Here is a 72,089-nt window from a genome sequence, read left to right as displayed (position 1 = left end):
GCGCGCATTGGCAGCTTGATGCGCGGTCAACAGGACATTGCTGCAGGCTTGATGACAGTTTGTAAGTGACAGTATTGGACAGATGGGCCTTGAGGCGACTGTCCTCGAACCAGGCTCAACCGGAGGCTGATATAACCTCCACCGTGAGAAAGCGAGAATGTTCGCGTAGCTCACGGGAGGAAGGTAGAATCCTCCGAAATCGTCATGATGGAAAGTGTACAGATTTGTGCAGTGTTTCTCGAGATGAGTTATCCTCTTCCCAATATCATTGATTGGCTGTGTTGACCGTTCCCACTTGTTGATTGATGATGTTTTCCTTTCCCCAAAGATTTATTGGGGGGATGTTAGTAGAATTACCTGACTTGTTACCGTCCGCACCAAGAGTGGGGACATTGGGTTCAATACCAGCTGTTTCGACAGGACCGAGGGCTGGTTTCGTCACGTAGAACTACGAGTCAGCTAAATGGAAATAAGTTTTCTATTAGCTTGTATATTTCTTTGTTTTATTAATTTTAACAAAAAGTTAACCTCTCCAGAAGTGTCCTCTAGCAACGTGATTGAGCAATATCGAATCTGCAGAGCGTCAAGCATCCTTAAGTAATCGTCAACGCAATTTCTCCCTACAAGATCGAGAGGGAAATCCTAAGGCGAAAGCCTTTCTTGGCTCATGAGTGACGTGGACGGAAGTTGTGGACAGAGGCTGTCCGCAAGAACTGTCAATCATAAGTTGTATGGTGATAAAATACCATGTAAAAGTTGATCAAGCAGCAGTTGATATGCTACATATATATGTAATGATAGTAAATAGTAAAAAATAGTGATACATAGTTATTCTGATATCTATTATTAGTAACAGTGCTAAAGATAGATAGTGGTAGTTGTAAGGATTATAGTGATAGCTGCCGACACTGGCAGAGGGTAGAGATAATGATGGTAGTGACAATGATGGCTACTGATAGTGATAATTATAGCTACCGATAGGGATAAGTGCTAGAGATAGATAGTAGCAGTGACAATGATAGGGATATTTGGTGATAGCGACGATGACAGAGATACTGATAGTGGGTATAGTGATGATGATGATAGGAGTGAAGTTCGCGGTGCTGTATTTTGTTTGCCGCATCCGGTTCGCGTTAGTGGAATGCCCATTACGTTGTTTCTCTTGGGCCCTCCGCACAACCGCACAGAAGGGGGAGAGCTCAACCCAGCGGGAAAGGTCAAACTCCCCTCATGGACGGAGTCACTAGGTCGCATCCTGTGTGCACGTGTTTACGGCGAGGCGGATTCGCGTCACAGGGCGTGGCTTTCATGTCTGCAGCGGCGTGCGTTGACAGCTGCAGGCAGGGGGAGCGATGGTGCGGAACAGATGGGTTGAAGTGACTTTCCTTGAACTTGGGTTAACCCGACGTTGGGAAAGTGAGTGTTCGCGAAGCTCGCAGCAAGAAAGCATAAGTTTCCAAAATCGTAATGGCAGAAAGTGTACATATGTGTACAGTGTTTGTCACGATGGGTTACCTTCTTTCCCCAATCATTCATTGGTTGTATTATCCTTTCCGAATTGTTCATTGGTGGTGTTTTCCTTTCCCCAATACTTTATTGGGTGGATGTTTGTGCAGTGACCTGTTTGGTTATTCTCCCCACCGAGGGCGGGGACATAGGTTTTAAAACCAGCTGTTTCGGCAGGACCGAGGGCTGGTTTCGTCACATCGAGTCAGTCAAGTGTAAATATGTTTTCTCCTTGCTTGTATCTTCATTTGTGCTTTTAATTGTTATAAAAATTTAACCTCTCCAGAAGTGTCCCCTTGCAATGTGATTGAGCAATTCGAATCTGTATGACGTCAAGAATCCTACAACAATCATCATCAACCCAATTTCCCTCTACGAGATCAAGAGAGAGGGAATCTCAACTATAGGGATATCAAAAAGGTCTTGAGTTCGAGTCATTGAAGGTCATGGCGTCGAATCCCGCAATATCGTGGGTTCGAGTCCCATGAAGGTCGTCGGTTCGAGTTCCGCGAAGGTCTTTCGGACGTCATGATATCCATGAACGTCGACATAGTTTGCCCGTCTCGGAAACGGACGTCCCATAGCCATGGATGTCGACATAGTTAAGCCTGCTCCCCGTGACATAACAATGAAAAAGGGAGGAATAAAGAAAGGGAAAGGAAAGGCATTCGCGTTTCCGCTCTTACTCAATGAATGGCTAAAGGAAGACGGAAAAGTTAGGAGCAGCTTCATTTCCTGTGAACTCTGCGTGCATTAAATCTCCCTTTGCGACAATTGTTAGACAGAAATCTTATCAGCTAGACTCGCCCCTCATCTAGGTAGCCCTTCCCGCCTTGGATATCCTCTATTTTGAGCCCTATGTTTTTCTGAGGAAGGCTCACTGCTACTGAAAACAACAGGAAGTATACTTGGGAAAAAGTGCGGGCGGGTTTTCGTGGATAGGGCAGGAGGAATTTGGCTTTCTCAGTGTTTCTGTCATTCAAGTAGTCCATCGTTAGAGAGGGCGCCCCCGTCTCTTTCCACTAATTGGCTGAGAGCATGGGAAGGGCTGCAAGCGGTGATCCCCGTAAAAAGAATGTATAAAAGCTGCGCCCATCGCTACCAACATACTCACACAGGCATGTTTTGCCGCAAGGCGCGCCCACAATTGCTTCAGATCCTTCTTTTGTTGGCCTTCTGGCTTTTGGTGTCCGTTTGTACCAAGCGAACTATGCATTTGACGCAATGCCTGAATTATTACTCCTTTCTCTCTTTCGTGTGTTATCTTTCCAGTGAATCCAAAATTCCCTCTGGCTCTAAGGGTGGGTTCACACTTCTCCATAAATCCGGCGAGCGAAGCGGGTCGCTTGCCCGAAAAACTGGAACATGTTCTGTTACGCCCGGCCGAGGCAGAAGCGGCGCGCAGCTGCTGTTTCTCGCTTTTCGGTTCCCACCGGCGGCATGTGGTTGTTTTTTTCTTCTGATTTTCTGATCAATTATTTTTAAGCGGTAACATATTCAGTAATATTCTCCATTGATCAACACCACAAAATAAATAAATTAAAAAAAATCTCCCTTGTGTTCCTTGGTTTCTGTGGCTGTTGACTTCTCTCGTATGAGACACTACTTGGAGAAAAACCAGCAGGATCACAAACTATATGCAAAATCGGTGATTATTGGTACCAGATATACTCATATGTGGGCGAATTTAGGAAACATTGACTGCCCGAGATGAATCTGAATACCACAAACTTCTCGTAGGGCGCCGCGGTGGCACAGTGGTTATGGCGCTCACCTGGTAACCCGGAAGACGCAGGTTCGATTCCGGCCGCGGCGGTCGAATTCCGATGGAGGCGAAATCTACCTGACGTATAGACCATTTCATCTAGGGCGCCGCCATTTTGGGGAGGTGGCGCCGTCTATGTTCTGTTCTTGTCCCTAGCGCCATGCTGGTATGCGCCCACGGTGCATTACGGCGGCTTCGCAAATTGGCGTTTCGGAGCTTCTGATTTTTTTGCGTGTGTGTGTGTATGCTAGAAAAGCGCCTGGGGGACGGGAAAAGCTTTTCGAGCAAGACTGCCGCCCTTTGGTTTAGTGATGGCCGGAACTTCATCGGATTATGGGGCAGGAGGCCTAGGCCTGGGCAAACCTAGGCGAACGAAATTTGTTTACGAGTTGTTTGTTTGCTCTAGTGCACAGCTACGGTCGCAGCGCTATCTACGACGGTGGTCAAAGAAGCGACGCAGGCAGCCGCCAAGCTTCTTTTATGCTATCTGATTGAGTTCGATAGACTACGATTACCAGCCAGCATAACAAAGTCACTTCATGAATGTTTACGTTAGCCGCACTTCCCTTTGCTTAAGTGTGCGTGGTGCGCAGACGCGGACTGTATTGTTGGACCACTGATGGTGATGAATTTCTTTCGTGAAAGCTGACCCGTATACACTTCACAATTTCAGGCAGGGTATAGTGCACTTCTCAGCGAGATACGCGTCGTGCCAGGTTCGGGCGCTTGATGACTGCAGTGTCCTCTCTGTGTTTCAGCTGGTTATCACTTCGAGATAAATGCTCGCCTACGAGCAGGTTAGGTGGTATGTGCTAGAATGGTTATTAAGCCAGAGCGTGCAGGCACCGAACGAAATCGGTGTCCACGATAGTTGACATCGCGTATGTCACCGTTGCGTGCTTGGGGGATGGCCACCGATCGACCGCGAGCAGTGGTCGTTCCCGCTGCCTCGCCACTTTTTTTCGCGCACGTGTCCACTCTTGTCGAAAGAAAAGTGTTGCGGCCCTAAATAAATGTCTGCACTAAACAGAGAAAGTTAGATGAGAGGTTGCATGGCTATTTGCCACGCGGCAGTAGAAATTCGCCACGCCACCCGGCCGCAGCTCGATTGTGCTTTGGTGAGCAAGCGCGTTTGCGGTCGTCGTTAAGCACGCTACGCGTCTTCACACAAGTTTTGCAGACTTTGGTATCTTGACGACTGGTGCAGTGAGCGCGCTATTTTGCTTCTGCTAAGGCCCGGTTGTTCGCGGTAACTACACTGCTGCAACAACATTGCTTACTCGGAAGTGCTGTAATATCGCATATCATTTGCTGTCATACTTAGCATTCAACAAAAACTTTGGAGAGGTCTTTTTTCTGCTTATCTGAGCTACCTACTTCCATTACTCTGATTTTGTGAGCTTCATACTTGTCTGCAGGTCACAAGCTGTACGGGCATCCACGTGTTGTCGCTGGCTGAAGTGGCCACACGTCCGGATGCCACACATCATTTTTTATTTGCTAGAGAAGAAAGCATGTGACATCAAGGAGGCACAAAATCCTTTCTGTTAACGCTAGCCAGCCAAAGACACCGATCGCTCTTCATCTTACGGAAAGCGATGCAGATGGAACAGGTCACAGCCGCACTGAGGCCGCGGCTTTTGATGCTGTGCTCATGGCTCTGCGGCTAGTTTTTTCCGCTTGCGACAGTTTTTGGTGCAGCCAACAACAGCGCAGTGGTATCCTGATGACCTCGGCTCACGATTTATGTTCACAGTGAGCGACAAAACACGTGAAAGCTGTTTTCTCGCGCAAAAGACAGCAGGACACGAACGTCACTCAACGCGTACCTCGCCGCCCGCGCATACCAGGAGGAGAGGAGGAGAAGCGTGGAATTCTTTGGCATTGAGTATTGTGGCAATACCATGCTTACAGGTACCATGCTTGGCAATACGCAGACATTCTTTGTCGCTGCTCCAACATTGGCACCCTGCGCACCTAACTCCAGCGCGACGCGCGCGCCACTGGCGGCGGCGCGCGCGTCCCTGTCAGGAAGGCGGGGGCAGACCGACAGCTCCCGCTGTGTTGCGCACGCTGTCACAAAGCAGTTGTGCGCCTCCTTCCCGAGCACAAAATCGCACATAACAACAGCAGGACGCATTGCTGTGTTGTAGGATGCAATAATAAATACAGAGAATTCCGTTTTTATGTGCGGGATTTTAAAAAAATCCTGTGAGCAAACTACTGGCCTAATCGAGAGCAAACTTCGCTCACGGGGTAGCATATTATGGTCTACGTTATTTGAGATGCAATTAAACGTCGGTACTTGCCTGCATTTCCTGAAATTAAGAAGAAACTGCTGTCAACTGCGAGTAAAACTGTCGCAGACGAGAGCTATACGCAACCCGAGCAGCTGTTTTGACAGGGTGCGCCATCTGCCGGAAGGCGAGGCAAACGACAACTCGGCTCGTCTGCTTGTCGAATCTCGCCTTCCGGCAGATGGCGCACCCTGTCAAAACAGCTGCTCGGGTTGCGTATAGCTCTCGTCTGCGACAGTTTTACTCGCAGTTGACAGCAGTTTCTTCTTAATTTCAGGAAATGCAGGCAAGTACCGACGTTTAATTGCATCTCAAATAACGTAGACCATAATATGCTACCCCGTGAGCGAAGTTTGCTCTCGATTAGGCCAGTAGTTTGCTCACAGGATTTTTTTTAATTCCCGCACATAAAAACGGAATTCTCTGTATATAAATTACCCTCGGACAAGGTTTTATGGGTTTCAAACGTGACATTGGGAGACGGCCCACCCTTCGCGACGGGCAACACGCGCGCGCGGTTTCTGGTCAAACAATGGTAAAACCCGTGCGAAAGACGCTTACTTGACTCATGCATTACCTCCTAGACAGGTTTTTGACTCATGGCAAATTCAGCAGACTCGGAGGAATGCTAATGGCTCTCTGGGGACCCTTCCCTCTTCTTGCAGCCATGATTTCCAGTCATTAACTTGGCTGTCAACAAAATGTGGCCTTAAAAAGCCACGCCGAAACTCGCCCGTAGTCACACCTTAGGAAGGAGCCAAAATTCTGCGCTGCAAAGAATCCATTACCATAGTTCCAGCTATGCGCAGAATCCTTGCGCGCTTCCACTGCGCCTTGTCGTCCACCGTCTTTTTCGACAGTAACGGCACGTTTTGAGGGGCAACGGCAACATGCTCCTGATAAATCTTTGCCTCCACGTCTGAACGACTGGGTGATATTTTAGTACAATAATCATATATCCTAATGTCGAAGAGACAGGGCACTTGTACTAAATGCGTAGAAATTAAACAAACCTTGCAATGAAATTCCGCTTTTTGAGCACAAGCTTTCTGCAAGAATCCGGCATGAAATAGCCGGGATACTCCTTTTTTTGCAGAATCCCAGTCAAATAGGTTTATGTTTTCCGCAGGAGTTTCAGTGCGCACAGGCGTTTCGCCGCAGCTTGCATTCTCTTCTCCTTGCAAAAGTTCGTTCATTGGACATCTCGTATCACCAAAATACTGACGGACGTGTTGTAGCGATAATGGACGGGCAGTTGCTGAAAAAATGAGAAAATATTAGTGGCGGATTACGCAATGGGCACATCATTTCAAGGCGTAGTTTGAACAGGATATTCCACATCGAACACCGAAGGTGCGGCAAACGAGAATGTTATGAAGTCAGGTTTGCGCCGTTCGCTCAGAAACTGGAGTTTTCTAATTACCTTCACTGTTATGCCGCCTGGCCGTCTTTGAAAGTTCAGTTTAAGCCTTTCTAAATGCAGGAACACCCCAGGCTTGCGGGTGGCTAGTTTTGGAGAGCTTTTCACACCGCTCCAAAAACACGGTAACGGCAGCACCGTGTTTACATTTGCCTGCCTTGCAACTGCAGTTTGCGGCTACAAGCTGTCTACTGGAAGATAGCTATATAAAAAAAATTGAGTGAGAATTCAGCGCTGACAGGCATTAGGTAGAAATATTTCTTAGCGTTAATTTGATCGTTTTCGGTGGCGCAGTGATGCTTGTCTCCGATATGCACCGGGCTGCTACTTCGCTCCCGTCGCACGACACCACCTCTTTCACATTGTGTACACGGCCTGCTTCAGAAAGCTTCGTTCCTTTCCTGACGTTCGCTCCTCGAAAGAATTTTTCAGCCTCATGATTGAATAGGTACGAACAGCGGCAGCCGCTAGCAGACGCCATCCCTTCGAAGTCGCGGGGCGAGCCTTCCTGACAGGGACGAGGAACTGGCCGCGCGGGGGAACTGAACGCAGCCTCGACGGTGGCGGTGCCTGGCGGTTGCAGAGTAGTGATGCAAAACTATCGATAGTACTATCGATACTGCTTGCTATATACAGTTCTATCGATTCTGTAAAATCAACCACGCGTGCCCACTGCATCCTAAACTTCGTTTCCCGAGTGTGTGGTATGGAGTTGATGGTATGAGTAACTGACAGGACTTGCCGGTTTTCGCGGCCTACGCGTCACCGAACTCTGCAGACGTTCCCTACGTAAAGTCGCTGGATAAAGTGTTAGCGTGCAAATGTCCTCCTAGTTGCGAAGTATGTGTGCGAAAAGCATTTCTGCAGCGATTACGTCAGCAAAACGACGTCTGCTGTGCACGATGGCGTCGTGTAAGCCAGCACAACCAGTGCTGTTTGTTTTTTCATCGGATGCAGTTCTAGGCGTTCTTCCGAACTGTCCCTGTGCATGTTAAAGAACCACAGCTGGTCGAAATTTACCTGGAGACCTCCACTATGGCATCCCTCATAGCCTGAGTCTTTTAGGAGCGGTAATTCTCATGAGATCGTGAAACCAATCAGGTATCGCAAATGTTTTGGTTATATCGCTGGCCAACAAATGCATAATATCAACATTGTTACTAGCGATAGCGTTACTAGCGACAGTGCTACTAGCGATAGTACCACTATCGATAGCAAGACTATCGATAGCGGTACTATCGCGAGAAATACTATCTATAGCAACATTGTCGATAGTCTACTATCGATAGGAATACTATCGATAGTAGAATTATTATCGATAGTCTACTATCGATTGTAATACTATCGATAGTGTAAAAATATTGATTGTGCTACTATCGATAGTTGACTATCGATAATACTATCGATAGTCTATCGATAGTAGCACAATCAATATTTTTACACTATCGATAGTTTAAAAAAGTTAAAAAAAACTATCGATACTATCGATAGTCAATTTTCCGACAGTTTTGCATCACTAGTGCAGGGTCAGTCGTTTTTTCTAATGCTGTTTTGTCTTTTCTGTTGCCAACTTTAAGCACACCAAGCGAGGCAGCGCTCGAGCACTACTGCACGGTCGCCAAGTTGTGGCACTGGCTGTGGGCGGAGCTCGAGTTGCCGTTGTCAGAAGGGAAGCGGACTTGGCACCCGAAAACGCCTTGTCCCAGGGTCACACGTAACCCATCAGCCCTTCATCATTCATACAACACCCGCGGCAGCCCCCCTCCCCCCTGCCCTGAGCCAAGGGGGAACAGGGGGGATATTTCTTTAGCGCCGCATCGATGCTTGCCGCACCGTGTCAACGCCCTCTGGACCATGTGTCCGTGTTTGCAGTGGACTGGCAGTTCGCAAGTGCCGACCGGCGCGCAAGTTTTCGCTCATGTGACAAGCGCCTACAAGCGCCAGCCGGACCTTGGCAGAGAGAAAGGCATTGTACGATGCAGATGTCTTTCTTCCCTCGTTTTCCTTTTTCCTAGAAGTGGGCGAAAGCGGGGGTTCGCTCCCTCGGCGGTCATGCACCCTTGTCAGCAAGCCATGCTGATAAAGGGGCGGCGTTGCACGTGGGGCTTCCTTCTCTCCACCTACATCTTTCCCAACTCCTTCCCCTTGGTTTTGGTCTACGGGCGTCTCTCTCTCTCCGCACCGCATCGGCGCATCCACTATACATAGGTTGCACGTGTCGTCACTTCCGCCCCCATCAAGCGCTTGCGGCCATGCTGCCGAACCATTCGGCCGTCCCCGCCCGTCCGCCCTGCGATGCCGGACCACTCCTCGGACGCTTTGGATTATTTTCTTACCTTTCGAATGCGATGCCTACTCCACAGAGGAATGAACCATTCAGTGAAGGCTACTGGTCTGAATTTATTCGATCGGCGCGTGTAGCTACGCAGACGAAGTGAAAATTAGCGACGATACAGATCCGTACACGCTGCGACCGGGAGTCGACGCGACGATGGGCGTTGATGTGTTCCTCGAAGTGGCCCACGGGGGATATCGTGTACTCCTTCCAGCTTTGTGAAGTTGGAAAAAATGAAAGCCTTCGAATCAATGCGACCACACAATGATTTCTACAGCAGGTGGGTGAGAAGCCTGTCTGCGATGCGCAAGCAACGAGACGAAAAGCTCGGCCTCGGCACGCCGCTTTCTCTGCCGTCATTGCTCGCTGCGGTCGCAGCGATCCGAAAAGGATTGCCTATTCCTGTAGCTAGGATGCAGCGACACGGGACCCAGTCTGGGTTTGTGTTTTCAGACAAATTAGATGGCGTCAATCAAAACAGCAACATTCAAGAGTGTAGCCACTGCTTCCCACGTTTTCGTTGAAAGGGGATTTCTGCAGACATGGTGCAAGGCGTGGTGTTCACAGCGGGCGACACAAAACGGCGAGCAGCGCAGAAGACAGCCAGTCCAACCCAAGCGATCTCGTGCAGAGCGGCGGCACTTCGTCTTTCAGCGACGCTTCGTCGTCGTTGGCGCTACGGCAGCGATCGGCCTAGGCGGTATCAGGCGCGCCCGTCGTGGTTCGCTACATCGTAAACATTAAGTTGACGACACAAGCCTCTTACCTGTCACAAAGTGCACTCCGAACACAATTAAATTTGGGTTGTCGGGGTCCAAATCATCGCGCTTAATGCGAGCCAGCCACAGCTTGCGCAGATTCCTACTGTGTCATGGAGCGCTCGCACTTGCATGCCTGCGATTATCTGACGAATGCAGATGAAGTTCGTGTTAATCGGCTTCTTGTTTCGCCTGGAGCTGCCGCTGCAGTCATAGCAGCCAAGGGTGGCACACAAAACCATACCGAATCTACGGATGGACGAGAACCGACACGTTGCGAGCTAACACAGGCAGCGGAAAGCTAGAGGCGGCCTGGCAGTGGTTCTGCAGCATGGCCGACTCGCAACAGACTGCCACCGGATGTGACGTCGGTGCAAGCTATGTATTAGACACCTTTAGCATACCGTGTACCTTTACCGCTACCGGAGTGCCGGGGGCCCGCCCACTGTCGCTGAGCACGCGCTGATTGGCCCCGATGCTGCAGGTTCGCGCGCAAAGCTCGCTTTGCGCTTTGCATCAAGCGGCCGTGGCATTGGCTGCGCGCGGGCTCCCGGTACTCCGGTACCGGTAACGATAGACACCTTTAGCTTACCGTGTACCGTGTTACCGCTACCGTTACCGGAGTACCGTGAACCCGCCCACTGGCAGTGAGTACGCGCTGATTGGTTCCGACGCTGCGGGCGCGAGTACAGCTGCCGGGTACGTGGCGCCATCTGTCGCCGTCAAGGCTATCTGCGCATGCGCATTGGCTGCGCGCGGGCTCCCGGTACTCCGGTAACGGTAACACGGTACACGGTATGCTAAAGGTGTCTGATAACACGGTACACGGTGTGCTAAAGGTGTGTACTCACTTCTTGTCAGCAGTTCTGCGCGGACGGTCGTCCGGTGGTCAGTGCCGCTCGTCGTGATTCGAATGCGCCGTGGTACTCTGGAAGACGACGCGTCGCACTTATTCCCATTTGCTGCACCTCCACGGTAAGCGAAAACAACTTCCTACCAAAGTCCTTTTTTTTTTCTTGTGCAGAGTGGTTAAAGGTTTTCTTTTATGACTAAGAATGCTTCTACAGTAGACAAACAGATAACATTCCTGTTAGGACACGTTTTCGCCATTTTGTTGTCCACAGACGCCGTGGTGGCTCAGTGGTTACGGCTCTGTGCTGCTGACCCGAAATACGCGGGTTCGATCCCGGCCGCGGCGGACCCATTTCGAAGGAGGCGGAATGTTAGAGGCCCGTGTACTGTGCGATGTCAGTGAGCGTTAAAGAACCCCATGTGGTGGAAATTATCACGAGCCGTCCACTGCGACCTCCCCCATAGCCTGAGTCGCTTTGGGACGTTAAACCCCATAAACCAAGCAAACCAAATTTTGTTGTCCAGCGCGAAGCATGATCAGCGCATGCCGGAGCAGGAGGCGGAAAATCTGTTTACTGGGTCGTTTCGCTTCTTTCTGCGTCACCTTCTGCAGGGGTGTGTACTAGAGATATCGGCATGTAATAATGTTGCAATAAATTATACGCTATAGCTCGAATATACTTTTTTTTTCCAGTTCATTCTTACGAATTTGTGTGTGTGTCCATCAGAGAAGAGTGCGGTTTCACCATACACCTCGCCGATAAGCAATTGCATCTTTTAAGGCGGAAGCCTTTAATGCCTCATCGTTGTAAGCAGGAGTTGTCGACAGAAAATGTCACGCTTTTCAATTGGTCGAAATGCTCGTGACGTCACAGTGCGCGAATTTCAAATGGGGCCAATTGTACTTTCGCTAGTAACCATGCAACCAATCAGGGATCGTACAGTGATGCTCCAACTAAGTTGGACTGAGTTTAGTTAATTACTTAATTAATCAATTAGCCTAATTAAGATAGAGGAGAATGAAGAGGTCAGAAGAAAGAGGAAAAGAAAGACGCGCGCCGCAGCGACAACAGCGTCCGCGGAAGAAGACGCTGCTGAAAAAAACAGATAAGTACGAAACCGCGTTCGCTCCACCACCACGCACTTCCCCACTCTGTTCGACGTTGCTCGTTTCATATATGTTCTGTCGAACATCCTAGACAGTTCCAACAATTGACAGGTGAATGACAGAACACGATGGATAGAAATACAATAACATAAATATGAAATAGCTTAATTAACCTTTCTAGTTAGACCGCATAAATCAATAAAACCGAGAACGAAATTGGTCGAGTTGGGGAATCGAACCAGGGTCTCCGGAGTGCGATACGAGCACGCTAGCCACTCCGTAATGCCAGCTGAATGGTTTGGAATGAACAAAGACGCGTCTAGCTAATACGGCGTCTTCGTTCACTCCCATCTTCCCCCTTTCCCTTACGGCGAGGTGCAGGTGTCCACCCAGATATGCGAGATAGATACATTTCCTATCCTCAAAAAATAAATTTACCGTCCAGCAAGGCGTACAGCCGAATTGGCGATGGCGTTCTGTGGACTCCCTGGCAGCGTTGCAAGACGCTGTCGTGTTCCACTCTTACAGGCGAAGCTTAACATGTTAACCAGACATCAGTAACACACGCAGACAGCCAATGGACGCGTCATTCGCTGGCAGCACTTGAATCATCATTCACAACCACATTCGTGACAGAATGCTGTACTAAGGCTTTCGCCTTGCACCACTTTAGTCGCCAAAGTGACTCCTAATTTTAGGCTTAACAGGAGCGAATACTGTCCTGGAGTCAGCAGTCAATGCTATTTGTGCATAAGCACTAATCCGGTCGGTAGCAGCAACCCGAGCAAAATAGTCCGTTGTCTGTTCCCTTGCCTGTTCGCAGAAGGCCTAGCGCGGGCTCTCCGTCCCGCGGCACTGTCCGCTCTTCGTCGTCTTCTACGTGGCACAAATCGTTGCTTTCGCACTGATTCCAATGTGCTAAACACTCACGAGGGTGTTGTTGCGGGCTAGTTGGTTTAACATTCCTTAAAAAAGAACAGCGTCAACACTGGACAAAGAGAGGAACGCACAACAATGGCACTGACCTACAACTGTAGGTCACCGCCTAGTGCTGTACGTTCCTGTCTTTGTCCTCTGTTTGCGCTGTTTCCTTCTTAGCAGTACGAAACATTCTGTGTAGATTAGTCCCGAAGACTATGGTTACGAACATAACACGTTTATATAAATTATGCTGCTGCTTTTTCGTGCTCAGTGAGAGAACAACAGCGCGAGCCGCCCCTATCAATTGCATGATTAGACAGCAGGGGAAAAATCTCCGGCAGAAGCTTCATTTTCCGGAGCGGGCGGAAACAACCCTTGTTTACAGACCAACCTGACTGGCACAATGACAGGGCAAGGGGAAAAAGACTCAAGAACATAGCGGCTTTTCCCCATCAAAGGACACCTTCCAGCCAATGGCGTCGGTAGATTCTTGTGACCCTGATAGTGTGACAATTCAGGGAGTGGTAGATGAAATGGGATGATGCCTTCCCTCTGTGGTCGGGGATAGACCGTTCGCGTTCGTGAGTTGTGTCCGACTATAGCTTTGGATGCAGTGCCACAGAAAACTCCTTCCGCTGTCCGCACTTGATCAGCTTCCAGAGACTGCACGTGCACAGCTTGTTCTGGTGTGATAAGATATAGACCTTTCCACAAATTCCGCCGCGCCACCAAGCGGCCGCGCAAAGCACTCTGGGAAAACGGAGCGCCGCGGCGCCCGCGGCGCCGCGCTCGCGTCTTTTCGTCCGTCTCTCCGACTGCGCCTGGTCACCGGAAAGCCTTCCTCTGCCATCTCGTCGCCATCGCTGTTTCTTATAGCTGTGCTACATGGGAACGTTCGAATGACATCTGAGTCGAATGATATTCGAGAACTGGAATGATATTCGGACTAGACGGATGCGCGCGGTGCTAACGAAACCTTTCAAGCGCATTCGAAAGCCTCAGCTCGTTTTCAGTGTACAACGATGACGACGGCGGTGGTCACACTGCTCCGACAACGACACTATCACGGTCAACAGCAGCATGTGATTATAGTGAAATATCTAGTTTACTATAATATGATTGCAGTGGGACACGTTTTTCAGGCCAATGACACCGACGAATCCGATCGGCGGACGGTCAGCCTTGTCGGCGGCTGAGCGAAAGCACGGTGATGAGGCGGCGGTGCAAATATGTTCGCGCTTCTAAATGAGCGAAACGAACGGCCATATTTCACATGTGCAAACCTGAACAGTCACCAGCGATAAGCGCCTGCCAAATTAATTTCAGTCGACGATGACTCCCTTCCCTTCCGCGACGACTAGGCCTAGCGAGTCCGTAGGATACGATCTGTGGTTGCGGCGGTCGCGATGAGCGAATCACTAGCTTTAGCGAATGAAAATGGTCACCGAGTGTAGCTTTGGCAACAGTGACCTGAAATTAATTATTGCTTACATCGCTGGGCACGCATATGATGAACGTGAAACGCCGGTGTGACCCAGACTGCCGAGCCGTGCTTTACGGCCAGCAGCAGTCGTCGCCGTCGCTAGCTTGTGGATAACAAGTTAGGCCGTTTCAATTAAAGCGAACGGTCGCCAAACATACTTCTGGATAAAGTAGTTTAAAATAAAGTACTGGTCACGTCGGAAGCCGGGGCAAAAAACGAGAAGCGCCGGTCCTGCGCGATGTCAACAGCCCGCGGTTAAAGGGGTGGAGACACCAAATTTGTGGTTCGCGCGTTCTTAGTTGCAAACGTTTCTTATGGCTCCAGGAAGCATGATACACACTCAAAGATTCATATATTCACAGTGAATAATTTATTATAGCATTTTTAGGTGAACGATTTTCGGTTTCGGTTTCGGAACGCCGAGTTGTACAGTGACGTCACAGAAGGGGAAGATCAACTGCTTCGCTTGGTCACGTGGGCCCACAAAAGTTGTGACGCACCTACTGCTGCATCGTCTGCTTTCCCACACACGTGCTGACCAGCGCATATGAAAACAAACAACTGCACGTCTAGTCCCAGCAGCTCGGATTCTGACAGATCTGATTCCAACGAGTGAGGACATCGACTTTTTTTTTGTTCGCACGCTAATATCGCCTTCGCGGGTTCGCGTGAGGATGCGAAACACTTTGCAAAATGCCAGTAAGCATCGCTGCGCCGCTCTACCCAAGCTGCGCCCACAACCGGTGTCACACTTCGCTGCCGTGCAGCAGTACCTGAGCGCTGCTTGGGATGGTGTACAAATATCACAAGAAAAGACAAGATCGCCTTGTTATCAGAACTGCCAGCTATACTCGAGCAGCGACAAAGCATGTCTGCTTATGTTGGGAGCTTTCGGCAACGGCACCGCTCGCGGGCGCTCCGGGCGACGAGCTCTGCTGCTGCCCGGCTGCCGTGGTCGTCGCTAGGCCTATAGCCTGTTTAGCAAGCGGCCGGCGCTTCGGAAGTCGCCTGCGCTATAATAAAAGGCCTACTTTTCACAAATAGCTGTAGTGTTAACAGAATCATCTCACAATAAAATAATAGTATGGTCAATCTCCTCGACGCCTTCGGCAGCGGAGCTAGCGGGCGCCAGGCGAGCCGGACCCCGACGTCGCGCCAGCGGCAGCTGCTAGGCGCGGTTGTGAGAAATTTGCTCATATCACAGTTGTTACCTCTACTAGCAGCTCAGTATCGGTCAGCGATCCTCAAAAATGACACTTTTTTCACATTTCTTGTCCCATGGTTTATTATTTACGTCAAGAACACTCTTTAGCTCGCTTTTATGACGTCGGCAGACGGTATCCATGCAGGCTGACCTACCGGCCGGCAGACTCGGCGTACTTCACGTCCGCACAAGAAAATACAAAACAGCCATGCCACCAGAAAGGATGCTTTCTAGATTCGAGATACGACAGCATGCATCTGTGCTAAAAGTGGATCTTTCGGCAGCGACACTGCCTGCGGCAACGCCGGCCGACGACCTGCGCGCTGGTCCCAGACTGCCCTAGTCGTCGCTAGGCCTAGCTGCTTTCGATATCGACTCCGCAGCTGAGGGAGCTTCGGGACTGGCCAGCGCTCAGAAACGTGCTCCGCTCGGCACCCCTTTACTGTGAACTCGTCCCATAATAAAAGATATGCTCGATTTCCACGACGTCTTCAGCAACAGAGCTAGCAGACGGCAGGCGAACCGCACCAGGTAGCAGCAGCACAAAACCGGCTATGGGATGAAATTTGCTTGCATCGCAGTCATCACTTCTACCAGGAACTCGGTATTTGCCAACGATCGTCACAAACGATGCATTTTTGATATTCATATATCCCAGGGTTTGCTATGAACGTGAACAAACAATACTATCGCGTTCTTCAGATGCCGGCGTTCGGCACGAAGACTGGCGCAGGCCGCCCGGCTCCAAGGAGTGCGCCCTATGTCATCATGACGCTGCCGCTCTCCGCGCTCGCATTGGCTGCCGCTTCCCGTCGTTGTTGCCGCGAGCGGCCCGCCGTTGACATCTAGCAGGCCGGACGCAGGCAACGAGCTGCAATCGGACGTTGCGACGCTGTTCGCAACGGCGCGCCGCAAACCGAGCGAGTGGCGGTTAGCAGCAAACGCGGCTCGCTGGTGCGTCGACTGCGCTCACGCGGCTGTGCCCCGCTCATCGTACGTCACTGTATTTTGGTATGACGTCACTAAAACTTTATTTTTCTACACCCCTTGTGACGTCATGGTTGATGGCGCTAGCGAATGGGTCTAGGCCGTGAGAGTGAGCATTTAGGTAATCTTTGGAACCGAATTAAAATATTTTTTAAACGTTTGTTGCGTCCAACACCTGGCAGTGACTGCCCTTGCATACATAGGAATCCCATAGCAGGCTTTTTATAGCTTCAAAATTTGGTGTCTCCAGCCCTTTAAGTGTTTCTCAGGCGTGCGATCGCATCATCGCTTCCCACACATTATCGCACTGCGTAAACAAGCACGGCTACAGCTGGTAAAAAAGAAAACAGGTTGATTAATAGAACTAAAGCGCCGATTGCGTTTTATACCATCAGAACGAGTACTAACTGTTCGTACGCACCGATGTAAACAACAGTATGAGTGCAGTTGTCCTCATGGCGCACTCCGGAGTAAATTTCATGCTGACGCGGTAAATGTTCAGTGCTGTAATATATAATCTCCAAGCACTTCCTTAGACAGAACACGATCTATTTGCTAAACATGACACAGTTGGTTGACACAGTAAGCGTGACACAGTCGGATGTTGCGCTCCGCGGCCACGGATCACCAGCCGAGCACCAGCAGACGCAAAGACCGGCGTTCTCCCAATGCATGTGTACACAGAGCCCTCGCCGCTCATGTGCCCATTGTGGTGGTGAATAACTTTATTAAGGCGGAAGCCTTTAATGTCTCATCGTTGTAAGCAGCAGTTGTCGACAGAGAATGTCACGCTTTTCAGTTGGTCGAAACGGTCGTGACGTCACAGTGCGCCAATTTCAAACGGGGTCAATTGTACTTTGGCTAGTAACCAAGCAACCAATTGAAGGGACCTATAGAGATGCTCCAAGTAAGTGGGACTGAGCTTAGTTAATTGCTTAATTACCCAATTAGCGTAATTAACTTCTCTAGTCAGGCCATATAAATAAATAAAACCTAGTAAGAAATTGGTCGAGCTCGGGAATCGAACCCCGGTCTTCGGAGTGCGAGACGAGCATGCTATCCACTCCGCCATGCCAGCTCGATGGTTTGGAATGAACAAAGGCGCGTCTAGTGAATAAGGTGTCTTCGCTCACTGCCATCCTCCTCCCTTCCCTTCCGGCGAGGTTTAGGTGTCCACCGAGATATGAGAGAGAAATACATTTCCTTTCCTCAAAAACCATTTTACCGACGAGCGAGGCATAGAACCGAATGGGCGATGGCGTTCTATGGACTCCCTGGCAGCGTTGCAAGACGCTCTCGCGTTCCACTCTTAGAGGCGAAGCTTAACATCTTAACCACACATCAGTGACCACACTTTAGGTCAAAAAAGTGCACCCCCCCCCCCCCCCCTGAATTTTGACGGGTGTCCACCGAGATATGTGAGACAGTTACTGCGTAATTTTCTTTCCTCAAATACAATTTTCATTTTTTCATTACGGGCCATCTTCGTCTTTCTTCTTTCACTCCCACTTCCTCCGTTCCTCTACGGTGCGGTTCAGGTGTCCACCCAGATGAGAGATTTACTGCGCCATTTCCTTTCCTCAAAAACCGTTGCGTTGAAACGGCAAGGCATCGCGCCGAGCGGGTGGTGGCGTTCCGTGGACTCCCTGGCAGCGCTACAACACGCTGTCGCGTTCCCCTCCTAAAGGCGAAGCTTAAGCTTAATTAGCAGTTAATTAGTATTCAGGCATTAATCAGTAATTAACCATTAATCAGTGATTTGTCATCACTTAGTAATTAGTACTCAATTACATGTCACGCCACCAGTGCCACAGAAGCACTGAAAGTGGTGCGGAAAACGCTTTCGCCTCTACGCACTTTAGACAGTCAAAGTGCCCCCTGAATTTTTCATAAAAGCCCCCTCCCCCCCCCCAAAAAAAAAAAAAAAACGACAATTATGCAGCGGCATTACGGGCGGGCTTCAGGCTGCCGGTTGTGGCGTCCTGACCGTACCTAGTCGCGACGCCCTCTGCCCCGGTCACCAGCCGAAGTTGGAGATTCGCATGTGCCCATTGCTCTGCGTAATCACAGCAGGCGTCCGTTCCGCATACACTCGGTGTGGAAAGATCGCGGAGAGACGATCCATGTATCCCTTGCGCCCGCTAGTGTTGAAATGCGTACCACATATTTTGTGGTGTTTCGAAGGCTTCCACAGGGTAAATCGCCCTTGCGAACCTTGCCGATTTATCCTGCGCACCCTTTCTAGCTTAGCTTCTTGTCCTCGGGGAATACGTGGTATGAAATGTTGATGTCCTTTCTCGTGTTGTTACTACAGCTGGGCACGCAGCACCTTTTACCGCCACCGCGATTCTAATCTGCAGACATGTCGAATGTCTAAAAAAATCCCCACATAATTGCAGAAAGACTAAGAGATAACCACCACAGCAGTGCGCTGCAACATTTACAACGCGCGCGAGAAGACGCAGAACGCCTGAACACGGCGGAACAACACAGCAACACGCTTGACAGCAGACGACGCGGGCGGCGACCGCTCCTTTCTCCCATCATGCTTTGCACGGATCCGCTAGGGGATGGCGCGGCGCTGAAATTTGTGGAAAGGTCTATTGAGCATCGACTGGGTAGAGGAACGTTGGCTTTGGAGAGGCAACAACTAGCCTTCCGCCGCGAGCCCGCCTCCCGACAGCAAGCAGCGTATTGGGAGGGATAGAAGGTTCCTGCTTCCTCCAGGTTCCGGGGATTCGGGGTCGTCGACACACAAAAGCCGGGTTAAGTAGGCTGTCGGGCCAAGAACCGGTAGTCGGGCTAAGGGACCGGCGAGCTGGGCTGAAGCCAGCCCGACTGCAGGGGGTGGGTTGACTCTGCCGCTTAGCCCCTCCTCTCTTTCTTCCTCTCCTCTCCGGTCTGGAGATATTTTTTTCCGGCAGCGGAGACCCCCATTGGAAATCAAAGCGAGCCGCTGCCGGCCTCGAAGAGAGCGCGCACGTGGAGGGGCGAAAACCGACCGGAAAGAGCAGTAGTCGGGAAAGGGCTGCGTTGACGGGAGACGGTATGTTCCTAGAGCTGTGCACGGGCCACAAATTTCAGCCCGAGCCCTACACTACTGAAGGAGGCACGGCCCGGCCCGACACTGAAGACACCTAAGCCCGCCCGGGCCCGGCCCGAGTTAAGACCCGGCCTGCAAAACTGAAATTGAAGTGACGATTAAACAGAAAGAGATAATTTAACGAAAATCAGTTTATTTCAATGTTTTCAAAATGCTCGGCTCTCATGATCTCGATGAAAATTAGTAAGTATATGCAAACACGGCGCATGTAGAGACTTATCACTCCAGGTTATTATGTAAAAACAGCAAATCTCCCATTGATGACGGCTTGAGGCAAGTGCGGCGCTCCTGCATAATGAACCCGGCAGCGCTGAAATTTCTCTCGCTGCTTGAACTGGTAGCCGGAATGGCTAACACTTTCTTGGCAAGAAGAGAAAGCTTTGGGTACGTCGCTGCCTTGCTTCTCCAAAACTGTGATAGCTCAAACTCTGAGCAAGAGGTCGACTCTGTGGCCAAGTACTCGCTCAGCTCGTCTCTTTCGGCACTCCGATTGCTGATTTCGTCGCTCCCCTTGCTGAACAAATCCATGCACAGCTTTTTTGCAGGAGGTTGTTCTTGCATAGTTTCCGGCAACTCCTGTGGTCTCGACGCGACGAGCTCTGGTATGCGCCCGTACACTTCATCGCGCTCCTCTGCGGAAAGCATCCTAAGGTGCCGAAATTGTGGGCAGAACATCGTTGCTATCTTGTGCTCCATGGTCAGGATAACCTTTTTCTTCAGGAAATGTTGGGCAAGTTGTTGAATTTTCGTCATTTCTGTGGCATTTGATGGATGAACTTGGTCATGAACAATTCTTTCCAGTTTGGCAAAGTGCAGTAGGGCAAAAGGCAACTTTGGTGCTTTTTCCGCCTCAAGGGCTCCCGTTGCTTCTGAAAACGGCTCCAGTAATGCGATTAGTTCCTTGAGAACCGTCTTGTCCAAGTTCTCCATGATGGAAGAGTTCCCCCCTTTCAAGAAGAGCTTCAATTTCTGTAATTTGGCCGAATATATATTTCAGCATAGAAAGTTTAGAATTCCACCTTGTCGGAACTTCCTGGCGAACGGTTTGATTGAGTTGGCTGGCTACGCCACTTTGTTTCAGAAATTTAACAACTGATTTGACATTTTCCAGTGTCTCACTAACACATGGAGCTTCAGCTTGAATGAAATCTTCAGAGAATATGTTCCGAAGAACGGTATTGAGAAGATGCGCGCAGCATTTCATTCTGTTGTAGGACTGGATAGCACACATGATGTTCGCACCCATGATGTTCGCACACATGATGTTCGCAGTTACGAACATAGCCTTCAGCAGGGCAGCCATGTCAATCCCCAGTTTAGAAAAACAGCGTTGCAACTCTTTCCGAATGTTTTCCCCAGTCTTGCGTTCCTCAGAAAAATTACAAGTAAAAAGAACGCGGGCGTGCAGACATTACTCGCTGTCTATGTAATGTGCCGCAGCAGTCGTGTACGCCACTTTTCGAAAATCGTCTGTCCACATATCCGTAGTGATCGCACAGCGACCCTCGATCATAGCTCTGGCAACATTCGACATTAAGTTGCCTCGAATATTCGTTGATAGGTCGGCTGCTTTTCTGGAGACAGTGGTGCGATGCGGAAGGACCTCGCCGACATCGACATTGCCATGGCGAGCACCAATGCTGATTAACTCTTGTGCTACTTTTGCGAAGCCACTGCCACTAACTACGTCAAATGGACTCATATCTTTAGCACAGAAGTGTGCTAAAGCTGCAGTAAACTTTTCCTTCGCCGATGCTGGAAACTGTGAGCTTGACGGTTTCAGAAACGAAATTATTGTACTTGCGTTGGCTGAGCTGCTTTTACACCGGTGCCTCTGCAGATGCGATGTTCCAGCTTTAGCAGACTCGTAGGCGAAGAACGTCTTGCACATCTTGCGCTGTACATGATCCACGGGAGAATTCGTTGCCCACTCATTGACGACGAGAAACTTGTCCTATATAGCTCTCTTAGCATCAGGTTTCGGATTAAGCTTAAAGCGGCCGCTGGAAATCCCGCTTCTAAGGTTTTCGGCACCGAACTTCTCCATGGTACACGCCTGAATGCTTCAAGCTCACAAATTGTACGAAATGAACGAACTGTTCTTAAGTACGAAGTGGAATGACAGAGGCGTGGTCTCGTAAGCCTTAGATGCCGTGCCGCGACTGGCCGCTGTTTGTGTTGTGAAAAGATAAGCCAGCCAATAATTAAGCTGCAGCATGGCTTTTTCCTGCAAACGGCGACGTTGCGGCTATGTTCCTGCTTCTGCTGTGCACAGGAAGGAAGAGCTGTGTTTACTTCGCTGGCAAGCAAATACGGGGAAACACTACAACCAAGCCTCTCTCGGAAATAGAAGACAGAATGCAATCCCTGCCGCGGTGCGTTAGATGCGTTTCGAATCGTCTTCCCGAGAAAAGCGCGAAACGTCCCACGTCTTCCCAAGAATTGGACAAAACGTCCCATTTTTCCCTTCGCTTGATACCGACAACGGCTAGGCAAAGAAGTTAATCATTTCCCCGGCGTCACCCAGACTTCGCGCACTTTTACGTGGGAAGCTCCCAGACACCCTTAGAGCGTGTGGGGGTAGCGGTCTCGGACTCGAAGGAAATGCCCTCGACTCAGCGTGGCAAACTCAGCGGAGGCCAGCTACCAAGTGACAAGAGGTTTTTGGGCGTTCGGTGCCCAGCTTTCGCTGGTCGCAAGCCAGAGAATGGGTCGGAGCCAAAGATTCACAAACAAAACAGTTCATAAAGCAAAGAGACGATACAGAGGATTACACAATCACTAGTACAAGCACATACAAAGCGATTAACAAAACAATGCAACGCGTGCAAAGTTAAACTCGAGAGAGAGACTACAGTACAAAGGCAATATTGCACCTAAAGTGCACTAACACAAGAGAGAGAGGTAAACAAGCAAAACAATTGGCGTGTTCGGCTTCTGCGGTAGCCTAGTGCTCTCAAGCGGTGGCCAGCGAAGCAGATCTGATCATGCCATCGCGGGTTCGAATCTCATTAACGGATGCTGGATTTATTTTTACTCTTTCTTTCAATTGGCACAAACCCAAAACATCGCCAGGTCCTGCTCAGGATTAACCAATCGGAATGTTGCTTCCGCACTAAAAGAAATGAAATAAATATCCACGACAGGATTTCAAACCCCAGAGATAAGCTTCGCTGGTCACTGTGCGAGAGCACCAGATTATCGTCGCAACCGAACTCGCCTGAGGTTAAGCTGCAGCACACTCTCGCGCTGTGCATAGCACATAGACTTTGTAATTAACTAATACTACTCTCAAACTTATTATCACGGTTTGAGTTCTGTGGTGGTAGCGACAGACAGATATGCGTTGGCGGGAAGCGCTTTGACAGAAACACGCCACTTCAGCAAAAATTCCGTGGGGCATTTTGTTGACCTAAAGTGTGGTGAGGCGAAAGCCTTTAGCCCGCTGTTGCTGCTTGTGTCACTGATGTCTGATTAAGATGTTAATTAAGCAAACAATTGTTTGTGAATCTTAAATGCTGGAGACACTGGAGGGCGTTAGGGAGGCATCCGTCTGATCCGTCTGCGGAAGGGAAGTGTGGTGGTTCGAATCACATCTTGCGCAGAGATTTTTTTTCCAGGTCTGACTAGAAAAGCCTCACACTTCTGCTGACATCCTTCTGCTGACAACCTTCTGTCGACAATGATGAGGCATTAAAGGCTTTCGCCTTAATATGCGTTGGAGTCGACAACACTGCTGCAGAAACGCGGTAGTGGGCCGTAGTTGCGACGAAAAAAAAAACGTGAACACTGCGACGTGCCAAGGCAGCGGCACATGCCAACGCTCGGCGCTGCGAACAGGAACACGCCGATAACAAAAGTACCAGGCTTGTTCGCGAAGTTCAGCGTTCTGCCAGCCGCACGGCGAGATTTTGCTCCCTGCGGTGACGTCATTGTGCTAATCTTTATCGCCCATGTACACTGGCACTGACGATGAAAAGTTTATGACGCGCATGGCTGGCTTCGTCGTCCTGTGGTTCTTAATTTCTTAATCGCGATTTCAGGTACGCGTAGGTGGTGTCTCCCTCCAACAAACTGTGCTTCCGCACAATATTTCGTGCTTGTAGTTGCTAAATCGGCAGCCGGTTGTTTTTTTTTCCGTGCACAGTATTCGTCAGTAGGACAGTCTGATTTCGCCACTTCCAACTTTTCTAACGAATGACGCAATATAGTTATATTTCGCTAATGAGAAGCGGTTTTACTGAAAGGCTGAGAATTCCGGACATAGCATAATCGCTGGTTATTTCCTCATAGTTTGTTATTCCCAGCTTTTCTGTTCTGTGAAATACAGTTTGCTTAGTGCTTACATCAATTCTCTCTTTGCGCATTTTAGTTGTGGACTCTAACTGAATTATTCTTCTTTGTCCGAACTTAATTTGCAGTACCTGTTATTTGCATCCCTTTTCACTTGTATTTTTAAGGATACAAGTTCTGTCACTGCAGTTCCGAATTTTGTCTGGAATTAAGATAAGTGAAGAAATTAAACTGCAGCTTCTGTCCTTGAAAAAATTGTGCGCAAAGAAATTCAGTTCTCAATTCAATTTATTTATTTCGCATGTACACATGGAGAGGGTCAAGGGAATAAACCCAGATAAAGCCAGAAACGCCAGAAAAGGCCAGAAAGGGCCTTTAAGGAAATAAAACTAAACTGAGCTGTACAGAAATAAAATTTTCTAATAAAAACCTTCATTAGATCCGACTGGCTTTGATTAACCTGCGCAACAGTTGAGGGGAATAACTACAGCGCATTGAGCTGCAACATGAAGTTTTTTAAAAAAGATGGTGTATAATTCGAGATAAATTGTGACCCTGAATAGATTGCTTCCCATCAAGGTAGTCAGATTGGTGTCGATTAAGATGTTCGTTTTTGATACCTCTTTGCAAACTTTTAGGAACAAGGCATAAAAAAGGCCGTCACCATATGGAACATATTGAAGTGACAAGTGTTAGCTGTTTTTTTAGTAGAGTTTATACGAATGAGATTAAAGGCAGGTACACCAATAGAAATACGAATTTGTACGTTTATTTCCCGATGTGATAAACACACTCAAAAACATTTGACTTGTACATATTCCAACCAACTATCACAGAAATCACTGCTTAACGTCTTCACTGACACCTTCATTAAATTCTTCATTTAATTGGTTAGACGAACTGTCTTCTTCCACTTTCGTAGTCAGCCATCAATTCACATTCTTCTTCTCGGCTCTTCTTAATTAACACAAACACAATCGTATGATCTGTGAAGTAGTTAGCTACGGAACACATTCAGCCCACGACGAATTCCGCCCCCCCCCCCCCCTTCCAACGAAGTCACGGAAAACCAAGTCCAGCGCAGTTCCCCACTGCGTGGCCGGTTCGTTACCGTTTTATTCTGGTTTCAGCCCAAATGAGTCTTCCATTCTTGCGTAAAACTTTGCGATTCAAATCAGCCACGAGTAACGCTGGCAGACTTCCATTCGTGGAAACACACTTGGATACCACGGCGACGGTATCTTGAATGCCCGTGACGTCATCGTTGGCATGCGCCAGCTGGTTCTTTATACAATGTGTAGGGGTGCGTTTATTAGGCGTCCTCAAGAGACCGAACCGCTGTGCAGGGTCTGGCAGCGTAGACGGGCGTAGCCAGCACCAAGAGAGAAGAGAGCGGGGGAACTTCGTCGTCGTCAGGCGCAGCGTAGTGTCGGCGCATAACTTCGTCGTCGTCAGGCGCAGCGCAGTGTCGGCGCATGGTGGTAGCGGAACCTGTCACACTTGGCACACTACAGTTTCCCCCGGGTGAAAAGGAGCCATCCTGGCGTCCTGGCGTCGGTCGACGTGGACGGGTTCGCGGCCACGGCGACGCAAGTCCGCAGCGGGTGCAACAGGCTCAACAATATAATTGACCGGAGATGTTTGCTTGAGAACCCGGTAGGGACCATGATAGCGATGCAGCAGTTTCCGCGAAAGGCCGGGAGTTGTGGGAGGCACCCAGAGCCACACAAGGGAGTCGGCAGGGTAGGATGTAGAGGCCGCGGAAGTGTCGCGGTCATGTTTTTGCTGCCACTGGGTCTGCGTGGTAAACGAGCGAGCAAGCTGGCGGCATTCTTCGGCGTACCTGGCAGCGTCGGACAGTGGCATGGACTCGGAAATGTCGGGTCGGTAGCGAAGAAGAGTATCCATCGTGCAGGGGGGCTCGCGGCCGTACAGAAGAAAGAAGGGAGAGAATCCAGTGGTGGTTTGTGTCGCAGGGTTATATGCGTAGGTGACGAAGGGAAGAACTTGGTCCCAGTTGGAGTGGTTGGCGTCGACGTACATGGACAGCATGTCACTGAGAGTTCGGGTGAAACGCTCGGTCAGGCCGTTGGTCTGAGGGTGGTAAGACGAAGCGGTTCGATGGATAATGCGGCATTCCTTGAGGAGGGCCTCAAGAGCGTCAGACAGGAATACGCGTCCACGGTCGCTGAGCAGTTCTTGAGGAGCACCATGGCGAAGAATCAGGTTCTTTAGAAGAAAGGAAGCCACGTCGCGGGCGGAGGCAGATGGTAATGGAGACGTTTCAGCATAACGTGTGAGATGATCCACGGCCACGATAATCCAGCGGTGACCAGCGGGAGTGGGAGGGAGGGGGCCGTAGAGGTCTATGCCAACGCGGTCAAACGGGCGGGCAGGGCAGGGTAACGGTTGCAGTGGAGCAGGCGAGGTGTGAGGCGGACATTTACGCCGTTGACAGGATGGGCAAGATCGCACAAAGTGGCGAACAAAGCGGTACATGCCACGCCAGTAGAATCGAAGACGCAGACGCGTGTAGGTTTTCAACACGCCGCCGTGGGCACACTGTGGGTCCGCATGAAAAGCGGCGCAAATGTCGGTGCGTAGATGGCGGGGGATCACTAGGAGCCATTTGCGTCCGTCGAACAGGTAATTGCGACGGTAGAGGAGACCGTCCCGAATAGAAAAGTGACGGGCTTGACGTAAGAGAGAACGGGACGAATTAGCAGTCGTAGGACTCGAAAGGAAGTTAATAAGACTGGCGATCCAAGGGTCTTTCTGCTGCTCGGTTGACATGTCGGCAGTGGCAAGCGAGGACAAGTCGTAAGCAGACACAGGAGCAGACGATGAAGCACTAGGTAGCGGTGAGCGGGAAAGAGCGTCCGCGTCATTATGCTTGAGGCCGGAGCGGTAAATGACATGAATGTCATACTCCTGCAATCGCAGAGCCCAGCGAGCTAGGCGGCCTGACGGGTCTTTGAGAGAGGCCAGCCAGCACAGGGCATGGTGGTCGGTTACTATACAGAACGGGCGACCGTAGACAGAGGGACGAAATTTTCCAATGGCCCAAATGATGGCCAAACATTCTCGTTCGGTAACAGAGTAGTTGGCCTCCGCTTTGCTCAAGGTCCGACTGGCGTAGGCGACCACATATTCACGGAAGCCAGGTTTGCGTTGGGTGAGAACGGCACCCAGTCCAATACCGCTGGCGTCAGTGTGGATCTCAGTAGGCGCAGTCGGGTCAAAGTGGCGCAGGATAGGAGGCGAAACCAAAAGGCGGCGCAAGGTGTCGAAGGCGTCATCGCAAGCAGGCGTCCAAGCGGAGAGGTTGGAGCTGCCTGCGAGTAGCTGGGTCAGAGGAGCGATGATCGAGGCGAAATTTAAGATGAAGCGACGGAAGTACGAGCAAAGGCCAACGAAGCTACGGAGCTGCTTCAGTGAGGTGGGCTTCGGAAATTCGGCAACTGCACGAAATTTGGCGGGGTCCGGAAGAATGCCGTCTTAAGAGACTACATGTCCTAAAATGGTGGGTTGTCGGGCAGCAAAGCGGCACTTTTTCAAATTCATCTGGAGCCCAGCGTCAGTAAGACAAGTCAGAACGCGCTCCAGGCGGATGAGATGAGAAGAAAAGTCCGCAGAAAAGACGACGATGTCATCGAGATAGCAAAGACAACTCTCCCACTTGAGTCCACTAAGGATGGTGTCCATCAGGCGTTCGAAAGTTGCCGGGGCGTTGCAAAGGCCAAACGGCATGACGTTGAACTCATATAAGCCGTCAGGTGTTATGAAGGCAGTTTTTGAGCGATCAGTGTCAGCCATAGGCACCTGCCAGTAACCTGACCTCAAATCCAGCGAGGAGAAATACTCAGCTCCTTGCAAGCAGTCCAGGGCGTCATCGATTCGTGGCAGGGGATAGACGTCCTTGCGTGTGATGTTGTTGAGCCGGCGGTAATCAACACAGAACCTGATGGAACCATCTTTCTTTTTTACCAACACAACAGGAGACGCCCAGGGACTGTGAGAGGGCTGTATGACACCCCGACGGAGCATGTCGTCCACGTGATCAGAAATGACGCGGCGCTCAGAAGCCGAGACACGATAGGGGCGCTGGCGAAGAGGGGCGTGTGTACCGGAGTCGATGGTGGGCGCAACGACAGACGTACGGCCCAAGGCAGTCTGAGGAAGATCGAAAGAAGACCTGAAGCGCTGGAGGAGGGCGACGAGTTGATCACGTAGCGCGGGTGGAAGGTCAGCGTCAATGGCGCGGTGGAAGACGTCGGAGGGCGGTGGATCATTCTTAACATCACAGGAGCTGAGCTTAAAGCGGCCGCTGGAAATCCCGCTTCTAAGGTTTTCGGCACCGAACATCTCCATGGTACACGCCTGAATGCTTCAAGCTCACAAATTGTACGAAATGAACGAACTGTTCTTAAGTACGAAGCGGAATGACAGAGGCGTGGTCTCGTAAGCCTTAGATGCCGTGCCGCGACTGGCCGCTGTTTGTGTTGTGAAAAGATAAGCCAGCCAATAATTAAGCTGCAGCATGGCTTTTTCCTGCAAACGGCGACGTTGCGGCTATATTCCTGCTTCTGCTGTGCACAGGAAGGAAGAGCTGTGTTTACTTCGCTGGCAAGCAAATACGGGGAAACACTACAACCAAGCCTCTCTCGGAAATAGAAGACAGAATGCAATCCCTGCCGCGGTGCGTTAGATGCGTTTCGAATCGTCTTCCCGAGAAAAGCGCGAAACGTCCCACGTCTTCCCAAGAATTGGACAATACGTCCCATTTTTCCCTTCGCTTGATACCGACAACGGCTAGTCAAAGAAGTTAATCATTTCCCCGGTGTCACCCAGACTTCGCGCACTTTTACGTGGGAAGCTCCCAGACACCCTTAGAGCGTGTGGGGGTAGCGGTCTCGGACTCGAAGGCGATGCCCTCGACTCAGCGTGGCAAACTCAGCGGAGACCAGCTACCAAGTGACAAGAGGTTTTTGGGCGTTCGGTGCCCAGCTTTCGCTGGTCGCAAGCCAGAGAATGGGTCGGAGCCAAAGATTCACAAACAAAACAGTTTATAAAGCAAAGAGACGATACAGAGAATTACACAATCACTAGTACAAGCACATACAAAGCGATTAACAAAACAATGCAACGCGTGCAAAGTTAAACTCGAGAGAGAGACTACAGTACAAAGGCAATATTGCACCTAAAGTGCACTAACACAAGAGAGAGAGGTAAACAAGCAAAACAATTTTTTCACCGGGCACTGCGGCAGTCCGACGACCAGAGTTCCATGACGATGCCGTCCCGCAGACTGGCGAACGTTGCCTCGTTGGTCCGATGCTGGCCGAGTGGTGTTTCCCCGGGAGTCGAACGGGCGCGCTTTGATGAAGCTTAAACGGCGGTCCGGACTGACTGATAGCTGTCAGCGTCCTTCTTTTATAGGCTCGCTCTCACGTCTGTTTGTTCTACGCGCCAAAGTAGGCGCGCACATACACGCAGTATCTCCCGTGTAGTTTCCCTTCCTTTCTCTCGCCGGCCGCGCGTCCTCATTGGTTAAAGTCAGGAGTCGTTTCGCGAAGGTTCCAGCGTGTTCTAGCGTGGCGCCGTCGTGGCGGCGTAGCCGACGTCCGAGTGCAGAGGAGGGGGACGTGACTTAGTGCACGCAAGGCTACGCCCTTTTCCTCCGGTCAGCAGTAGAACCGACTCGCATGTTCGAGAATCTTCGGCGTGGATGACTCATTCCTTCGGGGCACGCCGTGGCGATGGAGAGATAGGCACGCGCTCGGCGGGGGCTTTCCCTCTCTCCCGTTGGGCTCGCGCCGGCGAGACGCCGTGCGCGCGGCGGTTTTTCTTTGTTTGTTTTTAAAATGCGCCGAATTTTGTGACACCCGGACGCTGCTGCAAAAAACAAGGACCTCTCGCGCTGGCAGTGACGTTCCGTTTGGCAATCTCCCGTCAACAGCCAGTGCTGGCAGTCTTCAAGCAATACCGCAGTTCATTAGAAAATCTTCCCTTGCCACCACTGCTTGGCTAAATTGTATGCTTTGCAAGGGCGACCCCGTGTGCGCTGTACTCAGCCTCACCTTCGCTTCATAGTTCACACTACCCTTCATACTGCAAGGCTCCCGCAACTAGTGGCTTCCAGCATTGGTACCTGCTATAAACGAAAATGTGTTTCGAGCCCCACCTAGCTTTTGTTTGCTTTTTGTTAGCATTTGTACTTTCTACCCTGCTAGTACATTCCCTACTTGATGGTGCTAACACAAAGCATTTCCTGCTGTGCCTGCAAAGCCCCAGCGCACCGTGGCTAAATTCACACTTTCGCAGAAGGTACAGCTTTTGTCCAAAGTTTAGAGCCCAGGGAGTTTGGTTCTGAGTTACACCGTGTGGCTCGTGATGCATTCCTAGAGTTCCAAGCCTGGAGGTAAAATTCCTAGTTCTGCCCCCTTCAATGAGTATGACTTGCATGAATACTACCCGGAAACCCGCAGAGCTCTAAACTTTTGACTAAAGGCTAATTCACTCTGGTGACTCGCGGAGGCACTCTAATCGTCACGGAGGGGGCGACCCCAATGAGTCGCCAGCGACATGTTTGATGCCCGATTTCGCTGTCCTCCGTGACGAATCGAGTCGCGCGACCTCCGTGCATTCACGTGACGGCAACTAAACTATGCGCCTACGCAGGTAACCATGGCGGGCACGAAGATAATGGTCACAACACGTCATTGTTGCCACACGGGCGAGAATCCTGTTGTCCCGTACATGTGATAATGACCCCCCCCCCCCCCCACGAAGCCCGGCCGGCCCGTCCGAGACAAATGTACCGTGGCCTGAGCCCGGCCGGGCCCGGGTGAATAGACTTCCGCAAGGCCCGGCCCGCGGGCCGGGCCGGGTACGGGTTTCGGGCCGGCCCGAGCCCGTGCACAGCTCTGAGGGAGAGTTTTAAAATATATACTTTAAATGATTGGCTCGTTTTTGAGGTCCTCTATGCGGCGCACCACTCGGTAGCCTGTACATAATGCAAGCGCATTATAGGCAGCCTCGAGCGCCCTTTTCCGAGACTTTAATCCAATTTACCGCGCTTTCAAGGCAGTCAGGGTGGAATGGAAACTTTTATATTGCAGTGAAGCAGTTCGTGAAACATTTCTTCCATTCGTTTGCCCTAAAGTGGGTGGCAAACCGCTAACCACTTCACCTGTCGCTCGGCACCGTTTTGCGGAAGAAACGCCATATGACCAACACAGCTTCAACTGCATCGTCGCCGCTTTGTATGTGTACCATTACGGGTATTGAATTAAAACTCGGGACCCGTGAGTGTTAAAATATTCCAACAAAACTAGCAAGCATGCGCGTTACCCACAGTGCCTTTAAAGTTTGTTCATTTATTTTATGTAAAAAGATACTCTGCCAGAGACGCGCTGAATGATATGCAACAGCGGCCGGAAAACCATCCTGTTTCACGCGAGTCCGTTTGGTGTGGTTTATGGAGATTTAACGTCCCAAAGCGACTCAGGCTATGAGGGACGCCGTAATGAAGGGCTCCGGATAATTTCGACCTCCTGGGGTTTTTAACGTGCAGTGACATCGCACAGTACACATGCCTCTAGCATTTCGCCTCCATCGAAATTCGACTGCCGATGGAGGCGAAATTGAAATCTCGAGGCGGCTAGGCAAGCAAGTACACGAGATGGCGGGTGATCGCGCGTTTCAGAAGCAAGCGCAAGTGGCAGATGGTGATCGTGGGTTTTAAGCACGTACCAGGCTAATAGTGCTAGAATTGGCATTAGTTGGTTGTTTCGTCTTAAATAAATGTGCCATTCTTTCCTCAAACGACATTCCGTTTTTTTTTTTCCTAATTTCAGAGCAAAGGTACCTGAGTTTAGAGTGTTACAGATGTCAATCGAAATATCGTTGAGGAGTCATTTACTCCGCTACACTCGCAGCAGCATAAGAAGCCCCCGAATCAGCCAAGTTGGACGCTTTGAGCACACGCGAACTGCACCGTCCCTCTTAGCTAAATACGCAGCGAAAATACACGCCGAAAGACATTACGGCCGAGGCGAGTGGGGCGCATGCAGGAACGGGCGATCATCCGTTATCACCAGCGCATGCTTGCTGGGCCGTCTCGTTACACTCGTGAAACTACGGCGGCATGTCGACGCCCTCGCCACCGACACCGCGGCACAAATACAGTCAGCGGGCCCTGGCGGCGCGAGACGATGTCGCGAGGCGAGGGCTGAACAAGGAAGCGATCAGCAGGCAGTCCTCCGTTTCTGACGCGCATGCGCTCGGGACGCATAACTCAAACCCACAGTCTAACGTTAGATGGCGCCGACTTGCACCGCAGCGCTCCGTCGGCGCGCTCTAGGCTCTAGGCAGGGCTGCTCTCGTTCATATCGAACAAGATGGCGCCCGACGCAGGTCGACACATAAGCGTGCTCCTCCCAGCCCATTCGTGGTAGGCAGCAATCATTGCCGTGCGCGTGTTGTAAGCAGCATTTTCACTGCAAATGCACCAACGTACATGCCGAGGAACAGCTTATCGAATCCGGGACCTACAAGTGATGATGTGTTGCCTGCGTGGTACAGCGCGATGTTTCTACAACAGAGCTTATCTGCAGTACCGGCGGCGCGGGAACACTCCACGAGGCACTTCGCCCTTCCCGTGGTCTTCAAGGCACCGCTTCCGTCAGTGCTTCATCGAGTGTTGTTGTGATGGTGGAAAAAAAAAGGCTAGTCGAATGGATGCGTTGGCCGCTGAGGTGCGACAGCTTCGATCCGAGATTTGGGCTCCAGCCTGATGCTGTAAGTGGCCTCAGTGCTCGCTCGTCGTCTGTCGGGAATGTCGCAACTAGTACGTGTCTGCTGTGGTGACAACGTCGCTGCCACGAATAGTTGTCCCCCGTCCCAGGCCTCCATCTCAGTACCAACATGCTCATCTGCCACGCCCGACATAAACGGTGAGCCAGCCTTCCCTGCATCGAGCGTCGTTTGGCACAGATAAGCAGCGATGCTTAAAGCACCCAAATTACCGAAAAAAAAACTATTTGCTTCCCGCCTGAATCCAGCTGTATAACAGCGTCGGACATACAGGAACTTTGGCGGATATAGCAGGGGACAAGGTTAATTATTACGTGTACAAGACTGAAAACGAGGTACAGTCTTGGTCAAAAGTAACCAGGCGGCATGTTTTGCTTCTAGCTCGTATAGTGGAGCCCTTGCAGCTTCCCTCAAGCTTAAATAGTCGTTAAAGGCAAGGACTGGGGGTCTTTTTGCCTTCCAGAACCTTTTGATCATTAGGAAAGCAACAAGAGCTACACTATAGAAGCTAGAAGCAAACTAATCAGCCTAGTTACTTTTGACAAAGACTGTACACCCTTCCAATTTTCTAACCTGAACGCATGAGCGTCGACTGCCTGGCGCTGCGGCGCCGGAAGAGGAATGAGAGCAGAAAGCTTGCGAGGGCAACGGCACGCCCACACTTCATGCTGCTGGAGTAAGGTTCATCTGCTAGGCTGTTCTAATTAGTACGGAGCAACCCCTGCCCATCATCGGCTGTTATGCATGGGAGCCCCAAGAAACTGCAAGCAATTGATTTTATCCGCTCTATGTAGCGTGGGTGATTCTGAAAAGAGCATACATTTGGGAACAGCCTAGCATGCCCAAGAAACCAGTTGCAATCGTTGCTAACAAAAAACCTGACTGAAGAGGACCCTCGAGATTGACGGTTTAATTTCGCTTTAAGGCAAATGCTCTCGAGACGGTACCCGCAAATGCAACCGGAGCCTAGACTCGTGCCTGGAACGCTACGCGTTTGCACCATCCCAGAGCCATAAACACGCATCATATAGGACACGAAACAAACGCTCTCAGAAATCGGCAACAAAAATTGCTTCGCAGGGGTTGCTTCTCACGAAACAACAGCCAAGCAGACGACGACAGCTGCAGCGACATGATCGGCGCGCATACTCGTCCCCTCTCACGATTTCCGCTCTTGCACCGCTGCACCGGGCAGTCGACGCTCGCGCGTTCAGGTTAAAAAATTGGAAGGGTGTACAATACGTATTGCTCCTTCAATGTTTCTCTGGATGGGAATTTGTTCGAACTTGGGAGCAACCTCAAGCGTGTCCTTATTTGGTTGAGTATTTCGCCCTTCCGGTGGAAACCTGTATTCCTCTCGGCTCTTTGAGTAATCCTAACGCTGGTCTAACCATAACCGAGACTGGCACTAGAAATTAAGTTCTGATATAAAAACAAGAGTGCTCCGAACTAAAACTTGGGAAATGCTCTTCGCAAATGCATACTAATCTGAGTCATGATATGCGTGACGGAAACATGGCTATAGACTCATTGAGTGCAAGTGCCTATTGTTTCTCTGACGAGCAAGTTGTTTTCAAAGCCTGCAGAATGCATTCTGAGCTGGTTAAACACGTGGGTGGGTGGTGTTCTGATAGCTTCCGCTGTTTATTAAGCGCATTTAGAAGACCAGAGCTCGAGATATACGAAGAATATTTGTGGTTGGAACTTCCAACACGTGACAGTTCGCACTATCTCTTCGGCTGTGATTACTTTGCCCCAAATTTCACGGATAATTCTTTGGATAATAGGGTGAAAAACTGATTTCTGAATATTCAAAGTTCACATCTGCCATTCTTTTTGTCTTTTCGTCCAGTGCGTGAGGTGCTTACCAGAAAAATTTAGGTGCGCTGTAAAATGAACACCAGAATTGCGACTGGCCTCGATTCTTTGAGGTCCAGAATGTTGAATCAGTCGTTGAGCTATTGACATGACTTGTAAAGGGAATAGTGAAGAAATAAATACCAAGAAGCCATCCTAGGAATTCTAGATTTTCTTCATGGTTTTCTTGCGATTTGAGACATTACTAGAAGAAAAATCAGCGGTGTTACAAACTGTTTGTAAAATTAGGAAGTGCGTATTTATATCAAATATATTCATTATGGAGACCAATTGTCAAAGAATCATTTCCACGGGATTAAGCTTAATACACAAACTTGTCGGTCAGAACACTAAGACAGAACCTAACAGTTTTGGTGCTTTAGTGCGGAAGTAAAGTAATAACAAGGTGCGGTGCTAAAGATGCATCATGGGATCTGTTTCAAGCCGAAAGATGTATACCAAGCTTTCGCTGGTCCTTGAGCTGTTGTTTTGTGCGCCTTGATAACACAAGTGATGTGATCACTTTTGAAGACAGCGCTGACTGCTTGGAGTTATGAGAGCGTCGCTGAGCTTGAGGTTCTATCGGCAGTTCATGAGCTTAATTAAGAGAAAACTTTCAACGAGAGTCGATGAAAATCTCAGGTTCATAATCAAAGGATCTGCTGGAACTTTTAATACTGTTTCGGCGTATTTGTTCAATTTAACGTTGCGAACTAGTTTTTTTTCGTTTGAAGCTGTCAGTAGTAGTTTCTGTATTCAAGTCTGGCGATGCTTGCGATGTGGATAATTTTGTACCCGTGTCCCTGATTTGTTCTTTAAGTTTTTGGAAATAGTAATGTACGAACTAACGAGCTCATACTTTAAGCAAAGGATATCAACTCTGAAACACGGTTTTTAAAAGTGCGACCCGTGGAAACGACTTCATCCATCTTTATCGGATACTGTAACGTACTTGTTGACGAAGGGGAGCTTTAATAACAAGTGCGAATACAGACAAGGCCACGCAAGCTGGGGCAGCAAGGGCGACAGATTCCACACGGCGCGAGCCCTTCTTCGTCGTCGTCAGCAGCTATGCGCCACCTGGCAATGCTAGGTGGCATTATTCCCCCCCTTATGAAAAAAGAGCGCTGTCGACGTAACAAAAAAAAATAAACAAAAAACGAGCAAAGTTCCGCAAGTGAACCGTTCCAAGACATCAACACGTCTGCGTCACCGAGTATAGTACGGTTTAAGCCGTACAACGTGCACAATGTCAGAGCTGGGCTGTCGGCGTCGGGGTTGCGCAACACCGTCCGGAACCACTTCATAGTTTACGTCACTCACACGCCGGATCACTCTGTAAGGGCCAAAATAGCGGCAGAGCAGTTTCTCGCACAAGCCTTGGCGACGGACAGGAGTCCATACCCAGACTTGGTCACCGGGTTTGTAGTCAACCTGTCGGTGGCGAAGGTTGTAACGGCGCGCGTCGGTGCTCTGCTGTTGCCCGATGTGCACGCGGGCCAGCTGACGGGCTTCTTCAGCACGTTGGGCAAATTGTTGGGCGTCTGGGTCGAGTTGGTCATCCTCTGGGCACGGGAGCATGGCATCAAGCATGCTCTGAACTTCACGTCCGTACACAAGGCGGAACCGTGTAAAGCGCGTAGTTTCCTGCAGGGCGGTGTTATAGGCGAAGGTGACATACGGCAGGACCTCATCCCAAGTTTTGTGCTGGACATCTACGTACATGGACAACATGTCCGAAAGGGTCCTGTTCAATCTTTCGGTCAAGCCATTGCTCTGCGGATGGTAGGCTGTGGTCTTGCGGTGCGTTGTGCAGCTCAGCCGAAAGATGTGGTCGATTAGCTGCGCTGTAAACGCCGTCCCCGTCTGTAATGACGTGCGATGGGGCGCCGTGTCGCAAGACGATGTTGTGCATGAAAAACTCCGCGACTTCGGAAGCTGTGCCACGAGGGATCGCCTTGGTCTCGGCGTAGCGAGTCAAATAGTCGGTAGCAACTATGATCCACTTATTGCCGGCCTGCGACAAAGGGAAAGGGCCGAGGAGGTCCATACCGATCTGGTCGAACGGAGCGCGAGGGGCTGTAACGGGCTTGAGAAAACCCGCCGGCTTAAGTGGTGGCGTTTTCCGGCGCTGGCATTCTCGGCAGCTTTTAACGTAGCGTTTGACATCATCAGAAAGTCCTGGCCAGTAGTACATGTTCCGCACTCTGGAGAGCGTACGTGAAAAACCCAAGTGGCCTGATGTGGGCTCATCGTGGCAGGCGAAAAGAACGTCACCTCGGAGATCGGCTGGAATGACCAGAAGGTAAGGTCTATCGTTGCCTCTCGAGTTCTTCTTGTACAAGAGGCCTTGCCGCAAACAGAAGGAGCCAAGACGTCGAGAGAAGTGGCGAGGTATAGCCGTATCGCTACCTTCAAGGCCGTCAATGAGAGGGCGAAGTTCCGAGTCCGCCCTCTGCCGGGTCAGTAGGTCGGAGGCGGTGAGCGTACCAAGGAATCCGCTGTCGTCATCGGGCGCTGCGTCGCCAGGATCAACTGGTGCACGCGACAGTGTGTCGGCATCTTCGTGTCTGCGGCCGGACTTGTAGACAATAGTGATGTCAAATTCCTGGCGCCGTAAGCTCCAGCGTGCCAGGCGTCCAGATGGGTCTCGCAAATTTGCCAGCCAGCATAGGCAGTGGTGATCGGTTACGACTTTGAATGGGCGGCCGTATAGATAAGGGCGAAACTTCATGGTGGCCCACACGACCGCAAGACATTCTTTTTCAGACGTGGAGTAATTGCTCTCGGCGCGGGAGAGAGTACGGCTAGCATAGGCGATAACCCTCTCAAGGCCCTCTTGGTGTTGAACAAGGACAGCTCCAAGACCGATGTTACTGGCGTCGGTGTGAGCCTCGGTATCGGCATCTTCGTCGAAGTGCGCAAGAACGGGAGATGTTTGAAGGCGCTGGCGGAGCGTAGAGAAAGCGGTCTGTTGCTCAGAGGTCCAGACAAAGGAGGTGGTATTCCTGGTGAGACGCGTCAACGGCTCGGCAATCGTGGAAAAGTCCGCAATAAAGCGCCGATAGTACGCACAGAGACCCAGGAAGCGCTGGACAGCTTTCTTGTCGGTTGGAACGGGAAAGCGCGCGACGGCGGCAGTCTTTTCGGGGTCCGGCCGCACTCCCTCAGCGCTCACAACGTGACCAAGAAATTTTAGCTCTTCGTAACCGAAATGACACTTCTGGGGCTTCAGGGTAAGGTCAGCCGAGCGGAGAGCGTCGAGGACAGCCCGCAGGCGCTGGAGATGTTGATCAAACGTTTCCGAAAAAACGACGACGTCGTCCAAGTAGACAAGACAGCTTTGCCATTTGAGGCCTGTGAGGACGGTGTCCATCATCCTTTGAAACGTAGCCGGGGCGGAGCACAAACCGAAAGGAAGCACTTTGAATTCATAGAGGCCATCTGGAGTCACAAAAGCGGTTTTTTCGCGGTCCCGTTCATCTACTTCAATTTGCCAATAGCCGCTCTTCAAGTCAATAGATGAGAAGTACTTAGCGCGCCGTAATCTATCCAGCGAATCGTCAATGCGCGGCAACGGGTAGACGTCCTTTTTGGTCACACTGTTCAGTTTGCGATAGTCGACACAAAACCGGAGAGTGCCGTCCTTCTTCCTAACGAGGACGACAGGCGAAGACCACGGGCTTTGGGAAGGTTGAACAACGCCATCATCAAGCATTTCCTGAACCTGGGTTTGAATAACTGCCAGTTCTTTAGCAGAAACACGGTAAGGCTGCTGTCGTATAGGGCGAGCGTCGTCATAGGTGATGATGCGGTGCTGCGTGATGGGTGTTTGACGAACCTTCGAGGAAGAAGCGAAGCACGGCTTGTATTCCTTCAGCAGAAGCTCCAAAGCCAGTCGTTGTTCCCGAGGCAGGTGGCAGTTTATGTCGACGTTTTCAAGGGAGGGCTCGTCAGTGCCGGCTGCCGCGGAAGCAAAACAAACAGGAGTATCGATAAAAGGTTCGGCAGAAGCAATAGCGGTTCCTGCAAAAAGATGTCGGTATTCATTAGAAAAATTTGTGACCAGCACCGCAGATCGGCCACTACGAAGCGTTAGTAGACTGCGAGCGGCACAGATGCCTTGAGTAAGCAGGAGTGAACAGTTAGCCTCGGCGACTGCTTCTGCGTCATGCAAGTCGTTGCAGGTGACTTCAACCAAAACACTGCTCCGTGGCGGCAACGTGACACTGTCAGCAGAAACACGAAGGGCGGCACTGCGGTGGCAAGAGTCGGCGAGGTGGGTGGCTTGACTGGTCGAAAAGCTGATGATTCGGTGGCGGAGGTCGATCACAGCACCATACTCCCGCAGAAAGTCAATGCCGATAATGAGATCGCGGGAGCAATTGCACAGAACTACACAACTGATGACGAACGTAGACCCATGAATCTGAACGCGAGCCGTGCAAATGCCCTTTGGGGTAACGAGATGACCACCGGCTGTACGAAGATGCACCACAGAACATGGAGTAAGCACTTTTTTCAGAAGAGTCGCCAATTTATCACTGATAATTGAATAGTCGGCCCCGGTGTCCACTAATGCACTGACTCTGTGACCGTCGAGAAGAACAGGTATGTCCAAAGAAACGGGGCTGTCTAGGTCGGATGACGGTGCCATCTGTTCACGGTCGGAACGTAGCGGCGGCGACGGGAGGTCTTCAGCGCAGCGACTCCCAGCGACCTCGCCCCCGAAGGTCGCCGGTCTCAGTTTTCCCGACGAGGGCTGGGCGAGCGACCCTGTGGTGCTCGCGAGGAGCTGTGGGGGTTCGGGGAAGAGCGCCTCGGAGACGATGAGCGCGGCTGATGCGGCGTGCGGGCTGAAATTCGCTGTTCCGCTAGGAAATCTTCAATGGCAGGGGGCCGATGGCCAAACCGGGGTATGGGTGAATCGGCTCGAAAGCCCTGCAGACCGAGACGTCGATAAAGCAGTTACGGTAGAGATGTCCTGGTTCTCCGCAGTGAAAGCAGAGTGGCCGGTTATCAGGTGTGCGCCAGACATCGGCCTTCCGCAAGGGCGCTCGGCGATCGTCGAAATACTGCACTGGTGGCACTGAGGACCGCGGCTCAGGAGGCGTTACCGGAAACGGTGGTGGCGAAACCGCAGCCGGGCGCCTCGCAATTTCAGCATAGGTGGGGCGGTGGCATTCTCCTGGTAGAGGAGGTGTTTCGACAGCAGGAGCCCTGAACGCCTGTTGCACTTCCTCGCGAACAAGAGCAGAAATCGAACCTAGCGCTGGCTGCGAAGGGCTGCAAAATTTCAGGACCTCTTCACGCACGATGGTGCGAATAAGTTCACGCAGATCGTCAGGGTGGCTCCCGGAGGTAGCAAACGATGCGGTGACAGCAGCAGCATGCACGGGCCGGTCGTAGGTCGCAGAACGTTGTTGCAGCACCTTTTCCATCGTTGTGGCCTCTGTAAGGAATGCAGCAACGGTCGATGGTGTGCTGCGCACGAGGCCTGCGAAAAGCTGCTCTTTGACGCCACGCATCAAATGCCGGAGTTTCTTGTCTTCCGGCATGGCCGGGTCAGCTCTTCTGAAAAGGCGCGTCATGTCCTCGACGTACATCTGGACACTTTCGTTCGGCAGCTGGATGCGAGATTGTAGTGCACGCTCAGCTCGTTCACGACGATCAGCGCTTGTGTAGGCCTCCAGCAGCCGACGACGGAACTCATGCCACGAGATTAAAACGTCCTCTCGGTTCTCAAACCAGGTGCGAGCACCATCCTCGAGGCTGAAGTAAACGTTCCGGAGTTTGGCTGCGTGGTCCCATTGGTTAAACGCAGCTACGCGCTCAAAATGAAGGAGCCAGTCATCCACATCCTCAAGAAGTTCCCCACGGAACGTCTTGGGAATCCGCGGAGTCTGCAGGGTGTAGTGAGATGGCGCGGCAGCGGCAGTTTGCAGAGGAGAAGGAGCGGCTGTCTCCATGGCGCCGCTCTCTACTAGTCCTACCTCCGAAGGCAGTCCCTGGATCCTCCGACTGAAGCGGTGTACCGGGGTGTCGAGTGGTACAGGGCTGGCGCGACGGCTGCCTGGAGGGGTCTCTTGCATGGGCTCACGGGTACCCAGCACCTCCACCAAACTGTAACGTACTTGTTGACGAAGGGGGGCTTTAATAACAAGTGCGAAGACAGACAAGGCCACGCAAGCTGGGGCAGCAAGGGCGACAGATTCCACACGGCGCGAGCCCTTCTTCGTCGTCGTCAGCAGCTATGCGCCACCTGGCAATGCTAGGTGGCAATACAATGGGCCTCACGTGTTCAATCCTCGATAGGTAGACACAAAACGCATTCACATGTATGCGACAGTAGTGAATCGCATCTCCTACCGTATCTCAAGGATCCAGTGCGCTACTGTTTGCGCGTACGGCATCAAGTCTGGCAGGACGTGACCCTTCGCCGCTCTCTCCCAGCAGAGGGGTCCAGTCGCCGCCATCTTGGGCTAAGTCTGCTTTGTTATCCGGCTAAGGGCTGGGAGGCGGGTGGGGGGGTGGCATTGTATAGTCACGAGAGTAGCCTCGAGCGTTTACATGCACCCGACTGCGGTGTATCGAGTTGAGCAAGGTCAGCCTATCTTGACGACTGCGTGTCAAGCTACACCAAGCGTCGAGCAGCGCAGCGCGTGAGGGCAGTGGCAGCCTCCAAGATTGCTGCACGGCACCGCTGTCTCGCAGGCGCGACGGCGTAAAACAGGTTCGCATTTATCCTCTCCCCTCCAGCTAACCCGACTCTTCGACTCGATCCGGTTTACGTGCTATCTGCGGTTGGGGTCGAGCGAGTCAACCGACCCCCTGCAGCGGAGTTGACTGCGCTCCGTCGACTCCCGGAACCGACACTGCGTTGTTTACATGAACCCTGTACATGAACCCAGTGTTTACATGAAGTCAATCCCGTGATGTAAACGCCTCTAGTGAGGAGGAGGAACATATCCAAACATGTTTCCTTTCACCGCTGAATTGCCATTCTTGATCTGCCCCCGTCTGGCGCATTGATGGGACGCGCTTTCCTAGCCCATTATCATCGTTTACGTAAATGAGATGCTGTCCTGTCGCACTCATGTAAACGCGGCTGTAATCTACTTTGAGATGACTAACTCTTTCTTGGCGGTTTCCCATGAGGTACTTCTGATGAAGGTGGGAAAAATATGGGCTTTGAACATGTTCTGCAAATGGCTCAAAAGCTGCTCTGGCAGCCGTCGCAATCTCGTTTGATTTTCCGGCTGTGTGTTCGACGAGCTTATATCATCGGGAGTGCTTCAAAGCTCCCACTTAGGACCGCTGTTGTTTGTAGTATTTATTAATCATTTGCCGTTACTCGTCATGAACACGAGGATTTTGCACTTTGCAGATTATTTTATATTCCGTAAGGTTGAGAACTCAGAAGACTGCCACCGTTTGCAATTAGACAATGAATCGCCTTAAATTAAACATTAAAAAAAAACTCTTTTCTCGCTGACTAGAAGGTGTGACGCATTTAAGTTTGATTATGCCTTTCTTGCTGTGAAAATGTCTCGTGCTGCCCGTGTACAAGACCTTGCTGTTGTTGTGGACTCAAGGCTTGATTTCCGATTGCATGTATTTTTTTACCCGCCGCGGTGGCTCACTGGTTACGGCGCTCGGCTGCTGACCCAAAAGACGCGGGTTGGATCCCGGCCGCGGCTGCCTAATTTCGATGAACGTGAAATTCTCGAAGCCCGTGTGCTGTGCGATGCCAGTGCACGTTAAAGAACCCCAGGTGGTCGAAATTTCCGGAGCTCTTCACTACGGCGTTCCTCGTAGCCTGAGTCGCTTTGGGACGTTTAACCCCTATAAACTAAACCAAACCAAACCTATGTTTCGATTAGTCGGTCATAGTTAAAAGGAAAGGTCGGATTTGGCCGGTTGGTCCGATCGTACGTTGGTCAGCGGTACTTCGTCCGCTCGTCCGGCGACACGTTGCCAGTTGGGGCAGCAATTCCAAACTTCTTGAGAAGCAAAAAGAACTGATTTATTGAAGACGGGACCGAATGCAAGAACTTGGAGAAAAAGGCGGTTTAAAAGAGGCTGTTAAAAAGAGGGCTGCAGAAAAGCGGCCGAGACTGGGACTCGGCGCGCTCCTCCCTCACTTTGTTTGCAGCGGTTTTTATCCCCTCGATAATTGGACGGAGCTTTAATAAGCCGGCTCTCGCCCAATTCCAACCAATACTGCTGCAGTGGTACTGCCCATACAAGTAGGCGGAGCCCAGTGCTCGCCAGAGCCCGACTCTAGAGGCGCCACTGCTTAGCTAGACAGTCGGGGGTTTAAGGAGTCGCCGACCTTATTGTCCCCCACCCCCACTTCTATGTTTGTCAAGGGATCCTTTCAAGGGGTCGTCGGCCCCTTGGTCCCCGTTTCCCGCAGCCTTGGACAGCGTCCGAAGCGTCCGAAGCGCGCGACCCGCTGTCGCCATTCCTAACCCCTCCAGACAGACACGGTAGGGGGAAATTAGCTACTGGCGCCATAGGCCTCTACCTTAACACCTCCTCACCAAGAATGTTGGGTGGACGCTCGCCGTACACCCAACATACAAAAGCGCGCACAGGCACAAAAGACCCGGCCGTGAACAAAAAAAAAAAACACCACAGCACAAGGGACAGGACCGTCAACCGGGCGCTGCACCAACAACATAAAAAAAGGAGCGCTTCTGCGTCCTACTAGCAATTCCAAGAGAAAACATGCTCAGGACGCTGTCTGCATGCAGATGCAAACACAATTCTCAGTTAACACATTTCAAGTACAAGCAGAGAAGCACAGATGGAACGCTCTGGTAAAATCGTGACAAAACCATACATGCAACAACATGTCAATTCAAAGATGAAGAAAACATAACTGCACAGTTTTCATGAACTTGCATATCACCGCAACTTGATTCCGACGAGGGCAAGACAGACATGATAACACGTCGCTCATAGTCAGGCATGGGCTATATGTCAGCACAAAGTAAGACAAAAAGTAAACAGTCCACATAAGACAAAATCAGCTCAAGCACACGAGCATGGCTCTGTACATTCATTCCCAGAGCCTATAGCTGTGAACTGTTCACGTTTCCCCACTCTCACCCACTGCCTCATTGTGCGCTCGAGCCACAAAGCATTTTTGCGCGTATCGCAACCTGGCATTGTCAGAGTGGGCTAAGGCTGTGGGCATTAATTGTTTGTCGCTGTCCACCAGGATCGAACACGTCACCTGTTCGCATGAAAGTGAACATTACGTGCCGCAGCGTGCACAGACGTAGCATTCGTCCTTTCCAGTTGTGTAGCTCGTTTTCTACATCGGCGGAGCCGCCGCCCGTGCGCGCACATGGGGCGCAAGCCTCCGCGAAAGGCTGTAAGTGCTCATTCCTGGAGTGCCTCGTAGGATGTGGGATGACCAGCTGAGCGAGTTCATCATAAGCTACCCCTAGGTTAGCGGTCCGCCTGTTGCGCAGGCCCGCCTGAAGATCGCTGCATGGATCGCAGTACGCCCCTATCAGCGGCGGTGTAACTCCGCTTCCCTGAGGGCATGGGACGAATTCTCCGTCGCCCGTGCTCTGATTCCACTTATCTAGCACCAAACTTTTCGCGATGCTAGATGAGTCTGAGTTTCCCGGGTCGGAACAGCCTGGCTTGCCCAGCTGTTCTTCCGGCTTCTCTGACGTCGGTATGAGTGCTGCGCATGCTGTTTGACCGCCCATGCCGCTTTCGTCAAACCCTGCTTTGCATACTGCCGCTTCAGCTGGCAACAAAAGGTCGCACTGGGCAACCCGGCCGGCCGAACATTCCATGTCGTCGTTCTCATCATTGCCATTAGCATCGCTAAAGACACGCTCGGCTGCCTCGCAGCACTCGACCTGCACAGTCTGATCAATGGGAGAATTTTTCCCGGGCACGTCCGATAAACTCACCTCTCCCTTGGGAATCAAGGACTCTTGGTCTTTCTCAAGATTACTGTCTGACTCCACAATTTGTGGCTCAACGATAACGTTAGCTGTACTGTTTGCAGGAACCTGTGCGGCCTCTTGTCGGTTCTCAATTGGAACCGAAAGAGTTCTGCTGCTGCTATTCTCTTCATTAGCCACATCGACCTGCAATTGATCAGCGCCTGTCGCGCTATTAGAGAATGCCTTTGTCTGTGCCGGCTCCGGCAGCACACTCGCCGCTCTCCGTGAGCGTTGGTCCTGCTGAATTCTCTTTCTCTCCTGCCGGAGGTTCTCTTCAGCTATTGCTAATTGGCGCTTCAGGTCTCGAATGTAAGCGTCGCTCCTCTCTTTTGCTCTGGCTCGCTCAGCCTCCGACATTTGGGCTCGCTCATGGCCATCCCAATACCCACAGCCATAACCACTTCGCCAACCTAATGTACTCATTGCGCCTTGGTTAATTCTAACCCTGCGGCTCAAGCACTCCCGAGGCGAGAAAAGTGAGACTGGGGAAACTCACTCCGTTGTAGCGCTGTAGATCACGGCACTTGCAGTGCAGCAGCGGCAGGTTGCGTCAGTAGGCGCAGATGTGTGGCCAGCTTCCAGAGCTCGATGCAGGACCATCACTTCCTCCCGGCAGGCGAAGTCGGCAATCGCAGGTGCCGCCGAAGTCGCAACCCTCGCTCCTTCGGTCTCGCTTCGCTCGCTCCTTGGCGCTGTCGTGGAGTCTTGGCTCCGAGGCCTCTCCCAAAGAAATCACCTCAGTTGGACCTTGGACCCGGGACTCTTCACCAAGGTGTTGCCCCGTCAGGCTTCCGGAAGGTACTGCCTCCAACCGCTCGCAGAAAGCCGCTCGGACGATCCTGGTCACGGCACCAGTTAAAAGGAAAACGGTCGGATATGGCCGGTTGGTCTTATCGTTTGCTGGTCAGCGGTACTTCGTCCGCTCGTCCGGCGACACGTTGCCGGTTGGGGCAGCAATTCCAAACTTCTTGAGAAGCAAAAAGAACTGATTTATTGAAGACTGGACCGAATGCAAGAACTTGGAGAAAAAGGCGGTTTAAAAGAGGCTGTTAAAAAGAGGGCTGCAGAAAAGCGGCCGAGACTGGGACTCGGCGCGCTCCTCCCTCACTTTGTTTGCAGCGGTTTTTATCCCCTCGATAATTGGGCGGAGCTTTAATAAACCGGCTCTCGACCAATTCCAACCAATACTGCTGCAGTGGCACTGCCCATACAAGTAGGCGGAGCCCAATGCTCGCCAGAGCCCGACTCTAGAGGCGCCACTGCTTAGCTAGACAGTCGGGGGTTTAAGGAGTCGCCGACCTTATTGTCCCCCACCCCCACTTCTATGTTTGTCAGGGGATCCTTTCAAGGGGTCGTCGGCCCCTTGTTCCCCGTTTCCCGCAGCCTTGGACAGCGTCCGAAGCGTCCGAAGCGCGCGACCCGCTGTCGCCATTCCTAACCCCTCCAGACAGACACGGTAGGGGGAAATTAGCTACTGGCGCCATAGGCCTCTACCTTAAAGGGTCAGTCTACTGAATTTTATCGACCATATTTTCTTTGCGGCAACCGATAGCTCTTTACTCAAATTACCGTTTAGCCAGCTGTGGTGCCAAGGAGTGCGGTAGAACATTTTAAAATAGAATTTATTAATGTGGGAACACATCTGTATGAGATGGTAGTCTCATCTGGCAACCACCTGGATTTCCGCCGCGCGGCGACAAACATGGCGGCGCCCGTCGAAGCCCGACCTCTCGCTTCGGACTGAACTCTCGTTGTTGCTGCCTTTTTCAGTGCGTTCAGTGGCCATAAATGGGGCGCCTGTCTTTCGCTTCGTCTCATCTCGCCTATAAGGAAACATATAAGAGATCAATTTGCTTTATTTTAATAATTAGAGTGACGATTCTGCCGCTCCTAGGCTTAAGTGTAGAGTCGGTTTGTTTACAGCAATGGTTCCCGTCCTGACGACCAGATGGCGCCACTATAGGCTGAGTTTATTTTTGTGTCTCTGCTAGCATACGCTGAACTAAAAGTGGGAATGTGCCTGCGTTTTGCGTACGTGTAACTATAAATATTCATGTGATTTACAGAAAAAGCGAGCGGTACGCCTTCTACAGTTTACTAGAACAAAACGTGCGTTTCTCTGACATTGGGGCATACAAATAGTACGTAGTATATTCACTTATGCTTCTACAAAAAAAGACTACCACTTTCTTGAACAAAATGAACGTTTGGGGTCGCCACCATGCTTTTTTACGCGACTTTTAACGCCGAAATAAAATATAAATTCCTGCCTAAACCGGGCGCAGACCCCTCGTTATTGATGTTATAGGGTGCCAACTAACAGAATATGCCATTATTTATACACTCATCTCGGTGAGTAGACTGACCCTTTAACAGTCAATATTTATGCACATGCGGGCCTGCCGAATGAACAGGTGGGCTTGTAGGGCAGTGGCTCGCACTGGACGGCATCATTCAAGTGTATCTCGCGGGAAGTACACAAAAGTACGTTATTGAAATCACTGTAGAAAGCTATTTGTATGTCAAGAATACTAACTCGGTGTTCCCCTGTGGGAACAGTGGGAACAGTGTTCCCCTAAACATTTGACCAACACTGTTCCCACTTCGAGTTATTGATCAATTCGCTCTCGCCCTACCATAAGCTTGCCGTCCCGGTTAACTGAGTTGGTAGAGGGACTGCTCCGGTGTAGCGGTGGTCCCGGGTTCGAACCCCGGACCAGGACGAATTTTTCTTTAACTAAGAAGTTTCAGAGAAAGCTGTATAGCTTTCCTTTGTAGCCGTATGGCTGCGCTTGGGTGGATACCAATGAGTAATTACTTCCTTATTACAAATATACTCCACCTTGGGGGATTCCCCTAAACATTTGACCAACACTGTTCCCACTTCGAGTTATTGATCAATTCGCTCTCGCCCTACCATAAGCTTGCCGTCCCGGTTAGCTCAATTGGTAGAGCGACTGCTCCGGTGTAGCGGTGGTCCCGGGTTCGAACCCCGGACCAGGACGAATTTTTCTTTAACTGCTAAGTTTCAGAGAAAGCTGTATAGCTTTGGTTTGTAGCCGTATGGCTGCGCTTGGGTGGATCCCAATGAGTAATTACTCCCTTATTACAAATTTACTCCACCTTGGGGGATTCCCCTAAACATTTGACCAACACTGTTCCCACTTCGAGTTATTGATCAATTCGCTCTCGCCCTACCATAAGATTGCCGTCCCGGTTAGCTCAGTTGGTAGAGCGACTGCTCCGGTGTAGCGGTGGTCCCGGATTCGAACCCCGGACCAGGACGACTTTTTCTTTAACTACGAAGTTTCAGAGAAAGCTGTACAGCTTTCCTTTGTAGCCGTATGGCTGCGCTTGGGTGGATCCCAATGAGTAATTACTCCCTTAGCACAAGCTTCCTGCAAGAATGCTGCATGATATAGCCGGGGTACTCCTTTTTTGCAGAATCCCAGTCAAAAAGTTTTGTTTTCCGCATGAGTTTCAGTGCGCACAGGGGCTTCGCCGCAGCCTGCATTCTCTTCCGCTTGCAAAAGCTGGTTCATTGGACATTTCTTATGACCAAAATACTGACGCACATGTTGTAGCGATAATGGCCTGACAGTTGCTGAAAAAAGAGAAAACATGAGTGGCAGATTACGCAATGCGCACATCATTTCAAGACGTAGTTTGAACAGGGTAGTCTACATCGAACATCGAAGGTGCGGCAAACGAGAATGTTATGAAGTCAGGTTTGCGCCGTTCGCTCAGAAACTGGAGTTTTCTAATTACCTTCAATGTTATTTCCGCCTGGCCGTCTTTGAAAGCTCAGGGTAAGCCTTTCTAAATGAAGGAACACCCCAGGATTGCTGGTGGCTCGTTTTGGAGAGCGTCTCACACCGCTCCAAAAACACGGTATCGGCAGCAGCAGCAGCAGCAGCGTGTTTACATTTGGCTGCCTAGCAACTGCAGCTCGCGGCTACAAGCTGTCTACTGGAGGAGAGCTACATAAAAAGAAATTGTGTGAGAGTGCAGCACTGACATGCATTAGATAAAAATATTTCTTAGCGTTAATTTCGTTGTTTTCGGTGGTGCAGTGATGCTTGTCTGTGCAATGCACCGGGCTGCTACTTCGCTCCCGTCGCACGACACCACCTCTTTCACATTGTGTACATGGCCTGCTTCAAAAAGCTTCGTTCCTTTCCTGACGCTCGCTCCTCGAAAGAATTTTTCAGCCTCATGAATGCATAGGTCGAAATCCCGCCTCTACGAACAGCGGCAGCCGCTAGCAGACGCCATCCCTACGAAGTCGCGGGGCGAGCCTTCCTGACAGGGACGAGGAACTGGCCGCGCGGGGGAGCTGAACGCAGCCTCGACGTTGGCGGTGCCTGGCGGGTGAAGGGTGCAGGAGAGGCGCTTAGGTTGTGTACAGGATGTAAGAAACGTATTTTGGAAGAGGCAAACAAAAAAACTAGTCCTTCTTGCTTTGTTTCAAGTGGAAACGCGTGGTAAGTCATCTTGTCTTGGAAAACATTGTTATGCGAGAAAGCGCACTTGCGGAATTTTGAATATCCCCTATTTCGCCACCAGCGAAGTCCGACCGCCGCGGCGGGGATCGAACCCGCCTCGTCGGATCAGCAGCCGAGCGCCATAATAATTGAGCCACCGCGGCGACGGCGCGCTATTGTTTATAGCGTGTACCTGTGCCAGCGAGATACAACAAGGCATGTAGTGTTCGGCGCATGTGCATTCGCTACCCACAGAGTCCCTGCGTACGCTCATTTAAAAGCGTCTGTCAATTGCGGTCTACCAACACGCAAAACAGCGCTGCTTCAGCACCGATTAGAGCGCTCCTCGGTCTTCTTGGCGTTTTCGAACCGTTGGCTTCAGGTGCAGCCGCAGACGGTTCGTACAGCTTTCAAGCAGGCACTATCGATCCCCAGGGCTGCACAGAATGCAGCACGATGCTTATCGACAAATTTGCCTGCAGTGTGCCTCGGTCTCTTAACGGTGCACTGAAGAGGAATATGAACTCGATGTGCACGTTCCTTGCATTCTTAGAAACTTCGAATTATTGTCCTGTGCGGCCAAATTCCCTAATTTAAATCGGATGAAACGTTCCGGCTCCCGCCTTTTTTTTTTTTAACTCACCGCTGACGGTAGGAGGAGTTAACCATCGCGTGGAGTGGCTTTCAGCCAGTCCCGTGTCGGCTTTCCGCTCTGCCATCGGCAGAGTTATGCGTAGCGATCGGCGGAAGCAAACAGTCCACGTGTATTTTTTTTGTTTCCGTAGGCCTAATTTGCAGCAGTCTCTGACTGGATCTATTTATTCAAGAATAGCTGAAAACAAAATAAAAGCGAAAGCCAAACCGCCAGGCGACTGCCTGAAAGGCGCGCCACAAATAAGTAAATTGCTCCTACCTCAGCGGTGAGTTGAAAAAATAAATAAAGGCGGGAGCCGGAACGTATAGTCCGATTTAAATTAGGGAAATCGGTCGCACAAGACAGTAACTCGAAGTGTCTAAGAATTCACGGAACGCGCACATCGAGATCCCGCGGTAACAAGACGAGTTCACATTCCTCTTTACTGCACCTTTCAGCTTTGGAACGGAATGCGTTTGTATTGAAGTAAATTAGGGCACAGTGACTGGCCAGCAATTTTTAAATTATTCTAAAAACACTACACTATAAACACAAATACGCGTGTATGGGAGTAAGAAACTATGGGGGCACTTCGGCAGCCTAAAGTGCGCTAGGCGAAAACCTTTGTCGCGCTACTTCGACTGCCAATAACTCCTTATGTTTGTTACGGCATTTTTGCTGGGGAGCGATCTGTGACTACGGTCCGGCTACCTTCCCGAGCTAACCAGCAACCCAACTTTTGCCCAGATTGCCCTGCTGTACGCTACGCATCTTGTGCATCGTCAACTCCGTTCGTGACTGCTGACACGCGCGCAACGAGGCACGTGCATTCGGACTGCTGGCGTCAGCACACGGAAGTCTACCGCTGCCACGGAGCGCCACCGCAAGCCCTGTCTGCCTGCTATATAACCTGGCTACCATCGACGCCGCGGGTCATTTGCTGGGGAGCGATCTGTGACTACGGTCCGGCTACCTTCCCGAGCTAACCAGCAACCCATCTTTTGTCCAGGTAAAAGGCACATCTTTGTACCTATTTTTCAGCATATACGGATTTTGGGCCGCTAGTCTCAGATCGCTCCTTTGGTTATGGCACCCACTGTTGCTGTTGTCGCTTAGGAACTCGAGGGATTTAAATTGTCCTTCGAAGCAAAACTGCGAAATCTCACTGATGTACTTGACACTGTGAAAAGTTCCGTCGCCTTGCGCAGTGATGATACTGTAAAGGAGCTTCAAAATGAGGTTGAAGAGCTGAAAAAATCTCTTCAGTTCATGAGCAACGAGTTTGAAACCATAAAGAATCGGAACGCCAGTCTTACTGCAGAGAACAAGAAACTACACGAGAGCAATGAGGCCCTAGTGCGCAGGGTTGCCCACCTGGAACAATATTCGCGTCTGAACAATCTAGAAATTTATTTATTTATTTATTACAGTACCCACAGCGCCGTGGGGCATTACAGTGGGGCATTACAGGCGCATTACAGGTGTCCCTGTGACTCAGGGCGAAGATTGCAACAAGATCGTTGAGGTTCTCGGCAGCGAGATTGACTGCCCCGTAAATTCAGAAGATCTGGATACCGTGCACAGGGTTCCAACACGAAACAAGAACGAAAAGAACATATTTGTTCGTTTCCTCTCGCGAAACAAGAAGGCGGAATTCCTGGCAAAAGCTATGAAAACACATCCTACAACGACATGCCTGGGTTTCCCTCAAACGCAGGAGGCTCCTGTTTATGTCAATGAGCATCTTTCACCTGACAACAAGGACCTTTTTTCGAAGGCTCACAAGCTTAAGAAAGATAACAAATGGGCCTTCTTGTGGACATCGAACTGTGTCATTCTAGCTAGGAAGGAGCAGAACAGCACAGTCTTTCGGATAAATAATGTAGACGACCTTGAAATTTTCCGTGAATAGACATACGGGTGCTGCCGTTCTACATCTTTCTAACCGCCATCATGGCATCATATTCCCCGGCTCGTTCGATCTTATCCGAAGCTAAAGCTCTGTCTGCCATCCACTTCAATGCTCGTAGCCTACGGAAGAATTACGATAACATAACCGCTTTGCTTACTTCCCTTCAGGATCAATTTTCCATCATCTCATTTTCTGAAACTTGGCTATCATCCCTTTATAAAGATTTGTATGCTTTTCCTGGCTATTCATGCGAATACGCACACCGTGTTGATAACCCCTATGGTGGTTCGGCTATCTACATTTCAAAGCACATTGCTTAAAAAAGACGTCTTGACTTGTGTTTGAATGTGAGTAAATGCGAATCGGTTTGGATAGAAATTGATTGCCGATCTACTGGTGGCACAGAGAAGGTTATATGCGGCGCTATTTATAAGTCTCCTTCAAATGATGCGTCTGAATTTTGCCGGGCTTTTGAACGAGCACTCCATAAACTATTACTCGAAAATAAAAACGTCTTCATTATGGGAGATTTCAATATCAATATGCTAGACATGACTAATCCCATCTGTGTCGACTACACGACCTGTTTCTACAGCTATGGTTATGCAAATTTAATTAGCACGCCTACGCGTTGTACTGACCATGGCTCGCATTCATTACTTGATCATATTCTTTCGAATTTCCCCACTGCTCCTCCGGTTGGCGTGATAGAATGTGATGTCACTGATCATTTTCCGGTATTTCTTTGCGCACTATCATCCCGCTGTAGTAACAACATGTCCACGAGGAAGTCAGTTTTTGATAGCGGAAAATATTTTGAAACCATATCTAATACTGATCTTTCATACATTTTGGGTCTCTCGAACCCAGAAGTGGCTGTACTTGAGCTGTCGAAAATAATTTCATCAGCAATCAATACATGCACATCGCTCCAATCATCCACGAGAAAATATGTTACCCCCATTTCCCCATGGATAACTACTGCTCTGTTAAACTCTCTGAAGAAAAAAGAAAATATGTATAAGAAAACTAAACACCAGCCGTTCAATCTGCGTCTTAAATTAAGATATAAAAGGTATTCCAGTGTACTAACGTCACTTCTAAAGAAAGCTAAACGATGTTATTATGAAAACCAGTTATCCACACATGCTAACAATTCTAAACGAAAATGGCAGCTGCTTGACGAATTTCTGAATATTCGTAAGTCACCTAGTGTTGTTAAATCTATTTTCCACGGTGGTGTTACTTTATCTGATCCCGAGGAAATGGCGAATACATTTAGCAATTATTTTTTCAATTCACCTAATTATCCTTTCTCTCCGTTATGCACACCTTCTCTTGAGCGCTGCCCTCACTCCTTTTCTCTTACCCCCACGTGTCCAGACGAAGTTCTATCTGTAATTGCTAATTTAAAGACGACCGGCCCCGGCGTTGACAATATCCATGGAAAGCATGTGAAAAGTATCCGGTCATTGCTTGCTCCAGTCCTTTGCCACATCTGCAATCTCGTTTTTAAATCTGGCAGTTATCCCAAGCAGCTCAAGATAGCGAAAATAATACCGGTCTTCAAAAAAGGCGATCCAGCTTTGCCAAATAATTATCGTCCGATTGCAATTCTTCTTTTTTTTGACAAAAATTTAGAAAAACTAATTGAAGTAAGGTTGTCTAGTTATATTGAAAAATTTAACATATTGACAGATAGTCAACACGGCTTTCGGCGCGGACTATCTACAGATACTGCAATAGCGTCTCTCATAGATTACGTTAGGCTAACAATTGATAAAGGAATGTTCTCAGGAGCAGTTTACATAGATTTTAGCAAAGCATTTGATTCCATTGATCGCTCCATCTTGTTTCACAAATTGGAATCTTATGGTATCACTGGACCTCCCCTAATGCTCTTGAAGAGCTTTCTCTGTGACCGAGAGCACATAGTCTCTATTAATGACCATACATCTAACATAGCTTTAATTAACAAGGGTGTTCCACAGGGCTCAATTCTTGGCCCTGTATTGTTTTTACTCTACATTAATGATTTACCATCCTGTTTAAAGAATTGCAATAGTATACTATACGCAGATGACTCTACCATGCTATCATCGGACCAGGACATTAATCAGCTGATTCTTAACCTACAGAATGATCCTAATTCTCTTGAGCGTTGGTGCCACATTAACCGCCTGTCCGTGAACGTCACTAAAACTTGTTTTCAGATTTTCCATCCCCCTCAGAAGTCATTGCCCATCACACCACTTCTATACCTCAATTCTGCTGCTATTTCACCGCAAGATCGAGTTTCTTTTCTTGGTGTTATCATTGACCCTCACTTAAAATTCAATCATCATGTAGCTGAAACGTGCAAGAAAATTTCTTATGGGTTACGCGCACTAATTAAAGCCCAAAGCTATTTTCCAGTCCAAACTTTATTATCTCTTTACTACGAGTGAAGTTCGCGGTGCCGTGTTTTGTTTGCTGCATCCGGTCGCTTTATGGGAATGCCCATTAAGTCCCTTTTCTTGGGCCCTCCGCACAACCGCACAGAAAGGGGTCAGTGAACCCAGCGGGAGAACGGAGGCGCCGAATGGCGGGGGATTACAGGAGACGTCAAACTCCCCTCATGGACTCAGTCGTTAGGCGGCATCCTGTGTGCACGTGTGTACGGCGAGGCTGACCCGCGCCACAGTGCGTGGCTCTTTGTACCATGTCTGCAGCGGCATGCTTTGACATATTGTCACGCTAGCTATAGGCATGAGGAGCGACGACGAGAAACAGATGAGTTGAAATGGCGTTCCTCGAACTTGGCGGCAACCGGACGTTGGGAAAGCGAGTGTTCGCGAAGCTCGCAGCGGGAAAGCATAATTATCCGAAATCGTGATGGTGGAAAGTGTGCATATGTGTACAGTGTCGCGATGAGTTACCTTCTTTCCCCAATCATTCATTGGTTGTGTTATTATTTCCCCGATTGCTGATTGGTGGTATTTTCCTTTCCCCAATAAGTTATTGGGTGGATGTTTGTATAGTACCTGATTGGTTATTCTCCCACCGAGGGCGGGGACATGGGATTTAAAACCCGCTGCTTCGGCAGGACCGAGGGCTGGTTTCGTCACCTAGAACTGCGAGCCAGTCAAGTGTAAATATGTTTTCTCCTTGCTTGTATCCTCCTTTGTGCTTTTAATTGTTATAAAAAGTTAACCTCTCCTAAAGTGTCCTCTTGCAATGTGATTGAGCAATTCGAATCTTCAAGACGTCAAGAATCCTACAACAATCATCATTAACTAAATTTCCCTCTACGAGATCAAGGGGGAATCCAACTCTACGCATTCATCCACAGCCACTTAAACTACGGTATCTCATCTTGGGGTAACGCCTATCATATTCATCTCTGGCCTTTAATAAAACTGCAAAAGTAAGCCATGCGCATCATAACCAATACCCCTCGAATGTCACCCTCCCGTATTTTGTTCATAGATTTAAACGTTCTACCTATCTCGGCCCTTTATTTTTACAACCTTGGTATCCTATTCTTTAAGATTCTTCATCATTATCTCCCGCTAAGCATATTTTCTCCCGGCACGATCATGAGCAACATCGTCACACGTTTTGCGCTGCGTAATAACTTTTTACTACCTAAGGTCAGAACTAACTACGGGAAACAATGCCTTCATTTTTCATCCGTATCATTTTGGAATTCTTTGAACATAGACATCAAACAAACTAATACGCTTTCTTTATTCAAGGTCAAACTAAAGCTTTTCCTTCTTAATTTGTGATTTTTTTTTGTTATGTTATTGATTCTATGTATCGCGGCATCTGTGAGTGTTTTATTTTACATTATCGTGCATTACATTGATTGTATTTAAATATTTCAGTAACTAATATTACACTATGTGCCTATATTTATTCTGTTTCGTCGCTAATTAATGTGTTGTGTATTTTATATTATGTTGCATATTGAAATTTATTTTCATGGGAGGTCCCACCCGCGGTCTTGTACCATGGGACCTCTCGCTGTAGACGCTTGTAACTTTTATTGTATTACTCAATAAACTTTCAACTCTCAACTTTCAACCTCTTCGGAGCCATCCTCCTCCACTGGAGCTCGCGGCTTAGGCAGTCCCTACACAAGGCATTCGTTTTGGCTCCCTACAGAGCCGCGTTCGTCAGAAGTGTCCACTTGCTCGCAATAATGCGACGGGGATCGTAAGAAACGTGCTTCTCCACGGCGGCGGCATCCGCCAAGCGACGGTGGCCACGGCAGCCTTCCCGTTTGTATGCGCCCGCCTGCAATACGCCGTACCTCGGCAGACAGCATTGCGACGAAAGGAAACGCTCTTTTCTGCACTTTGTAAACGACGTTTCCAAGAACGAAAGGCACAAAAGCGCTGAATCACCGCAAAGCGCCACTTTGGTTTATGGGGTGTCTCCAGGAAATTCAGCCGGCCGGCGAACAGGGCTTACCGGATCCACGAACGCTGTTTGTTTATTCTTCGGACCCCCGAAAGCTGATATGCCGAGGCAACGGCCCAGCAACGTGTCTCGTTTCTCTGCCGTTCGTGCAGTGTGACAAGAATTTGTGGGACGAGTTGGTTAGGTTAGGTTGACGGCTCGCTTGTGAACGTGTTTGGGTGATGTCATTGTTGTGTTCTCACAGTGTGACGCGGGCTTAAGGCACCGTGAGGAGGCTTCCTTTTTAAATATCTCCCACATGTTCTCTATGGGGTTCTGGTAGACCCTTTAGGTGGCCACGACAGCTGCCGCACGGCGTAGCGCTCCAGGAGGTCGCTCACAGCGCGCGCTTTGTGCACGGGGCTGTGGTCATGCTGGAAGATGTGGCAGCCATCCTTGAGTGGCCCGTCCAGGGCGAAGGGATTCAACTGTCCAGTCATGATTTCGCAGTACCTCGGCCAGTCGAACGAGCCCTCGGTCTGCAAGAGTGGGCCGAGGCCGTCCGTGACATCTGGCTATTTCTACGATTTACGCGCACTTCAGAAGTTGCTTTGCCTGCAAGCTTCTCGACAGCGCATGTACTGTACATGTATTTTGTCGCGATGTTGACAGAATTCGTTCGGCCACAGTGGTGAGGTAAGAGCATTTTCGAAATTCTGAAAACTGATATGGATATTACTGTGGGATACACGCATCCCAGTATTGTTAACCAGCCTGCTAGTCCTAGGATTGTTATTGTATTGTTAACCAGCAAGCACATCTTAGCTGTAATGTACTACACCGCTTACAGTGCTATGTCGAAAAAAAATGCTCTTTTCACTTAAAAAGCCCATTTTTAAAAAATTGTGTCAAGTCTAAGGTAAAACATACTGTATATCCACAGTGCAGCGGCGCTGTAGCGCGTACACGCATGAACCCGTGAGCTGGAATGCCGCAGCGTGCTGAACGGCGCTTGTATGCTCGGGAGGAAAATATAAACGCAAACACGGCTGCCGAGTCATGAGCACGTCATGCATTCCGAAACCACGCGTGTGGCAATCGGTTCAAGCAATTTATCCTTGCGCCGAGCCTCTGATTTATCCTAGCGCGGGGCACGGATAAATCAGCGGAGTCAGCGGGATAATATAATCGCCGCTCCACTAAAACATTCGCGCAACTCTGCTCCCTGCGGGAGCATACATGGGAACACTAATCAATCCTAGGGAGCCTGTGGGCTCCTAGGTACATGAAGGCTCCCTGGGTACATGTAGGTTCTCTAATTGTATGGATGGATGGATGGAAGATAGGAGCGCCCCCTTTGAAACGGGGTGGGAAAGGGGGCGGGGAGGGGTTTCGGCTTATATTTCTTTAGTTTTGTTTAAATGTGTTGTATATTATAAAAAATTGCCATTTTCTTTAAATACGTTTTCGAACACTTCTAACCTTATGTCTCCTCTCTGCATTTTAGACACGACTCTTGCAATCGCTTTTTGCTAACTTCCACCGCTGATTTATTTGCATTGCCATTGTTACCTGTAATCCCTAGGGTCTCAGGTAGAGTGGCTGTGGCTACATCGACATCCGGATGGATACCATCACATTTGAGTATGAGGTGTTCAATTCTTTCTACGGATTTACCTCACACAGCGCATCTGTAATTTTCCTTGTTAAATTTCTTGTAGCTGCGCGTTCTAAGGCACCCTGACTTAGCTTCAAAGAGAAGGGCACTGCCTCTTGAGTTATCATGGAACGATTCCTTCCTGATCTGCTTTTTCCAGTATCGATATGGCATTCTTCTTCCATTCATGCATGGAGCGCCGCCTAGTCCATGGGAGAGAAATGCAATCTACAATGGGGATGTCTTTCTTTCCTCCTGTTTCCTGTTCCGAGAAGGGGGAGAAAGGACGAGCTCGCTCCCTCGGGGGTCATGCACCCTAGCCATGCTGATACCGGGATGGCGTTGCACGTGGGGCTTCCTCCTCGGACACTACAACCTTCTCCCTCTTCTTCCTCTTTGTTTGGTCCTCGGAGGCCTCTCTCCACGCGCGCTTCCACGCCAGTTCTGCGCGGACAGCCAGTCGGTCTTTAGTGCCGCCCGCAGTGGCGCGGGATCGCAGCATTGCTCGCACGTGGACTCTTGAAGAAGACTTCGGTACAGCGCGTCATACGTCTTCTTGCCTGGCAGACCTCCACGGTAAGCGAAAACAAGTTCCTGCCAAAGTGTTCTTTGTTGCGCTTAATGGTTAAGAGATTTTCTTGTGGCATTCTTGTGGCAAAGTGTTCCTTTGCGCGCAGAGTGGATAAGATTTTCTTGTAGCAGCCAGGGTTTCTCACGGACAAATGATGTTTGTGTACTGGACAAACAGATGGTGTTCGCGCTTGGCCACATTTTTTGTCATTTTGTTGAGCGCGTAGCATCGGCAGTGCCGGCCGGAGCTGGACTCGATAGTATTTTATACACGCCGGCAGCCTTTCGCACTGCTCCATAGACAGTAAAATGGCGGCTGCTTTGTCGTTGGAAGCCTCAAATGTTTTTGCTCACAGCGCAACAAGAACGGGACACGAGGCTAAAGAATGACACAAACAAGCGCTGACTCTCGATCGGTTTTTATGCTGATAGCGTTAAATGGGCGGTCTAAAACATTCTTCTCGCAATGAAAGGTTTCTTCTGTTTTGCTGCACTTTCTGCATCAGTTCAGGGAGTGCAGCACCTTCGCATTCTTTTTGCCAGCGCAACGTGCCGTCTTTGTTTTGCAAGGGTGCCAACCTAGTGCACCACGTGTTCTTGGCTGGCTTTTCTCTCCGAAATAGAAGATGAGCCGTAGTGCAGCAATATGGCGGCGCTCATGTGACAAGCGTTTGCTTGTAGGTAGGCTGGAAACGCTGATTGGTCAAAAAAATATGACGTCATACGCGTGACGTCATAGGTCACGTGATACTTAGTGACGTCATGTCCGGTTGGGGACAGGCATGTTTTCGCTAGATTTTTCCCCGCCACCGCTCGTCAGCGGACGGGGCTGCTCGCGAGGAGCCGAGAGGCGAGGAGGCAGCGTGCACTGCAGCGTTGCCTCCTCGGCGTGTCTTTCGACCCGCCGCGGTGGCTCAGTGGCTATGGCGCTCGGCCGCTGATCCGAAAGACGCGGGTTCGATCCCGGTCGGGGTGGTCGAATTTCGATGGAGGCTAAATTCTAGAGGCCCGTGTACTGTGCGATGTCAGTGCACGCTAAAGAACCCCAGGTGGTCGAAATTTCCGAACCCCTTTCACTACGGCGTCCCTCATAGCCTGAGTCATTTTGTGACGTTAAAACCCCAATAAACCATAAACCCATGTTCTTCAGAGCGCGCGCGAGATTAAAAAGCGCACCTGTCGCGCTGCGCTGTCACACTGCATGCCTGCTTCTGTGCATTTCTTGCGGACTCCTTTCAGTCATACTTTCATACTTAGCTATACTATTGACCAAAAGGTTATTTCAAGTTTTATTGCTATGTATAAAGAATATGTTTGTAGCAGGTGCGTGAGCCCGAACAAAAGAAAACTGTTTTTATTCCCCTTCAGTATTCCTGTATGTTGCAGTACAACTTTTTTCAGGCATCACAACTGATGTTTCGATGTGTTTGGTACATATTCATCTTCAGACATTTCATGTCTGTTGGGTAAAAAAAATATACGAAATAATACTTGACTGCATCTATTGTGACTGAGGCAACTAGCATCACATATGGCATGCTCTTGAAATTCCTCTAGCTGTGGCGCAGAAGTCTGTAATTGACTTCATTGTAGCTTCATACTTGCACCATTTAAACTCTGCACATAGCTCTTTTTTCACAAAAGGAAATGTGATTAGGTTTCTGAATAGAGCTATGTACGGGCCGCAATCTCGATACCGCGCCCGGCCCGGGACCTAACCTACCGACAGGAAGCCCGGCCCGACACTGAAGGACCCTGAGCGCGCTCGTGCTCGGCCCGACCTGCAAAGCGGCGACGACACAAAAAGAGAATTTCAGGAAAAGGAGTTTATTTCAATGACATTCAAATTTTGACCTCGCATTCCAGATCACAGTGTGGGATTATACACAAGACACAACGCATAAAGGTATAGATTTATCACTCTAAATATGCAAATTGTTCATTGATGATGGCTTGATCGAAACAAGAGCGGCGCTCTTTCATTACGAATCCTGCGGCGCTGAAATTTTTCTCGCTGCTTGAATTGGTGGCCGCAACGGCTAATACTTTCATAGCAAGAAGAGAAACGCTTGAAGTACGAAGGGGAATGACAGACGTGGTGTCGTAAGCCATGGATGGCGTGCCACGACAGGAAGACATTTTGACTTGTCAGAGGATAAGCGAGCAAATAAGCGACAGGGCGGCGCTATCCTGCGAATGCCAATGTGGCCGCGACGTCCCTGCTTCTACTATTCACGGGAAGGCACGGTGCTGTGTTCACTTCGCTGACAAGCGAGTACGGCGAAACGCAGCAACCAAGCCTGCGCCAGAATAGTACGAGCTGAGCCGTAGTGGAGGCGCCAGTGACATTCTTCTAATAGCATTCATGTAGTGCCCCCCCCCCCCCCCCCCCCTTCGCTCTCGCCCGCGACTATTGTCCGTCTCCCCGGCTGGAACCGGAGAGAGTAGCTCCTGCCGGGTAGGCGGACAAGAGAGAAGGCTGCCGGCTCTGCGAAGGCCGTAGTGCTCCCTCCGTGACGTCACGAGGTGGAGGCGGCGGCGCCGCGCTGGTATGCGAGCGGGAAGGATGGCCTGAGCGGGTCTGTAAGTCCGATTCTGTCAGAAGTGAAAGCGCACACTAATTTGCACCCATATCTGCACAAGACATCTGAGCACATTATTGGCTTTCGTGATAGGTACTACGAATAACACCGCTACGAGCCAATGACTGCGAAGGCTTTGTTGAGGTCTCTTTGAGCATTTTCAGGTTGATGTGCCTGATCAGACGCGTTTGTTTTTGGAGGTGGTTTTTGCTGCTGTCTAAGCAGCGATAATTTATAACACAAAACACACAGCTTGAGTAATCCAAGAACGAAATTTTATTTCATTACGGGGCCCACCTACTTGCTACTTGATGTTTTCAGTTTTCTCTCCTTAGATTTGGTGCTGCCATCAGCAATCTTGTCATTCAACCTGCAGCAAAAATTATTTAGCAGGATATTGGTGCTGCACCATAGCACGTGCTTCAGTACCAATTCACTAGTGTGTCCGTTGTCACAGGTGTCGAACTCTTGGCTGTCTTCGCTCGTGAGGAGCTCCACCGTCATGTCTGTGACAACTTTGCGCTGGCATGGCATACTGAGGAAGTCGCTGTTCTTTGACAGCTGCTCAACTACTGCGTAGTTGTGGGCAGCAGCATTAACCACAAACATCGCTGGATGTACCAGACCGCCTCGATCCATCTCTCTAATAAGTTCATAGTGTTTTTCCTCAACGCCGACTGTTAATTCCGTGTTCACAGTCAAGGCTTCCCGACAACTCTCACACTGTAGTTTTTTTTTAGCGTGGCGTAAACAGCATATCCTGCGACGTACGCCAATACGGGAATGAGGTCTTTGATTTTGGTCAGTGTCTGTTCAGAGACTACCACATTGCAGTTAGGCCGCGATCTGTCATTTTCCTTATGAAGTCCATCCCACTGCTGATCCTCGTCGGTGCGTCTCTAGATCTTGTGGCCGCCAGAGGCAAAGTGTTCTGAAGGCGGAGCTTGTTTTCGCATTCGTACACTTGACGAATGGACACATGATACTGAGCACCTGCAAGCTGCCTGTACTTCCCAAAGCGGTCCTCCAAGCCATCCGTCTGTATTTTCCCGAGGAGTACTTAAGACAGGTTGAGCTCATCAAGGCAGTACCTGGAAAGTTCGATGAGGCCGTAGGTAGTCTGATGAAGGGCTCCGTGAGTTTCTTTGGTAAGCTTACCGGAGTTGTAATGTTTTGTTTTTTTCTTTCCATTTGTCCAACCAGTTGAGATGTTAACCACTGCGTTGATTCTACGGAATAACATATTAGTCAGGAATCTGCAGATTACTTACCCTGGAGTTCTGCGTACAGACGAAGTCCTAACGTGGAATTGCACGAATCCATTTCTTTCGCAGTTCATCATCTTGTGGGAAAATGAATACATGGGCTTTGCACTGTGCCGTGTAGTTTCCGCGGCAGCGCGGTACACAACACTTGTTCGGAACAGCAGCGTCACAGTTATTCCATCGCTGCGCCGCCACCTCGTATATGGACTCAAAGTCGCAGAAGGGACACAAAATCTCGCAACAGATGAAGCCCAACACAGAAGCACGTCCACAGCGCTCAGCCCACAGCGCTCTGCTACGAAAAAAAAAAACCGAAATACCAGTAAAAAGAAGTGCGGCAGACGCTGCCGCAGAACTCTTATCCGCGTGACAAAGTGGTGCCCAGAGTGCGTGGAAACAAGAAGTTTTCTGCGTAACAACAAACTATTATTGTGCAGACATAATGGGATTTCGCACAATCCTGACATTTAGCACATGTTATTTTCGAAATAAGAATGCAGGATTGTCATGTAACTCAGCTGCGGATGAATATCCCGCGAACGCGGCTTTTCGGGTAGCCCGTTTCCCTATTCACTTGCCTCCCGTGCACCTGCAGAAGCTGTCAAACATGTCAACAACCTCGGCCACTGCCGGGGCGGCTCGCGCTTTCTCGGCCCCCCGCAGCCGCCGCAGCCGCCTCCAGATGATGACGCGCATCACGTGATCAGCAGGAGCGCTGCGGCCTGGAAGTCTAGGGGGTGTTCTCTGCGGCGCGCTGCGAGTGGCGAGTGGAAGAATTTAACCTTTTCCCAATGTGCTGTGTGCAAGAAAACATACACATCACGCGCGACTCCGTGACTCCGCGACCTCGCGTGCGCCGTACGCAGCCCTGCCTCCGCTTCCCAGAACCTTCCTTTCTTCTTACAAGGCGCCCAAAACTGGTTGCTTTTCCCCAACGTTGGTACTTGCTAGAACCAAAAATGCGTTTCCAGCCCCAGCTAGCTTTTTTTTTTTTGCCGTTTCTACTATCCTCCCGTCCTTGTACATTCCCTCCTGGATGGTCTAGACACAAATCACTTCCTGCTGTGCATGCAAGACGCCCAGCGCACCACAGCCATATTCGCACTTCCACATATATGATACATGCTTTACCCAACTTAGAGCCCTGGGCGTATGGTTGTAACACCGTATGGCGCGTAATGCATTCCCATCAGGCAGAATTAAAATATGAGAAAATTCATCGCAAGATATATTTCCTTGTATTCTCCAAGTAAATCACTTCTATACTAACTCCTCCCTTCTGAAGTGACCAAAAGATAAAACAACTCAGCGTGCAAAAAAGGTGAATGCAAAAATACACTACTTTTGTGCAAAATTCACAGGAAGTGCACTTAAATTGCCAAAAGTGCATGGCCAATTAAGGAAAAAAAAAACAAGGGCAAAGGACGGAGACGCACAACAGGAACACAGGACGACGCTGTGTTCCTGTATTCTGTGTTCCCAGTTCTGTGTCCCCGTCTTTTGCGCTGGTTTTCTTTCTACAATCGTGAACCAATTACCCCGCCCAGCTCTCCACTCTACTGGACCAATAAGGCATCAAGCTTCACAGTGCATTAGTGTTATATCTTACGCTACACATTTTCGAATTGTTTTTGCTGCAAAACAGGTATAAGAGGTTGGCATACACGTCTTTCATTGGCTTAGGAAGAAAACAGCGCAGTAGCGAAAGTTACTCCCTCCTGCCAGTGAAAATTTAAAAACTGCGTTTTTTTCAGCGCCAGTATAAAATCTTTGCATGCTGACGGCATTTGAAATTTTCGTTAATGCACCGTAATAATTATCTCATGAAGCCCCAGCTCTTGTGGCCCAGGACGAAGAGTACGATGATATATGGCAATATTTGAAGTGCATTTATGAACCAAGTTCTTATTGCTCTAACGTTCTCCTAAGCAAATAAAACTGAAAATTGTGATAATTTTGATAATGCTTTATGGAGCTAACACTACCAGGACGTGGTAAATAAACAAAAATAAATTCTTTGACAAAGGCCTGTACGCTGCACTTGTGCTGCTCATTTATTTCATGCTGTCCATTTTCTCAGTGCAGTGTCTTCTTTGATAGGCATATTTCTGGCTCATTACATCTTTTGCTTCGGTTCACAATTCTTCTTTTAGCTATATTTCATCCACTTTCCTGCCATGATCTCTATTCAAACGTAATTTGTGTAATTTTGCTTTGTCTGGGCTCCTGCAATGTTCTAGTATATACGAATGATGTGAAGACCTGTTTCAAGCTGTTGCACTATAATTCAGTCTAATCTCCTCGATCACGATCACCAAAGCCTTTCCTTATCTGTTGCCATACTTTTTTACGGAAACACTTAAAAACAAAGCACCATGATCTATTTCAGTATTTTTTTATTTGCCGATCTAGTTTTTTCGAAGATAACATGGAATACCAACTCTCCTTTAATGTCCCCGTTCTCGTCTCTAATTCGCGAATTTTTAGATGTGCGCTCAGTATTCTCGTTAGTGCATTTGTGCTCACAAGGGACTATAACAGCCAACGCGGCGAATACGCTAGATTTAATCCTGAGAAATCGATCTGACATAGTCTCACCTATTACATACCTGCCAGGCATCAGCGACCACTTGCTAATGCACTCTGACATTAATCTAGCCTCTCCGAACACTAACAAAAAGAAAAAAATAATAATACGAGACTACAACGGAGCAAATTTTCAGGCGATAAATAATTAACTATTTTTTTTATCGATGCTTTCCCATAGCTTTGGTGTCCGCAGCATTCAATCCAACTGGAGCATGTTCACCGCTATAGTCACCCAACTCACAGAATAATACACTCCTGAACGCATTGCTACCACCCACTCAATAGCTCCCTGGTGTAATAATCACATTGAACGTTTATCTACAAATACAAATACCTTTATTTAAGCATCAGGGATGTTAGGGGGTACACCCAAAAAGCCTATGACTGGCTTGACAGAGGGCGCACCCCCGTACATAAAAACCGGCAGCAACAGAACATCGACAGAAGAATAAAAAAGACTACTGTGCATAGGTAAATATCATTCAATAAAGATTAGTGAACATCCTCTTGAAATTATAGATAGTTGAAGTCGGCAAGATTAGCACGCAAAGCTCAAATACACTAAAAATGAACTAAGGGTAACAATCACAAAAGAAAACGGGATAAAGGAGGAAAAAACTTGCAGTAAGAAAAAAAACCGTATCTTTAGGTCCTCAGGGCTCATTGCGCCGATTAAGAAGAATTGGATTTATATGTCGCAGCATTTGACGACCATAATTAGTACGGAAGGATGGCACATACCAGACGTCATTGTTACGCGTTGGGTAGTAATTAGCTTTGGGCCGTAAGTTAGCTGTGATATCAAAGAATTCGTCTTGATTTTTTCGTTTTCTTTCATATCGTTTACTTAGCTATAGAATATATAGGTCGTTAATAGGAGTTACTTTTAATGATGCGAAAAGAGGTTGAGTGTGAGCAGAAAGCCTCTACCGCATCGTAGAAAGCCTCTACCGCAGAAGCCTCTACCGTAGAAAGCCTCTACCGCATCGTAAAGTTCTCGCCAACTAGTGAGTGATGGGACTTCGTATTCAGCGGCTTCCAACATGTATGTTCAGGCGCTCAAAAGCGCTAAAAGCACTTCCACTCACACGTAACCACCAATGTCAAAAATTCTGGCGGGTCATTAATCCTTCCACCGACGATAGTTTTGCGTTATCTGACCCGTTAGGCGACCCCATCCCTTCCGACGTTTGCGTCACGATTCTTAACCGCGCAATCACTGACAACTTTACACCCATATCTGATGTATACATATGCCTACAACTCACCACTTCAACTATGTTTTCATGCCACCTATATCTGTTGCTCCTACTGGTGTGAATAAGCTTATTGATGGACTCAGTGTTCATTCCGCTCCGGGTTATGACTGCGTTACTTAAAAAGCACTGCAGCTTATTCGCCCATTATACTAACCAAACTTTTCCAGCATTGACCAGTCAACGCTGCTACTGGGTGGAAGATCGGAAAGGGGGTTACAGTCTACAAATCCGGCAGCAAAGCATCCCCTATTAATTATCGTCCCATATCCCTTACCAATACTTGAACCAATAATACGTTCAAACATATAATATTCACCAACCTTGTTTACTTCCTTTCATTGAACAACTTTTTTATGTCAGCGCAACATGGTTTTCGAAAACCTTGCTCTTGTGAAACACAGTTAATATAGTTTACACATGCATTGCACTCTATTCTAGACCTATCATCACTAAATGACTGTATATTTCTGGATTTTTCAAAGGCTTTCGACGATGTATGCCACAACGTTTTGGCTCACAAACTAAAACATCTGAATATTGACTGTAACTTATTGAAATGGATTGAATGTCTACTTAATCGCTCACAATTAGTTTTTGCTAACGGTTCTAAAGTTTTACAGTTATATAGTTTTTGCTAACGGTTATAACGGTCAAGCTACGCTATGATCACGCTTTTATTGACAGAGTTCGCTACATTTGGGACGACGTGTCGAATGCTCTTATCAGAGACCCGAGGTTTTCCATTAATCGCATTTGCCGATCATCATCTCGCGATGCCTCTCCTACAGATCAATTTTCTCAGTCACCACGTTCCGCTTCCCCTCATTGACTGCCACATAATTCCGATTGTAACCTTTCAGTTTTGAACTTAAATGCCAGAAGCATAACTAACAAGTTCGCAGACTTCCTATCTTTAATTGCTGCACACTCACCTCATGTAGTTGGTATCACAGAAACTTGGTTGCATGACGACATATTAGACTGTGAATTCACGCCTCCTGGCTACGTTGCGGTTCGCACAGACCGACGTCACACTAAAGGTGGTGGCGTTGCGTTGCTTTTTCGGTCTGATCTCAAGTTTTCAATAATGTCACCGCCAGGTGACATAGAATCAGTCTGGTGTAAACTTTATCTAAATAAAACACATGTCGTAATAGGCGTATTCTACCGTCCGCCTAGTTCCTCTGTAAATGAAGTTCAATCTCTTATTCAGTATATTAACGAGCAGCATTTCAATGCGGGCAACCTTATTTGCATGGGTGACTTTAATGCCCCCGGCATCGACTGGCCTACCTTAACGCTGGTAAAAGAAACCCCCATAAATAGAGAACTACTTTCCTTTTCCCTTTCATTTGACCTTATTCAGATTACCAATCAACCTACAAGATGCGACGCTCTGTTAGATTTGATTTTCGTTAGTTCTAACATTGTCAGAAAGGGCTACGAATGTGATGTCATTGAAGGAATTTCCGACCATAAGGCCGTTCTTGCCTCCTTAAATTTTTCTATTACTAAACAGAATTACGTTTTTTCCACATTTCCTGATTTTAATCACGCTGATGACGTTTCAGTAATTGACACCCTAGCTGATGGATTTGAAGAATTCGTTGCACTGAGTTCTACATGTGATGTCAACACATTGGTGAGCTATTTTGAATCCTTAGTTACAAAATGTATTCAGTGTTTTATTCCTCAGAAAACAAAGAAGAAAAATACGAAAATTCCCTGGATGACACGAGATATACTTCATCTTACACGGCGTGTACATAGACTTAGGCATACGAAGCGCTTAGGCAATCAGGCAGCCATGACACGTTTCATCAAAGCGAAAAAAGAGCTTCGATTGAAAATGAACTCCGCTAAGGATTTTTTTTTTCCGAGTACAGCTTCAGGATCTACTAAAGACTAACCCGCGTAAATTTTGGTCATCTGTTTTTCCACGGGATACGACAGCTACTACAATGAGGGTTAACAATGAATCGACTAACGATCCATTTCATATATCCAATGCATTTAATGAGTACTTCCACTCTGTATTTTCTCGTGACAATAACGTCATCCAACCAGTCACCATTGCTCGTAGTGCCGTGCCAATCAATGATATTAATATCAGTGAAGACGGTGTTCTGAACCTAATTTTGAAACTTGACACTAAGAAATCTGCTGGACCTGATGGTATCCCGAACTTGTTTTTGGTACGCTACTCATTATGGACCTGTCGCTACCTAGCTGTCATATTTCGCGAGTCTCTTGCTTCCTGTACAGTTCCTTCATCCTGGAAAATGGCCCAAGTCGTCCCATTATTCAAAAGTGGTGACAAGCAAACTACATCCAATTATAGACCAATCTCTTTAACCTCTCATGCATGTAAAATTTTAGAGCACATTATTTACAAACACATCATGGAATACCTCGAATCACATAATTTATTAACAAATGTTCAGCATGGCTTCAGACGCGGTTTCAGCACTTTGACACAACTTAACGAATTTACTCACGACATTTGCAGTAACCTTGATGCAGGCAGTCAGATAGACGCAATATTCATTGATTTTTCGAAGGCATTCGATACAGTGATTCACTCAAAACTTATGTATAAACTTGACATGATCCTCAATAACCCCTGCCTTCTCAATTGGATTTCAAGTTTTCTTTCCAACCGTTCTCAATTTGTGTCCTTCAACCGAACTAATTCTAGGGTAGCAGACGTGCCCTCAGGAGTTCCACAGGGTTCTGTATTGGGCCCTTTGCTTTTTTTGATTTTTATAAATGACTTACCTTGTAACATCACCTGTAACCTACGTTTGTATGCTGATGACTGCGTGTTGTATCACAAAATTTCCTGCCTTGATGATCACTTATACCTTCAGAAATCATTTTCAGAATTTAGCTCTTGGTGTGCTACATGGCAAATGACTATTAACATCCGCAAAACCGTTGTTATAACTTTCACTAATAGAACGACACCTTCCGTGTTTACTTACACAATTAGCAATACCCCCATCCAGAGTGTGAGTCGATACAAATACCTTGGTCTTATTTTCACACCCAGTATGTCATGGTCCAAACATATAGATTTCATAACCTCAAAGGCACTTAAAAAGTTAGGATACCTCCGTCGCACAATAAAAGCTGCTCCTAGAGATACGAAACTACTGATGTTTAAATCGCTAATCCGTCCACTACTTGAATACGCCTCCCCTGTATGGAACCCGCACAAACAACGCGAAATTAACCAAATCGAGGCAGTGCAGAAGAAAGCCGTTCGTTTCATATGTCACAGGTTCGGTAGAGATTTTTCGCCTTCCACAGCACTTTCATCACTGGGCCTGCAACCACTCTCATCTCGACGAAGGACTGAGTCTTTAAAATTTTTGTATTGCATTATTAACTCTTTCTGCCGGACCTCTGCAAATGATTACCTAACCCCTGCTATACCATCTAAAACTAGAAGTCACCACAGCCTAAACATCACGCCTTATTTTGCCCGCACGGACACTTTTAAATACAGTTTTTTTCCGCGTGCAATCGAATATTGGAATTGTTTACCCGGTTCTACTCGCTCTCTTCCTTTAGAGCTGTTTTTAGCGGCTATTGAATAGTTTTTTCGTTTTTCTTGTTTTCACTCGTACTATTTCGGATGTTTGCCATTGTTGTGCTCCATGTTTTCCTAAACTGTTGTTCACACCCACCCCTGCAATAGCCCAATAGGGCTGCAGTATGTATAAATAAAAAAAAAACACCTGTTTTACAGAGGTGTCTTCCGGAGTTCCACAAGGTTCAGTTCTTGGACCCTAGCTACTGTTCCTGATTTAACATTAATGATCCCCGCTCTTTTATGGATTCTCATATTCACCTGTTCCCTGATGTTTGCGTCATTTTTAGAGAAATAACCAGCACTAACAACCTTACATTACTTCAGTCAGTGGCGGTCACAGAGAGTGGTTTTAGGGGGAGCGGACAGAGTGCTGTATCTAAAAAAAGAAAAAATAGAAACGATTTTTTATTTTATTTGCACAACAATTTTTTTGCGCTTTGTTATTGAAAAATAAATGGCGAAAGGTATAGACGTTATACCATTACTCAATCTTTGAATGTTAACGTTTACACGAGCAATATTCATTTCGATACGAGGGGAAACGAGTCGACGTCTGAGATATCCCGCCACGACATGTCCACTAAGGTCAAAGCACCTGCCCGGACATTTCACCAGTGGGGTTAGCGGCCTACATTTCTCAGTTCTGGGAAGTGGCTTTGTTAGGCCCTCAGTCCCCTCCTTCAAGGCGGCTGGTCGGCGCTCCTTGTCAAGCCAGAAAGGGATGGTCCCCTCGCTGGCGTCGCTGTGTGGTGGTAGGTGGTAGTGGTTTATTTAAAAAATAAAAAGTGAAGCAAAAGAGTGTTGCAGGCCGCGGCAATTGCTATCTAATATCTTAAGCACCCGAGCTGCAGCCGGCGGAAACGAAAGGGAAAGGAAGAGGATAGTGAGGAGAAGTATAGAGGGGAGCGACAGCGAGAAAGGACAGGGGAGAGCTTTGTACACTATTTACAAAATACAAAAGTAATCAAGTTCGCGCCGCTCGCGCGCTAATGTCCAAGCATTGTCCGAAAATAAGTGCGCGCGAGCGGCCACTGCGCACAATCACTTACACAAGAAGTAAACTGTATGTACATAGCCGCGCGCACGTAGCGTCCTGTCTCGGATTAATCGCGCGCGCGGCACACTGCACTAGCGGCCGGGGTGGGGCGCCCGGCCGCGTATACCGTCCGAGGTAGCACCCACGGAGCGTTCGTGTCACGCGTGCACTACCTGGCGTAGAGCAAGCGGGGAGTCAAGTCCGCCTGCTCGATGAACGCACAGAGGCTCACCATTGTTCTGTCACGGGTGCGCGCACTGCCGCGCGGCCACAGGAGCGCTTCGAGACTGTCCGGGATGATTCCCAGCGCCCTGTAGGCCGCGAACACCTCGCGACGCGGCACTGCAGAAGCGGTACAGCGAAGGAGCATGTGCTCCAATGTCTCCACTGCGCCGCATTCAGCGCACGCGTCGCTCGACGAAAGTCCGTGGCGCACCCGTCTTTCCCCGGGCCACACGCAGCCGACGCGCACTCGGATGATCATCGCCCGCTGGAGGCGCGACAGTGAGCGCGCGCCGACGAGAGAAATGCGCTCTCCTCGCGCGATGCGAGTGTCCGGGTGTTGCTGACGGAGGTGGTCGTAGATCACCGCACGCACGTCTTCCAGGGCGAGCGGTTCGTCGCTGGGAGGAAGCTGATTTGCGGCGGTGGCGAGCTCGTCGGCTTGCTCGTTGCCGCGGATGCCGCAGTGACCGGGCACCCACTGCACGCGAATACTGCATCTGCGCTCCGCGAGGCGCTCAATGCGCTCGCGTAACGCGCACAGCAACGGGGTGCCACGGGCGGGAGTCTGCAGGCGGCTGAGGGCGGCACGGGAATCACACAGCAGAGCACACCTGGGTGGCGGCGGAGTAAGGGTGAGCACCAGGTCCAAGCCCAGGCACAGACCCAGTAGCTCCGCCGTGGTCGAAGAGCCCAGGTAAGCCACTCTTTGCTGGCGGTGCAGCTGCAGCGCGGGGATGGTGGCCGCTGCGGCGAGCGAGCAGTTTTCGCTCACCACGGAGCCATCAGTGAACACAAGCAGATGGTCGCGCAGTTGCTCGTAGATGACGGCTCCGGCTAGCTGCTGCACTGCACATAGTGGTGTGCTGCGTTTTCCCGCGATGCCGACGATCTCTCGCTGTACCTCCGTCGTGAGGGGCCAGGGGGAGCAGAGGCCGTAGGGGGGCGTGGCGCGCGTCAGCTGGTCATATTCCTGCAGTGCCGCGCCCATTCTTGAGCGCGGGTAGTGACGAAGGCGCTGCAGGAGTTCCGCGCCGTCTGGTGCGCGGTGAAGGCGGTCAATGTGGTGCAGCGAGCGCTGCGTGGCCTGTAGCTGCAGCGGCCACGCGCCCGCCTCGGCCAGTGTCGCCTCGCATTGCGAGTTTCCGGGTAGACCGAGGCAGGTCCGCACCGCTTCGCGATGCTGCACCTCCAGTGCCTTCCATGATGGTT

The sequence above is a fragment of the Amblyomma mixtum genome, chromosome 10 (genome assembly GCF_055824585.1).
Source record: "Amblyomma mixtum isolate Tamu chromosome 10, ASM5582458v1, whole genome shotgun sequence".
NCBI classification, from domain to species: domain Eukaryota; kingdom Metazoa; phylum Arthropoda; class Arachnida; order Ixodida; family Ixodidae; genus Amblyomma; species Amblyomma mixtum.
This window is presented reverse-complemented; position numbering follows the sequence as displayed.